The sequence below is a fragment of the Macadamia integrifolia genome, chromosome 5 (genome assembly GCF_013358625.1).
Source record: "Macadamia integrifolia cultivar HAES 741 chromosome 5, SCU_Mint_v3, whole genome shotgun sequence".
NCBI lineage: Eukaryota > Viridiplantae > Streptophyta > Magnoliopsida > Proteales > Proteaceae > Macadamia > Macadamia integrifolia.
In genome coordinates, this window is record NC_056561.1 from 24,984,629 (window position 1) to 25,052,485 (window position 67,857).

General features: G+C 39.1%; 1 protein-coding gene across 5 annotated transcripts; it reads right to left on the bottom strand.

Annotated features, from left to right (window-relative positions):
- Nucleotides 1-9,771: 9,771 nt before the first annotated feature.
- LOC122079340 (anaphase-promoting complex subunit 2) lies at nucleotides 9,772-44,431 on the bottom strand. 5 transcript variants are annotated; one of them, XM_042645727.1, is made up of 19 exons: nucleotides 43,721-44,425; nucleotides 43,259-43,345; nucleotides 42,464-42,695; nucleotides 36,256-36,542; nucleotides 35,925-35,996; nucleotides 20,263-20,507; nucleotides 17,695-18,111; nucleotides 17,302-17,503; nucleotides 17,032-17,146; nucleotides 16,748-16,830; nucleotides 13,605-13,724; nucleotides 13,002-13,090; nucleotides 12,845-12,926; nucleotides 11,961-12,152; nucleotides 10,763-10,831; nucleotides 10,547-10,682; nucleotides 10,364-10,413; nucleotides 10,233-10,282; nucleotides 9,772-10,096 (listed from the first exon to the last, which is right to left on the bottom strand). In XM_042645727.1, the coding sequence occupies exons 1-16, from the start codon at nucleotides 43,952-43,954 to the stop codon at nucleotides 10,557-10,559; spliced, it is 2,652 nt and encodes an 883-aa protein (XP_042501661.1). In that variant the 5' UTR covers nucleotides 43,955-44,425; the 3' UTR covers nucleotides 9,772-10,096; nucleotides 10,233-10,282; nucleotides 10,364-10,413; nucleotides 10,547-10,556. The 5 variants fall into 5 exon arrangements, with proteins under 5 accessions (XP_042501661.1, XP_042501660.1, XP_042501659.1 ...); XM_042645726.1 differs by having other exon boundaries at nucleotides 10,202-10,282; XM_042645725.1 differs by having other exon boundaries at nucleotides 10,536-10,682; nucleotides 43,721-44,424.
- Nucleotides 44,432-67,857: the final 23,426 nt, after the last annotated feature.

The window sequence follows — 67,857 nt, forward strand, 5'->3', positions numbered from 1 at the left end:
CTTTAAGCACTGAAACATATGGAGGCAGGGGCTTGATTGTAATAAAGAGGAGTAAAGGAAGTGAAATGGATGGTCAAGATTCGACCACGTAGGCTTGATGCCCATCCAAAGGCTGCTGAGATTTTGGTGTGATATGGACAAGATAGATGCTTGCACGTAGGATTTTATTGGTTAGATGCATAATACTTGATGCACTGGCGCTACACTCTATCAAGGTATGTTATTGTGTTTCGCGCGTGTATAGAAGATATAAAAAGGATTCCGATCTTAATGATCTCATGAAATCTGATTAAAGCCATCATGGAAGATTTGGATCCAACGGTCAATATGCATTTTCACTTTTGTGAGTGGGAGACAAGCTCCCTTAAAATCCGGAAAAGAAACCAATCATAGATCGACAACACTTCTGACGATGTCAGCGCCTACGTCATGATGACGTCATCGAGATTCAAATCTAACGGTTTGGATCTATTGTCCGTTGGTTTAATCGGACGGCTTGGATTATAAGATCTTTTACATGAGATCTACGGTCAGATTTCGCCCCTATTGCGCGCGCCGCCGGTGTAGCCTACGCCACCCGTACGAAGATTCCATTTCAGGCTATCTCATTGCTCCAACTTCAAAAGGTCATATCTCCCTCATTTTAAGTCGGATTTGGGTGAACCAAGTTGCAGCTTCTTCGTTTTTTCAAGCCGTACACCATGGAAGCAAGAAAAATGGGTTTTGAGTGAAAGAATGCTACGGTTTTGGTAGGAGAAGCTTCCCCCTCTTTGTTGGTCCTTGAATGAACATACATTCTTTTATGATAAATATTCTTAGGCCATTAAAGGAGGTAAAAGAGATGGTTGAAGTGTGTTAATGGTACATTAACTCAAAGCCAAGGAAGAAGAGAAGAAAGCAAGGATGTGTTTGCTTTGAAGAGCAAAAAGCCAAGGAGAGAGAAGGTGTGAGCACCAAACTTGTCAGTACAAGTTTCCAGTCATCCCGGGCAATCGGTTGTGAGATTCTCTAACCTTTGATTTTACATTACATGTATGTATGTATGTTAGGGTTAGTTGTGGATGAATGTATACATGCTAGGTTAGTAGTGGATGAACTGTAAGCATGCTAGCTAGTTTTGGATGTATATGCTAGGCAGAGCTTGATTGTAGGGCATTGATATAAGCCCAATTTAATTGTATTATTTGTTGAGTGTTTAGTGGGTGCTAAGTACCGGGAGTGGGTGCTCCCGTGTAGTGGGTGCTACACATTGTATCGGCACTACGAGTGCCATCTCAGCTTCGGCTTGAGAAAATTGGGTGTGAGTGCTCCTGACTGTGGGTGCAATCAAAAGTAGTGTATTGAGTAGGTACGAAGCCTTTACAGACACTACTCCGGGGATGTAGGCAAATTGCCGAACCTCGTAAAAACCCTGTGTTGTGGGTGCTTGTCGTTTGTATTTTATATTGAAGCGCGTGGAATGTACACTTGGAAGTGCCTATGAGAGGCTGAGTGTGCATACGACTGTGTGCAAACAGGGACAGGTATATTAGGTTTTTCTTGGCCAGACATCGGACAGGTTTTTAGGGATCGGAATTGGACTCACTGATTCACCCCCCCCTCCCAGTGACTGCCGGGTTACAATAGGGATGTGGTCAATAGTGTTGTCAAGTACAAAAGGAAAGTCTTTAAGGTAATCTGGGTAAAAGGAAACAGCAGTAGGCATACTATGGAAGGGGACAAGATCCTCTACATTAAAAACATTGTCGATTCCCCTGTTGGCTAGCAATTTAAAGACATAGCATTGGCACCAACTCGTTTAAGAACCTTGAAATGACCAGGACTATGAGCATAGAGTTTTCTCGCTTTGCCTTTGACAAATTGTTACTGTTTGATTCTGACCATCACCACATCGCCCTCTTGAAATTCTTACAGTCGTCGATACACATCTACCCTGAACTTATATTGATCATTGCTTAGTGTTATCCGTTGCCTTATATCTGCATGTAAATCATATATGTATTGTGCAAGGGATTTGGCTGACAGAGAAGTTCTAGAACTAGATACAATAGGGACAAGATCTATGGGTGTCCGGGTTCGGTACCATAAATAGATCTCAAATGGAAACAGACCAGTGGTTCGATTCTTAGAACTATTATATGCAAACTCGGCTTGGGTAAGGGCTCAATCCAACTAGTGAGGTACTCTCCTATTAGAAAATGTAACAAGTTCTCTTGACTCCTATTGACAATCTCAGTTTGGCAATCTGTAATAGGGTCCTCCAAAAATGACTGGTGAATTTAACATATCTATCAGACACTATGGTTAGGGGCAACCTATGGTACTTGACAAATTCATTAAAAAAAATTTTGGCCACTATTGACGCATTAGAGGTTTTGGAACATGGAGTGAAGTGTGCCATCTTTGTGAAGCGGTCCACAACCACATAGATAGAACCATGGCCCCTCGAAGTTTTTGATAGATCGAGCACAAAATCCATGCTAAGGTCTTGCCATGGGGTACGGGGAACAGGAAGGGGAGTGTACAAATAAGTGTTTTGTTTCTTTTGTTTAGCAATTTGGCATGTCCTACACTAACTCATAACTCTAGCAATATCCCTCTTTAGACCTGGCCAAAAGAATCAATCCTCAACGACAGTGATGATCTTCACCCGATCGAAGTGGTCAATTACTCCCCCAGCACGTAATTCCCAGATCAGAAAATCTCGAATTGAGGTCCTGGGAATACATAACTTGCTTTCTTTAAAAATGAAGCCATCTCTCATCAGATAATCCGAGCGGCTGATAGGAATACCTCTCACCCAAGGAAGTGAATAACTCACTAAAATTAGGACAAGTGAGATATTGAACCTTGACTCACTCGAATCCTACAACCTCTATGCTCATGGTTTTGAGTAGTACATTAACCCGAATTCTAGCGTTCGTGCAATTGAGGAGCACGTTCACCCGACTTATTCGGTATTCTCAACACCAGGTCGATGTTTGAGTACAAAAGTGTACCCTTAGAGGAATTCGACCCACTTAGGAATGTCTGGAGTAGTTCCTCAGGGAACAACCTCTTAAACTTTCTTAACAAGGGTTGTACTTCTCTAGGAGCCTCAGTAAATTTGCTTGAAGAAACGGTATTACTCTGTATGGCAACTCAAGCATAAAGAACCCCTAACTCTCTACACTCTCCTTTAAATTGTTGAATGTTTTGGGAGTGATCTGTTTAGAGGTACTTCCCTTATGCTCTAGGACCTTTGTTTCTTTAGGAGCACTAGGGGTCAGTCTAATCTTCTTCCCTTTAAATTCAAAGACATAAGTGTTAGTGTCACACCCCGTTCACACAGAACCGGATCGGTGATCGGGTTAACCCCGGTTAACCCAAACCTGTCAGGATCATCTGATACAGTACCCAACCACAGCATACACACATCTAAGAGAAACGTTCAATAGTTCAGCGGAAGACTTAATTTACCTGTAAATACCCCCAATATACTTGATACCCAAATTGTAGTATATAGATAATTACATGTGAGCCCGCAGGCATGATATTTACACAAAAAGAATAACAATTCACGTATCAAGGACACAAAAAGGGGTCAACAAAAGAATTAAGAAGTATAACCCTGCACGGCGTCAATACTGCGGTCCCACAGCACAGCTCTCGCACAAGCAATCCGTGCCGTGCTCACACTCCTCGGGGACCCACCAATCCTCGTCGAGGAACTCAACTGTGGGGCCCAACTCTTGATCTTCAGGCGGATAACCTGCAGAATCATCTAAAAGAGGTGTACACGTGGGATGAGCTCACTAGCTTAGTAAGTGAAAATAATGACCACACAACAGTCCACACAACAATCACAATCATATGCACTATATGCTATGCAATTCATTTTAAATCACATCCACCTAAACAACATTACTAAATCTTTGGTTTAGTGCTACTACAACCACAGTGCGCGTATACTCCGGGTACGAGCCGCGAACTCCATCCCGCGATACGCCCATAGGGCTGTCGGAGAAGGCCCACCGTGAGTACTCAAAAAAGTAAAGCATGACGACTACCGGCTCTCAACATAAAAGTAAATTACAAAAAATAAAGGTGCTGACTCCAGCAATTTAAAAGCAGTACGATTGGCCCTCTTGAATATACCATCGAGGTTGCCGACTATCCTAATGACCCGCTGGGCGTATGTCTAACCGCCACAGTGACCCGACAACCGCGACCACTGCTTCCTCCCAAATGGTAACCCAACACCTCAACCCCTGTTGGGAAGGGTCGTAGCACGGGAAGATGATAATCCTAAATCGCATGCTCCTATATGACATAGTATGATTGCATAGTGCCACCGCGTCCCATTCCATGGGCCACCAATACACTCGTTTCCAAGCCGACTATGACATCTAATCTATTAATGCATCATGCACAATGATTTCATCATTCATCACATAAGCACATCATCATTTGACATTGAGAAAGTAAACATAACACACATGTCATAATAATATAAGGATGGCTAAACTACATATAATTTGCATGATGCCATGGCTAGTCTAGATACATTTGAATGAATGCTAAACAAGCCTTAAAATAAGTCCAAACGTCCTCTCCCCACTTACCTGTAGTGTACAAAGACTCACGCCCGGTACGGGTGAGATCCGGCGCGAGAAACGTAAAATTCGGTAAACCTATCATAAGTGAAGGGGGTTAGCATTTCACCAATTTTGGGTCAAAACTAACAAGATTTAATGACAAAATCATGTTTAGAATTATAAAAGAAGGTCACACGTCCGTTTTGGGTCCATACAGACACAAAAATCACGTTGGGGGCCTCTCGGGTGGGTCGGACAGCCCACCAGTCACGGCCCACCAATCTTCACAAGTGGGTGGGTCGGCCCACCGGTCCTGACCAACGGGTAGGTTGGCTCGTCGGTCGGCCAGCCGGTGGGGGCCGAGGGTCGGCTAGGACCGACGGGCAGGTTAGCCCACCGATCGGCCCACCTATCATGACAGAAGGGCAGGTCGACCCACCGATCGGGGCCCATTGATTGGCCCCGAAGGCCTACCCTCTCAGGCGGGTGCCCTCAGGCGGGCCGTTTGGCCCACCGGTCTCGGCCCACCTGAGAGGGCAAAAAAATGTCATTTTCCTTGAAACTTTCTCCAACCTTTGAGAAAACAAATGGAGTTTTTCCAAACCCGTTTTCCACACATTCAAGGTCTCATAAGATGATTCTAACCTAGATCTAAGTTAGATTTAAGGATTGGAAAGCCATCTTACCTTCTTTGCTCAAGAACACCCCAAAAATCACTTCTTAGCTCAAGAAATCACCAATGCTTCTCCAACCTTATAAACACTTCTTCAAATCCTTCAAAATCAACACATAGACCATCTATCAAACCTTAGATTTTTCATTTCAAGGGGAATTTACAAGATCTCAAGGAACTCTACCCAAATCAAGGGTTTTACTTCGGTTTGGTGAAAGTTTAAGAAACATAGCCTTTGCTCACCTCCAATCATAGATCTCGTGTTGGGGATCACTCTTCCGGCGTCGGAATGGGAAGATCAAACTTTGGCACCGCTTAAATCCATTTCTTCTTCCTCTTCCTTCCCCTTTCCTCTTCTCCGTTCTCTTTTTCCCTTCTTTTCTCTCTCCTCTTTACTCTTCTCACCAAACGCCCGAATGTCATAAATGAGAAAATGAAAAACATAATAATACTATTTATACTTTTTTAAAACAGCTAGTAACCTCATGGGTGGGTCACTCAGGTGGGCGGATGCGCCCACCTGTGACCTCCCACCTGAGAGCCGAAAATCTGCCAACAAGTGGGATTTTGATGGAATTCAACTCTCGGCATGTATCTCACTCTCGGCCCAAGGTATATTATACGTATGTGCTTTAGGATACGGCTACATACCAACATTATCCATACATGGCCTTATGATACTTGCATGTGCACGGCTTGGGTACACCCGTCTCCTCTGGCACTGGCTCAGACCTGTCTGGCAAACCGATGTTCAACGTCACCCTTGCCATTATGGTCCATAAGGAACCCGCCTTAACCCTCTCTGGTTCGGGTCCTGCATGATTAAACCGAGTCAACCGTGTAATTAGACTGGGTTTAAAAAGTAGGGTATCACAGTTAGACTTTCCAAAATTAGTGACATCTCGATCATATAAACATGGCCTACCTAGAATGATGTGAGCAACATCCATCTCTAAAACATCACACCACACTCGGTCCTCATATCTTGCAAAGTGTAAAGGGACTAGATACCTTAGGTTAATGGGAATAGTAGATTGAACCCAAGCAACTTTGTAAGGTTTCAGGTGGGGTTTTGACTTAAGCCCCATTCGAGCAACAGTGCTCTTAGCGATCATGTTCATGCAACTTCTGCTGTCAATGGTGACGTAGCAATTCTTACCCTGATGACATGTGTAAATGATAAGATATTGGTTCATCACCAATCGTCGTTGTTCTTAGGTTATGAGACCACGTGTCACACAATACCAAGTTTGAGGTTACCAACCTCCTCGACCTCATCAGAGATGGTCTCATCTGGCCTATGGTCCTCATACTCATTGTCCTAAAAGCCCTCTTGGTCATCATCTTTAGGGTTTTACTCTCCTACATAAAGATTTCTGTTGGGGCATTCCCTGAATAAGTGACCAAACTCCTAACACTTGAAGCACTGTTGTTGATCACTCCTCTTGGGTGCTTCACCCAATATTTCTTTTCCCTTGTTGTCAAATACATTGGGGTATAGCAGGTGGTTTTGGGAATCCTAAAGAACCTTGGAGGGGTTTTTGAAAATGGGACTGTGCAGCCTGGAAGCTCTTCTTCTGAGGAAAATCTTCATAGACGCTACTTCGAGAGCTATCCGGAAGGCTTGTGGAACATCTCACACCAGGTGGGGTGCCATACGTGATTGGATTTCAAAGTTGAGCCCAGTAAGAACCTGGAAAGTGTCTACTCAACATCTTCACGAGTACGGCTTCTAATTATCAATTCATTGAACTTGCTCATGTACTCAGTCATAGTCAGTTTCCCTTGCCTTAGGGTGTTTATGTCATTCAACATTTGTAGCCTACAGGTAATAGGAAAGAACTCCCATTTGAGTCTCTCTTGCATCTCTACCCATGTCGTCACTAGCTCAAGTCCTAGACTGATCTCTTAGTATTCTAGGTCTGTCCAAAAGTCCTAAGCAACTCCGAGAAGTTTGAACTTAGCAAATCTGAAACAAACTTCCTCGGGCATATCATAGAAATCAAAGTACCGATCCATCTGCTTAATCTAGTCTAACAAGACTCTAACATCGATTTGACCATCATAGAAAAGGGCATTTACCTTGATCATTTGCCTAACATCATAACCCCTGTAATACTGCTCAAAAACCTCTTCATCACCATATGGGGTGTGGCACCTTGGACCAGGTTATCCACGTCCAATACCCTGAAACTACCATGTCCTGTGCCTAGGAAGTTATCCCCTATCCTATCATAACCATCAGCATGGTTGTCATGGTTCTCCACCTGGGGTTGGGAACTCTTATTCTAAGTCCAGTGCCTAGAGCATTGTGGCCCTGCTATCCATCTGAGTTTAGGACAGATGTCTCAATGGCAATAAGTCTGGTGGTAATGGTCTAGAGATTAGCAGCATGTGCTTCCCGATCAGCTCTACTAGCAACCAACTTAGTCTAGCTAGCTTGGAGGATTCGTAAGGTTTCTTCGTTCTGTTGAAGTAACATCGCCCACTATTTAGGGAAAATGGGGGTGTTAGGAGGGTTGGATATCTCTTGGTATGCTTTACCACTACAGGTGGACATAAAAGGGGGGCAGCCAAGGTATTCTTGCCACGCTACGCTTCAAGGCCTACTCAGATTCTCCAATTGAGAAAGGTAGTTGGCTCTTTCAACCTTGAGACTAGAGATGTCCTTCTTATGGATGTGCTTTTGGTGGGAGTAATGTCCTATGCTACTTAGTCTAGCCAAACTAAGGAGGAAGTTGGTGTCCTCTAACCAGTGATAGCACGCCCTAAACTCAGACTCGACTACGAAAAGGTTATGACGGAGATTGAATCTCAGTAAGACATAGGGACAAGACCAGCAAAACCTAAGCATCACGACCATGCTCTGATACCATATTTGATGTCCGGAGAACCCTAGGGAATAGAGTCCCTATACAGGCTGATTAGGTTACAATCCTAATGTGGGTTAAACTCAGGTATGGGTTGAAAGTAAGGGGTAACAGCAACATACATGAATTGTATGCATATTTAAAACCAGAAAATCACTATAGCAATAAATAGTAAAATCCTAGCAATAACACCAACTCAACAGATTTCAATAAGGTTATATGGGGATGGGAACATGGGCAGTAAGATGTCAAATGGGGTGATGGTCCTAAATATCCGTAGAAAAATACACCAAATATCACGGGGTCAAACTTGCCATTGGGTGATGGTCCTGAGTATAATAGACAAATCCAAAAACCTTGGATGGAACAGAGAAAGCCGTAGAGCCCTTGAGAAGGTCCAAAGGAGAATGAAAGCCTAGATTTGAGAAGGTAAGTTGTTTATCAAAGAGGTTGCTGTGAGGATCACATCACTCTAGTACTGCGAAGGATCGTGCATCTAGAACATAAGGGATCGAGAAATCTCACAAATGTGGCTTTGGCAACACAATTCTGAGCTGGAGTGTCGAAGCAACTGGTTTGATAAATCATCCATGGACAGCAAGATATGACTGAATGACCTCAAAATACTCACGACCATTGTCATTGCAAAGGACAATCACAATAGCATTAAGCTGAGTCTGCACCATGTGATGGAAGTGTTGGAAAAATTCAAAAACCTCACCCTTGGTTTGTATCATATATACCAAAGTTATATGAGAGTGGCAATCAATAAAGGTAATAAACCACCCGAAACCAGAGGTGGATAAGACCCAAGATGGTCCCCTTACATCATAATGAATAAATAAATAATGAATGGCACTTTTATTATTTGAAGGAAAATAATTGATTCGAGTTTGTTTAGCCAAAACACAACTTCACAGAAAATATTACTCGAATTATAATGCTTAAAAAAAGAAAAATCCTAGCTAATGTCCCAATTTGCCGGGCATGCATTTGAAGGAGTTGGGGCTAATGCCACAAGTGGACACATAGGGGGTGCATGGGAAAACCTGATAAAAGCATTGTAATAGAATAATGACATGTTGTGATGTGAGGCATGTCCCCTTTGAAAGGCTTCTGGCCCGTTGATAGGATGTTATCACTTCTAGCACTGGTCGGTTAAAGTTTTTCTTGTAATCAGTTATTTTCGTTCATCGATCTTATGATCAGATCATATTTATTGTTTGGTTTGAACGAAAAAACTTACACTACACAACTGTAACGACCCTGGTAGAGTATTCTACTCAATCAAGTACAATAACTCAATCCCCGCTAGAAGGGTGAGTCCACGTATATCTTTCTCTCCTCTTCTAATTGTCTTACAAATTAAAGGAAATAAAGGGAAGGAAAATGAAATCAAATCAATACTAAAGTGAAATTTTTGTAATTATCAAATCAATCCAAAAAAATGGAAACTTTACTCCTGCCCCCTCCCCACCTCTTTTTCTTGTTTCCACCAAGCACATTCATGATTTGAAGGATCCTCCAACCCAAACAAGACTCGGTATTAAAGCTTGGTCTTCTCGGATGTGCAATTTTGTATCGTATAACACAGAAAAATGTTATGTGAAGCAAAATCAAAACCTTATAACTAATACCAAAGACTGTAAAATAGCTCAAAATTTCAGTAAATATAGCAACTAACTTAAATTTGTATACAAATTATTATATTCACTAAATATAGCAAAGGAGACATTTTACTTTACAACAATTTATTATCTACAATATTATAACTATTTCTGTTATGCTATTGGTTTTTTCCTTATAAAATATTACTCAACACCACCTGACATCAAACCAGATGGAGCCCTAAGGATTGAAGTAAAATGAATTATGATGGCATGCAGCAGCTAAGAATTAAGCCAACTTCCTACAAAATGCCCCTGCTTTCCACATCAATGATCACTGAATTCAAAAGCCATAGAAGCATAAGCAACCTGCACAACCAGGATCCAACAAGTAAAGCACCAGTCAGGGAAAAATAAAAGGAAGGTTGGGAGGGTGGAGGGAGAGATTGATCTTTGACGGATAACTATCCCTACCAGAATATAGGGATAAAGTCAGAGATAATACCTGATATCTCAGATCTCAAATCAAAGAGACTGAAGCACTTCTTCCAAAACCTGACAGAGAAGGTTCAATTAAGTTAAAAATAAAAGGGAAAAAAAAAATTCAAAACCAAGAACCAAATCTTATCAATGGACCTGAAATCCCAGCCTTCGAAATTTCTTTAGTCTCCACTGCTCAGTGTAATCTGGCCAAACCAAATCAGACAGGAAAGTACTTTGTAATCAACCTAATTATAGAAGACATTCTAAGCAATTTTACAATGCATTGAGAAACAAAATCAGGTCATTTACTGAATCCGTAGCTTACAGTATTGCAACCTTCTCTCTGTTACTGTTTCTTCAGAAAGTACATGCCATCTCGTAGTTCAAGCTTTTCCTCTGATACAAGACCGGATAAGAAGTTTTGCAGCTGTTGGAGTGACTTGTCATACGGAGGATCGGCAACACAGAACATCTGAACAACATTTTCCATTAATAAGAATTACTCAGTCACATCCATCCCAAAGGGGATCATAGAGATTGAGGTTCTGTTACCTTTAAAGTATTATGGATCCGATCCAATCCCATGCTGCCAAAATTAGTAAGCATCCCCATTATAAATTTCTGCATGCAGAACCAAATCAGTTAAAAACATTTGCATTGCAGCTTGAAACTTTGTCACTTGCCCAAGGTAGGTACTCCATTTTCCAACAAAAAGACCAAGTGATAGGGTTATTTGAGAAGAGCCTTTCTCTATAACCCAGCATTTAAGTATCTGACAACCAGGTTGCAGAAATAGAATAAGTGCTGACAATGTTAGCATAACATATATCATCCAAACAAATATATAGCTAAATATTAGGATTGATGCACGATGGCCAATGATCTCCCCAAATGGGCCCAACTTATCAACAGTTTCTACTTCCATACAATACAACTAGCAAAGCTGAGCAAAAGAGTGCCAGCACTGACTAGCAATAATTGATTTTCCTTTTAAGTGCTATCAAATGGAAGTTCCAACACAATAGAATTTCAGGGACATACGAGATGATTCCAATGATCTACCTAAGCACCCAAAACCATCAAGAGAGGGTAAAGTTCCCACCCCATTTTATGACAGATTTGTATTGAACCTGCCTAAAACTGGCGCTCCAAAAAAAGTGAAAGAGCAGTACCAAGAGATTGGAACGCTCCCACTCTCGCCCCCACCCCCCAAACTAGGGTATGAAAGAGAGCGAGACAAGGGGGAGGGAGGGGGAATGAAAGACATATTAGGAGAAGGGGAGACAAATTTGAAGAGAGGATATGACAGGATGGAAGGGACAGATTTGTGTGGTAGATAGGGGAGATGAATCAGATGATAGCATCCACAATAGCAAACCAGCAATTAGGTTTGGCCCTCGAGCACCAACTGAACGCAAAAAAGAAAACTTAAATAAGCCAAAGCCAAAACAATAACAAAAGATAGCTCTTGGATGTCCCAACGGCCAACACCTCTTGACTCTCAATGCCTACTAAGACTTCAACTCAGACTTCACTTAATATTCAAAATAGGATGGAGTCCAAGGGACTCGTAGAGCCACAGAATGTAGTGAAAGGCCTATAATCATGCTTATGCAGCAGAGAGAAACCAAGATTGTCCCTCTCCACATTAACATAGTGTATATAGAATGTCATCAAAGAGAAAGGCGACATGATTCTGCTGCAACATTATCTTTGTTTTCTTTAAAAGGACATGATGTTTGGCACAAACCTCATATACAGTCATCTCTTTCAGTAGTTGCTCCTCAACAGAGGCCACAGATCTCTCTCCCTCCTCATCGCCCAGTAGCACCTCCTCACAGGCCCCATTGTTAATGCCATTTTTATTTGAATCAACCACTCCATCCACAAGGGTAAATATGTGGTCATCAGACTCTGCAACCCCTGATTCTGCAAGGATTCCCTGCGAACCAAACCAAAAACCAGAAAGCAAAAATTACCAACTTGTGCAATAATCTAATGCCCGATATAACAACCTTATTTGAAATGTGAGAAAACTTTAAGCAATGCTTGAGCTGTTCAAACCATTGCTTTGAAAGGGGAAAAAAAAATCGAAAGAGAAGATGGAGAGGAAAGAAAGAAGTAGAATCTGTATCATCCAAACAATAAAGAGACAAATAAGAACAATTACCCAAAGGCGAAACGCATTGTGTGACGCTATAGCTTGAACCATAACTTCAAGCCACAATGCTAAAAATGAGAATATTATAGATTTCTCCCCCTAAAATAAAGCATTTTTCATGATCATTGTCAATATATATATATATATAGATTATCCCTTCAACTGAAGGGATTCTTCTTTGCCTTTTGGTCTATTTGGATCTCTTTTGCCAACTAGGGGACCTTCTGTTTTTGTTCTAGTGGAGCCCTTCACCCCTTATTTTCTGTTAATAATTTATTTTTCTTCAAAGAACAGAACACAAACAAAAGGGAAAAAACTGTTTGGATTTACAGTATTTCCAAGCTTAACAATCAGTTTGAGACAGGAGTCTCTAAATACAGAGCAGTGTACTAAGAAAAATGAAAGCAATTCCATTGACTGTGAAAAACGAATTTGCAAACAATTATTCCTTGTCAAAAACAACTATAACGTACTTTGCTTATCCAGAAGTTTATCCTCCGATTAAGTATGTCCACAGGTACCCCAATAACAGCTGCAAGGTTCTTAGAGCTCCAACTGAAAGTAGATAATACAAATAATGTTATAACATGAATACAAAATTAAAAACCAAAAATGTCTACTGCAATTTACGTTGTTTGTTCTTGAAATTGCATGATTATTGCTGCAAGAATTGGAGTCACTGTGAACTGAACTGCCCGATCATCGAATTGCAACTCCAGCTGAAACAGAAAAAATACTAAGGCTGTCAAATAAGAAGATGAAGAGGGAAGGATGGGGGTAGACACTTATTCCCATGTATTCAGATCCAGAAACTTCAGCAGACAAGGAGAAGACCCTATAGAACATGGCCATCACATGACATCTTTAACTAATTGCAACTCCAGCTGAAACAGAAAAAATACTAAGGCTGTCAAATAAGAGGATGAAGAGGGAATGAAGGGGTAGACACTTATTCCAATGTATTCAGATCCAGAAACTTCAGCAGAAAAGGAGAAGACCCTGTGGAACATGGCCATCACATGAAATCTTTAACTAAATTAATAATATAGTTTCAGTCAACTTAAGATAGGAAAGAACAAAATATACAGTAAGCCTAATCCTGGACTTCTATTTATTCAATGAGATTATCCTCAGAAGCCTTTCTTCTTCCCTGACACGTTTCCTAATAACAATTTTGTTAATAAATAACAATCGACATTGAATGATATCTTACAACATGTACAACCATCTAACCTTAATGGTACCGAGATTTTTCTTCCACAGCAGCTTGCGAGGTGTCTTGATTTCATTAAACCTTCTTGCATAATCAGATAGAAGTTGGTCCACAGGCCCAGGTATGTTAAGGGATTCTTCCTGCCATTTCTCTTCAAGGTCATTTATAATGAAAAATAGACTTCTTGGCCAATCAATAATTAAAATTTTTTTCAACAACAATATTGGAAGGAAGATCAGATGAAAATTCAATGACAAGCAAAACAGGCAGGTCAAGACACTACATTCAATTCTTTAGTTCAATAGACAGTCATAAACTGTGCAACGAGATTCCAAATACAGAAGAGTTATGAAGACATTTTCAAACAAATGGATGAACTTCCGAGGAAACAGCTTATAAATGCACTTTAAGAGAGTTAACTTCTGTAATTTACTGCATGGTGAAACCTACTGGGAACTCACTAGTAGTCTACATTTGAGCAGAAAGATGGAATAGGTAAGACATGCAAATATGGATGATAACATTTGTAGCTCAACCCTGCACTTACTTGAGAAACTTCATTGATATGAGCTTCAGCATGTTTGGAAGGAGCAAAACCAACCAGCGGATAACATTGCATCGTGGCTACTGAATCTACGGAAATCATTGTTTACCCTCAGGTTTTTATTGAGTATTTATGTAATTTTGTAAAGTATGATTCTGACATGTGTTTCACTACAGTTTGTAATCTTGTTTTTGCTTAATGAAAATTATTTGCTTGTCTAAAAATGTTTATTTTTTTCTGGACAAATATAAAAATGGACAGTGAATGGTTTCTTCTTCCCCAAATTCATGACAGTTAAATTACTTTAATTTGTTTCAAAATAAAACTTTTGAGTTTTCAAGTAGGAGATATAACTACTGTTGGGCAACTAGAAGATTTTGAGGTTGATTTGTCATTGTTGGCAACATATTCGGTCATACTGGTGTTGAGGAGTAGCTAGTAGTGATTTGGAAGCGCCGAAGTGGTCAAATGGTCATATATAGTGTGCCAAGGGCATTCTGCATGGTTACAAAGGCACCCGGATATGTGAAACACTTTTTTACAGTGTATTATGTGTTTACACAGCATTTGGCAAAGGCACGAAGCAGCAGGTGAAGGCCTTGTACATCAAAAGTTGCGATTTCATAGGATCATGCAGTGGGGTCCACTTTAAAGCTAGTTTTAGAAGGCTTAATGGCAGATCTCGGCGGTGATCTCTATCGTCAAAAATGAAGATCATTGAGTCGTAGTTCCAACGCAAGTTAAATCGCATCATTCTAAGTTCAGACGAAGAAGTCATGGTGATTCCCGTACGGCTGCACAGAAAAGAATCAAACTGAGAGAGGATTGAAGAAGGTTGGTCAACTTTGGGATGATATCTGTCCATTGTTTCCTGTAGAAACAATTAAATTCATATTCTTCAGGTCACAGAGGTCATTTTGCAATTTGTTTAGGTCAATTTGGACATAAGATGGAGTTATAAGCTAGATACCCTTTCAGGTAATCTGGTTGGTTGAGAGAAGAATGTTCCTTAGAATATTTTCTTCATTCGTTTGAAGCAAGAAACTTTCAGTAAATCACGTAAACGTCAGCGTGACATCATCAGGCGCATATATGGACTCGTTATACGAAACAAGAGAAGATTTTTTATTTACGGAGTTGCCCCTCCACTTGCCTATTCGAACGGTCTAACTTTGGAAGGCCATATCTTGGCCATCCAGATTCCGATTGATGAGCCGATTTTTGCTGTGCGCTCTAGAAAACTAGCACTACTTCCATGTATAAAGAAACCTCAAACTTTTTACCTACATAGAGCATTGTGCACGAAAAACTAAGGAGATTCAAGTTATGAAGTTGGTTTGAGCATTGGAGTGCGTGCATGCTGTGTCAAAGACTCTAAACAGCAAAGTGATCGCGGTATTACTCAGGGAGAGGTAATACACAATTCAAATCCCTATTTTTTATTCTAGGTTGTTGTTTCCTATTGAGAAACCTAGAGTTGATGTAATGGGTGGCATTTGAATATTTATATTTAAATTTTGTAAACCTAGCAAGTGGGTACTTGTCTAAGGATTGGGGTTGCTGCCCTCATTCGTGTTGCAGCACGAATCAAAGCAGGTATTGGTGTTCCCAAGTTGCGTATTGAGGAAATATGAAACCCTATACGGTTATTCCTCCGTGGATGTAGGCAATTTGGCCAAACCACATATATCTAGTGTTATTGTCTCACATTTATTTCAACATATATTTGAAGTGTATTGTGCATAATGGTGGAACACTGTCTGGTAGACCTAGCCACATTGTGGTGTGAGGTGGACATATCGTTGTTTGTGTGATTGGTAATTACATGTTTAACCCAACCAATCAAAAATATAAAAAGTGAAAGTTCACGTATTGGGTTGTTAGTTCAAGACGACAAGAAAATTGTTGGAACCATTGATTCACCCCCCCCCAGTGGCACCTGGGATTGACAAATATTATTATTTAAGTTCAAAAGCATGATTATGTCTAAACTATATTTGAAGTAGCTTTTTCCCACAGTTCAATTCTTTGGAATAGAATTTCTAGTTGGAATAGAACTTCTAGTCAATCTTTTGAGAAAGAATGTTGGTCTTCCTTTGTAAAATAAGTGACGAATGCAAGTGAGCTTCTCAAGATTGAGAGTTGCTGAATTCAATCATAGTGAATGTGCCACATTGATCTTGAGTTTGTCCCTTTTCTTTTTTCATTTTTTTTCTCCTGATATGCATCAGCAACATGAAAATTTATTAAGAGAAGAAAGTTTATTGATTTCCCAAGCACAACTTTGGCTCTGTTTGTTTCCATATATAATTTACAGTGAAAGGAAAGTTTTCCAGTTAAATAGTCCATGCATCATCTTCTGCAGCTCCTTAACACCAATATCAGCAATAGATGAGATTTTCCTTGATGAGGGAAAAATGGGTCATCCAAAATTCTCAGTGATAATGAAAAATGCCCATAAATCTGACATCATCTTTTCTTTTTATTTTTGGTAGATATATGCGCCATCATCTTAGATATGCTTAAAAGGCTCAACATTTGAAGATGTCTAGAGACCTAATATTTCAAAAGTGATGAATAATTATTGAAACTAATGATTCTAAATTATGTTGTCAATACCTGAATTGGTGGCCAAAAGTTTGATGATATGATTGTAGCATCAAGAAGATCAAGAGAAACCCCAGTTTCTACTTGCTCGACACCTGACAACATATAGATTGATTCGATGAGATTATACTGGCCAAGGAAGGAGATATATAGTAAACATGCCTTCTTCTATATCCAGAAGCTGATCTGAATTCTGAATAGAATCCCTAACAACTGGCTGAGAAGCTGAGCAATGGAAGACATGCACATACAAGAAAGAAGCTGTGGGGGGAGAAGAAAGAAATGATAGATATTACCTCTCTGTGATGGCTGTGTTATGGTTGCTTTTATATTGGTGTTTGTCCTTTTTGAGTCAATCACATCATTCAGCATAATTTCACATCTTTGCATGCTGCTCTCTCCAAAGTGTATCTGAAAAATGATAAGAGAACCACAAATGTCAAACTATATGAGTCCAAAAATCAGAAGTATCAAACTAAACATCAAAATAAATGCACGGTCAACTGAAGGTCATCCTGATAAAATCAATAGAGACCCTGCTAATATCAAATAGACAGTGAACATACCTTGAGTAGTTCCAAAATACGAATTTCCGACTCTATGTCGTAATCAGTTTTGTTAAGAAGCTTTTCAGCCAGCATAACACGATATTCATTAACTAGCTGGTCCTTTGAGCCAATTATGCCAACTATCATTCCAAGCATGTCAATCTTCCTTCTATTCCTACTACCCTTTAATGGATCTGCCTCCACTGGATCAGGTTCCCAGCTGAAGATAAGGAAATGACCATTGTAAGAAAATGTCCACCTTCAAAATACCGTAGTCCGCATTCTTTATTCATTCATGAGAAACAATGTGGGTGGGGGCGGAATTCATGCCATATGATCAATTGAGGAATAGCCTCATAACCAAAATCAAAGTAAATTATTTCAATAACAGCAACAGAGATTTAAACATACCGTTCAGAATTGATCCAGGCTTGCTTGTCATCAGTGTTGAAATCATCATCACAACCATCATTTTCTTGATTTTCTTCATCTCTATTCAACTCTTCAAGGAGGCTATCCCCAGTATTTCCACTCCCATTTGGATTTGCTCCAGTCCCATCTGTTAGCATAGTCACAATGCATTTGATGGTATCTTTTCTTCCCCGTAAATACTCTCTTATTGGTTCACCTACTGCTTCAAGGAAAACACCAGTTGGATCTATTGTCCGGAGTGCTTTGATAGTTGAAACATATTGGTGCAGTATGTCATTGGTCGAAGCACCAGCAGTAAGCAAGCGATATCTCAGTGCAGAAATAAAAGAATCAACAAGCTTTGAGTGTTGCCCAGTATACTCTAGGCACTGCTTCAAGTCTTCAATTGCAGGAGAGCTGCAAAAGCCATAGTAATAAATTAAATTTGTAGAGAGGGGTTGAAGGTAATTTGCACATCAAGTTTGTTAAATCCACTAATGTTTTCCATATAGAAGTTTACCTGCCTAAGATAGATTCAGATTTCAAAAAATATATCAATTAAACTATCATACAAATTCAAGCCGAACATCACTTGAACACAGAAAAGGGAAGAGAAAGAATTAGTTCAGACTCCAAGGCTTTTCTGACTTTTTTTTTTTTTTTTTTTTTTTTTTTTTGGGTGGGGGGAGGGGTGGGGGTGTGGGGTGGGAATAAGACATTCATAACTAAGGATGAGAAAAGAAAAGGGGGGGATATAAAGCCCCGAGGGGAAAGAAAAACAAACCCATCAAAAGATGCTAAAACCAAGCAAGGAGGGCCGGGGGGAGGGAGAAATCAAATAGAAGAGGGAAAACCCCAAGAAGAAACAATGAGATTGCTCCTAGGGGAGCTTACAACAGGGTGGGCAGGGATGAGGCAGAGCTTGGAGGAGACCCCAAAGTAGATGGCATTCCAAATCTTGTCAAAAGACCGAGAGTTGGAGGACCATCAACGGAGGTTGCGCTCCATCCAAATATGGTTAATAGCCGCTCCGAAAGCAAGTTTCCCAGCAATATCACAGATGGACTTCCCAGGAAAGGTCATGTCAATCCAAATCCATTTTCTAGAGAGGGGGAGGGGGGCTCTCCTGGATGGCCAGCAACAGGCTAGGACTCTTCTCCAGATGGAGGAGGAAAAGGAGCAGTCTAAAAAGAGATGGTTGATATCTTCGGAGCCATTCCAGCAGAGAAAGCAAGCAGGGGAGACAGGAATGTGGCGATGAATAAGGATTGGGTGCGCAGCCAATTGGAGAGTGCTCTCCAAATAGTGAAACTATGGCGAGGGATGTGGAATCTAAACAAGGTAATTTTGTGCCCAGGAGATGTGTTGCCATGGGTTCTCACAAGGTGTCAGGCCGAGGATAAGGGTTCCAGAATTCAGATGACTTTGTCCTCCCTACTAGAGGTGGGAAGGGAGGGGAGGGAGGACCAAATAGAAGCAAGGAGGTGGGGACGAAGGGAGGAGACCAAGCATCATTAGATATAATGGAGAAAACAAATGTGTCTTTGGCAAGACCAGTGGAGTAAACAAATCTATGCCCCACTTTTAAGAGAAGAACACCATTGGGATGCCAGTTGTCAAGCCAAAGGGAAGTGGAGAGACCATTACCGATCTTATAATGGATGTTCTCCATGGATAGAGGTCTAGCCTGAAGGATTTTACGCCAGACCCAAGAGGCACCCAGAGAGATTGGGGTTTGTCCACAAGGAGTCTTTGCGGAGAAGGGAGTAGACCAAGAGACCCAAATATTGTTCTGCTTGGAAGCAAGCTTCCAGACAAGCTTAAGAATGCCAGCAGAATTGGCATCCTTAATAATCCTTCTAAGACCAAGTCCTACATTGGCTTTTGGGAGGCAAGCAGAGGACCAAAGGATGGGATGGAGGAATCTGGTCGTATCCAAACCTTTCCAGAGGAAGGAGCAGAAGAGGGACTCAATAACCTTAATAGTGGCTTAGAGGGCGAAGATGCCAGACCACTAAATGTTAGAAGATTGGAGGATAGACCTAATTAGCTCCAACCAACCGCATTGAATCACAATGTTAGAAGATTTTCTGACTATTAATTAGTGACTTACGCATTGAACACAAGTTCTGTAAAACATCAAACAACGATGGGAAATTACTATTTTCAGAAGAAGTAATTTTGTTTTTCCACCTTAGAATCGGTTAACTACAAGAGACATCATATTTTAGTGTTTATCACCATTATACTAAGAACCAAAATATTATTGTTATTGCATGACTTAGAAACTCTAAAATGAGTTATCAAAGCATGTGTCAGAAATGTTAACAACCCAATGTCCTCGAACCAAATTTTCCAATTTATATTCTATTGCATATCGATACTATGCAATGATAAGCATCCATTTGACAAAAGAGAAACTATCAAACTCTTCACGGAAGTGTTTGCACTATTAATGTAACATATCAACTTATAAACAACAGTATCACTAAAAACAGATGTGCAAAGGCACCTAAGCAATCGAAAGTATGATTGACAGAAAAAAATAATCTACAGAAAGAAAGTTACCTGTCAGGATAATCCACAATAATCTCAAAAAGTTTAGCTATTCTTAGATCTTGCAATGTTTCATAAGCAAAATACTCAAGGCGCAACTGCCATCTGATGAGTCCTTCAGAGGGAGCATCAATACCAGAGAAGCATGAAGAGGGGTGTGAAGCAAGTGGTGATTTGAGACCCGATGAAGGGCTATCATAAGTAACTGAGTCACCAAGATAAGAAAGAAGAGCATACAAGAACTGGAGTGGAACAGCCTGCACAGAAGTATAACATGAATTAAAAGCAAACAGCACCATCATATGAATGAACTGATACACATTAGGGAAAGGAGAAAATCAGGCAAATGAACCAATCAATATGAAATACAAGCGTAAAAAACAAGTACATGTTGCAGCTTAAGAATAAGCTTCAATGCAGAGTTTATGCATTTATCATACTTCATAGACCTAAAAAAATACTAGGATGGACTTATAAAAAGTCATAATGTATCACAATTTATAGTAGCTAAATAAACAATCAATAGGAAGAAAACCTTGTAAGTCATCAGACTCAAGATAATATACAACAAATTAAAATAGTTAAGAAAGATAATCAACTTAAGTGCTCAATATTTTCAGTCCAAGGAGAATGGTGGACCATGGTTTAATTACTTATCTATTAACGCTATAAAAAGAATGAGTTTTCCTAGTTCTATGGTCATTCAGTTTTCGTTTTTCCTCTTTCACCCCTCCCAACTCATTAAAATGACACATGCTTATGTGGGCTCTAACTACTACATGTTTAAGATCCTCTTTTTTCTCTTATTTTACATTATTATAATATCAATGATGGTTGTCAAGGTGACAAGACACTTTTCAGTTCCCTAGGCATGCTGTCGCCTTTATGGATGCACGAAAGGCACCACCCACCTTGGTTGCCTAGGAGTCGCCTTGGATACCATGGCCTGCCTTGTGATTGCAGACCTTTTTTTTTTCTGTTGGGTTGATAGCTTTATTATTTTTTATTTTATATTAAAGTGATTCTTTTCTGAATTTTTATTGACTTGTGTTATATTAAAGTGATTTTTTTAATTCTTTATTAGATGTTATTACGCTCTTAGTTTATTACTTTTTTATATCATATACCTTGTTTATTATATGTTGGTTTTCTCACATTAGGTCATGACTAGTATAATTATATCAAATTGCATTGATACATATATATTAAAGAAAAATTATCTTGTACCACCCCTCTTTTGAAACCTTATATGAGATACCACCCTAAATTCCCAAAAATGCCAAACGTACCCCTAAAGTCTAACACCATTAGTTTAGAAATGAAAATTACTCTTTTGACCCTAAAACCAAATATGAATAAAAAAGCCACTTCTCATCCTCTTGACCTCTTTTACTCTGTTTGAACCCTAAAACGAGAATGCAGCAGCCATTGAGGGGCAACTTTGAAGGGCATGTTGAAGGAGGATGAGCCATTGAGGGTGAGCTTTGTAGGAAGAACACCACCATTGAGGGTGAGAACCGGAGGAGGAGCAGCCATTTAAATTATGGGTGGCATACAGACTCTACAAAGTTTCACAATGAGAATTTCACGGTAGTACCAGACAGTATTACAAGGCAACCAAAGAAGAAATCAAGAAAAAAATTCAATCTATAAGAAAGATGGCTTAAACCCCATCTATAAAACTACGAACCTACCCACTCAATACAATCAGCATTCAAATTTCAAAATCAAGACAAGTCTGAAAACTAAAGAAATAGTAAATCAACATTATAAGGACGATATAATCGATATTATTCAAAGATGAATTAAGACTGCCGACACTCGCATGTATTATTGAGAGCATAGATTTTCCAGTTTAGGACCACAAAAGTTCATCCAGTACTTCAAATAAAACCATATCACAGATTCACAGTAGCCCCAAACAGCAGAAAAAGAGAAGGGTTTTAGACAAGAAGAAAAAATGAAACCCCAGCCTCAACCTCAACCTCAACCTCAACAAAAGCTCATTTCAAAGGTTAGCAGTTGGCGACGGCAGGATAGCATAATCGATAACGATGACACTCTCCAGCAAGTCTCTAGCCTTCTCCTTCTGTGCTTTCACCATCTCCTCAATCAATCCAAAGCGTCTAATTCGTTCAGTCCAGGAACGACCATCGGTGATGCAATCGAAAACCCTTTGGCCCTCACTGGAGAGAAATTCTCCCCAAAGCTAATCTGATCAATCGAAGGGAAACTGTCCTTTATACTCCTAATACCTGTTCTTTCTCGTCATCCCCCGAACCCTCCTTCAACTCCAAGAAGGTCAGCCGCATCAATGACACGAACCAAAAAGAGAAAGAGACAGGGGCAGAAGAGCAGAACTCAGGCATGGCTGCTCCTGCTATGGATAGTGCGTTCTGTGTTCCACTGAGTCCAACAAGAAGGCCGATCAGATCAAAGTAGTGGGTTTATCACATAATAGGGTAAAATAACAAGTTTACCCTTATTTAAAAAATAACAACAGGCATGAGATCTCCCCTTCCTCTTCTCCCTTGGCCTGGAGGTCCTTTCTAGGGCTCTCCAATCCTCCATTGATCTTCATATCATCTCGCCCATTCCCAAATGCAAAGCCATCTCCCTTACCCATCTTGCTTTTGCGGATGATCTTATGATTTTTTCAAAAGCTGATTCCCCTTCCATCTCTCCACCTTTTTGAAAGTCTCTCGGGTCTCAACATTAATCTTCAAAAGTCACATCTTTTCACCTATGGGATCTCCGAGACTTTGAGAGCCCATCTTCTTGATATCACGAGATCCTCCCTTGGCTCTCTCCCTGTCAAATACCTGAGCCTTCCCCTCATTCCCGCCAGGCTTTCGGCTCACCACTGCACCCCAATTCTTGATCTCTTGCGTAAGAGACTCCAACTATGGAAAAGCAAACTGCTATCCTATGCGGGTCACCTTGAGCTCTCCAGATCTGTGCTCTAATCAATGTATCTTTACTGGTCGGGCATCTTTATCCTCCCTCCCCCTACCATCAAAGATATTGAAACCCTCATCAGCTCCTTCCTCTAGAAAGGAACTGATTCCACATAGTTCCTCTGCACCTCCAATTGGAGCTCAGTCTATCTCCCAAAAACCGAAGGAGGGCTTGGTCTTAGGCATATCAAAGACATGAACTCGGTGGGTATCCTTAAGCTGATTTGGAGAATAACCACAAAAAAGAATAGCATTTGGGTCTCTTGGGTCAACTCCTATCTCCTGAAATCGAACTCCATTTGGTCCACAATTCCAGGCTCCGACTCCTCTTGGGTGTGGCACGGCATTCTCAGCCTTAGACCTCTGGCACTTGAGGCTATTACCTACTCCATTGGAAACGGTGCCTCTACCTCTCTTTGGCTGGACCCCCTGGCATCCTTCAGGAGTCCTCCTTCATCTCCTCAATCCTAGGTGATGGGGGCCTTAGGGAAGAAAGGAAAATCACACAAAGGGGAGGGGGAGAAGATTCACACGACCAAGCATAACCACAACTTTACCAAAATAATTAATTCATCATTCTCTACATGTCTATCGACTACAGCCAATACATAAAAAATAAAGACATGAAATTAGAAACTCTACTAGCATAGTATCCAGCATAAACTAGGAAATAACCATAAAAGGAAACTAATGCAAAGGAAATAAATCCTAACTCCTACATTCAAATTTGGAAAATAAAAGGCATGAAATAAAATACTAAGTAACAACTAATTTTATTTCCAACCCTTGTTGGACCAAAACCCTGGGCTGGACCGGTTCTTCTTAGCTCTTGGCTTCCAAAGCCGGTCATGTTGGTCCAACCAAGTAAGAGCAGCCGTATCTGCATCAACTCTCCTCCTCTGAAAAGAACTCGACGGAGAAGGACTGAGGAGATCGTCTGAAGGAATACACTGAATGAGGAACAATCCCACCACCTTCTTGAGCTTAATTTCAAGGAGATCTTTAGTAGGATGAAACTTCATAGTCTTGTTAGCATGCGTGAAAGCATAGGTATTGGCATAGCCACAATGTTGTACTTTCTTGTCAAACAACCAAGGTCGACCAAGAAGGATATGGCACACCTTCAGAGGGAGGACGTCACATTTGACTGTATCCTTGAATCCACTAATAAAATATGTGACCAAACACTTATCTGTGATTTTAAGATTAGTGTTGTTCACCCAAGCAACCTTGTAGGGATTTAGATGTGGCTCTGTCTTCAATCCTAGCTCACGAACAGCATCTTCAGAAACAACATTAATGCAACTACCTCCATCAATGACCAAGGTTAACAACTGGTCATTGCACTCCACATGAGTCTGAAAAATATTACTACGGTGCCAATCTTCATTGTCAGTGGCTTTCTGAGTGGTCAACACATGACGAATGACATAAAAAGGATGTTGGTCTTCATCACTGAGAGTGTCATTTACTTAACCTGGTGCACGCTCTTCTTTTAAATCAATCGTGTCAAAACCAACTTGCTCTTCGAGAATATATGGTATAGGAGAATCCTTATCAATAAAAGCAACCAAACGGCTAGGACATTGAGCATTGATATGTCCAAATCCATGGCATGAGTAGCACCGAACTGTAAATTTTGAAGAATCAGAAGGTTTATCTGAACCACGCCGAGGGGGTGAGTATAGACGAATAGGCTGTGAAGATGACATTTCAGAAACATGTGGAGGTGGAAAATACGACCGACTAGGTCGTGAATAGGCCATAGATGTAGAACTAGCTTGTGGTTTGCTAGATGACCTTTCTTAGGTAGAAGTCTATTGCAGAATGGAACTAGTACCTCGAGGAAAAGTATCTGCAAAATTTCTCCAATTACATGGGCGTTTCAGACTTTCCTCAACCTGATACGCTACTTGCACAGCGTCTTCCATGGTAAGTATTCGACTAGATGCAAGGGCAGCAATAAGTTGAGGGTGCAAACCATTGCGAAATTGTGCCACCAATACTTCTTCATCCCACTCAAAATCAGAACGAGTGGCCAAATAATAAAATCTCGCAACATATTCCTTAATAGTTAAATTCTCCTGTTTCAATTGTGCAAACCTGAGATACATGCATTGCTTGTAATCAGAAGGCAAGAATCTACGGTTCATGACTTTATGCATTTCAGCCCAAGTAGTGACTAAACCAAGGCCTCAGGGTTTGGTTCTGTTGTTGTTGCTTGATCCACTAGACTTGGGCCGTGGCTTTTAGTTTGGCCTCTACAAATAGATCTTTCGAGCCTCAGTCAACCGGTACCATCTGAAGAATGTATCTAAGCTATGAATCTCGTCAAAGTACAGTTTGTTGTCTCCATAAAAATCAAGGACATCTAATTTTGCTACTCTTTCTGCTCCATCATCATGTCTACCCATAGTTGTCACGGTGCCAAGGCGAACCAAGGCAGTGGAGGGTTGTCTAAGCGCTTAGGCGAGAAGGCGCCCGCCTTACGGCGAACGAGGCGAACAAGTGTTTTTTTCTTTATTTTTCTTATTTTCTAACATTATTTAGTAAGTTATATATACCTTGTATCATAAAAAATCAAGATTAAGCCACATCCAAGTCATTAAAAATCAACATTTAGCCACATAAATTTATAAAAAATTAGCATTAAGTTATATTAAGTTATAAAAAATCAACATTTAGAGAAATGCTCTTATTCTATAATAAGTTTGACTGGTCAAATGATTTTATTTTTACATGAGACTTTTTGTATTAATTATAATATTAAACCAGCTTTCTAACAAGTCTAAGATTACTTAAATCTGAGTTGCAATGACAAAGTTATGCTTCAGTCAAACTTATTTTTAAGTGCGCGAATACTATTAAAATCGCCTGAATCAAAATAATTTTATGAATATCAAAACAAAATATTTTTTTACCAAACTTTTGGTTTTTAGCAATGTTTTAACATGATAGAATTTATAAAATTTTCATAATTGAGAAAAACCCTAGCATTTAAAAGTTGAAAATCGTCCCTATAACCAAAATCCAGTTTTTGTTCTTTGACTGGGGGGTTGACTTTTTATCCTTTTGGAATTTGATTTTTAAACTATTTTTATCGGATTCAAATAGGGGGTATTTGCTTATTTATGAATAATATCTTAAGTAAATGAAAACATTTACTTGAATGATATTTGGCATAAATAAGTGCCGAAAAACAAGGCGACATGCAGTGCAACAAGGCGGTTGTCGCCTAGGCCCCAGGCAAACCGCCTGGACTCCTAGTCGTCGCCTAGGCGACGCCTTGGCGACACCTTGACAACTATGTGTCTACCAGTTCCATATGGTGGTGGAGCTGGTGGTGGTGGTGTATGATGTGGTGGCGGTGGTTGTAGTGATACTGACGGATCCTGTGGAGTGATGTTGGAATAATCCCAGATTAAATGGGACTCTTTCCTTTATCTTCTGCTACCAAACGATCAATAGAAACTTGCATAGATTCCACCATTGTCTTAAGGGACGTGACCATGGTAGTGAGAGCATCAATTTTTGTATCAGTTTCTCCTTTGTAAGAGTTCAACTGTTGAACTTCACTATTGGCTACTATGGTGATAATTAACAAAATAACACTCAAAGAATAATGGCATACTAGTAAATAACTGGAGGCTTAAAGGGCAGGGGCAGAATGGTAAATAACTCTTCTTTTTTTTTGGCAGGGGTGGCAAAATTATAAATTAAAAGTTCACTTCAATCCTTAAAGGATATCAGTGTGGGTGCAGGGGTATACTTGGAAATGACAATTTTAGGAAAAAGGGGGATAATAGAGAAAAGGACGAGTATTACTGGAAGTTCACAAAAATTCAAAGAAAGAAGGAAGATTTAAGGAGATTGTGGGTTTAGGTTTACTGACAGAGGAGTCCTTCTCCTTCTTGGAGACGGAAAACCAGCTATAGAGATCCTTGACTGAGGAATCTGGCTCGTGAGGGGGTGTTGCAGGTCTGTCTCTCTTTTCTCTTCTTCTTCTCGTCACTCTTCTCTTCTGAACTTCTTCTTCTGCTCTTCTTCTTCTTCTATTTTCTGAACTTCTTTTATTCATTTCTTCTCTGCTTATGTCTTCTTCGTCTGTTTTTTTTTTTTTTTGTTCTCAGTCATGGTAGAACCAAAACAGAGAATGGAGAAAGGAAGAAGAAAGATGGGGAAGGAATGGGATCCTTCGGCTCTAATACCAAATTGATGGGGGCCTTAGGGAAGAAGAGAAAATCACACAAAGGGGAGGGGGAGAAGATTCACACGACCAAGCATAACCACAACTTTACCAAAATAATTAATTCATCATTCTCTATATATCCATCGACTATAGCCAATATATAGAAAATAAAGACATGAAATTAGAAACTTCTACTAGCATAGTATCTAGCCTAAACTAGGAAATAACCATAAAAGGAAACTGATGCAAAAGAAATAAATCTAACTCCTACATTCAAATCTGAAAAATAAAAGGCATGAAATAAAATACTAAGTAACAACTAATTTTATTTCCAACCCTTGTTGGACCAAAACCCTGGGCTGAACCGGTTCTTCTTGGCTATTGGCTTCCAAAGCCGATCATGCTGGTCCAACCAGGTAAGGGCAGCCGTATCTGCATCACTAGGAATGTCTACTCCTCAGGATTGGATAGGATGGCCCCCGTCTCCTCCGTCCTTCTAAATGATGGATGGGCCCCTTCTCCCCTTCCCCTTTTACTGGCTAGCATCTAGACCTCTCTTCCTCCTCTTCCCTCTAACCACAGAGAGAGGGAGGATTCCAGTCTCTGGAATCCTTCTCCTTCCAAGATGTTTAGCTCTTCCTCTGCCTTTAACCTTGTTAGGACTAAAGCCAATACCAGCCCTTGGCACAAAGTTCTTTGGTTCAAAGGCCACATTCCCCGCCACAGCTTCATAGCCTGGAGGGCTCTCACCAACTGCCTCTCGACGCAGTCCTTCCTCATCTACCATCACATTTTGGATCCCCCTGCTTGTTGCCTCTGCTATAATGGAACTGAAGATATTGACCATTTTTTCTTCTCCTACCCCTTCTCCTCCACCATCTAGAGGAAAGTTCTTTCTCACTGCTGACCCTCTAGTAGAAGAGCCCTTCCTCTCAACAAGGAATGGCTTTGGATTAACATGACCTTTCACAGCCCCTCCATTTGTGATACCGTTGGAAAGTTTGTTTTTGTGCCACCATCAACCACCTTTGGATGGAGAGGAATCTTCGTGGATGGACGTCTAACTCCTGCTTCTTTGAAAAGATTTGGAAGGCCATCTTCTTCAATGTCTCCACCAAAATTGCAGCTCTCCCACGCCGCTTGATTCCTGACTCCCCTAGGAACAGACTTATTGTTACTTCCTAGAACCTCCCTTCAGTCATTCTCCTTCCCACCTTGAGGAATTGTATCCAGCAGATGTAGCTCCCCTTTTTCTGGCGGGGTGATTCCCCCTTGCTTGGCTTTGTGCCTCCCACCCCTTCTCCTTCCCCCATTGTATATTTTTCTCTCCTTGGGTTTATATATATTTATTCATCCAATAAAAAAAATTAACAGTGACACATCCTCACTTGTCGTTTGTGAGCTAACGGAATGGATTTAAGAGTCATTATTTTTTTCAAAACAGGGCACACACTATGCATTTTTGGGAATTTAGGGTGGTATCTCATATAAGGTTTCAAAAGAGGGGTGGTACAAGATAATTTTCCTATATTAAATATTAAATTGATTATATAACACTAAAGAACTATAGATCTCATTAAGGCATAAATTTATTTTTATTTTTTTTATTATGGCATAATTAGTACATAGCCTAATGCCTAAAGCACCTAGGTGTTGCCTAGGGAGGTGCCTTGTCGCCTTGACAACTATGATACCAGTTATAACCTGACTTCTAAAACATAATACTTAACATATCCACTTCTATAACTTCACGTGAAAAGCATACAGTTTCCAATAAAATTATCAATATGCCATTCAAGTTCACGTGCAAACCACGTGCCTCTAACTAGTTGTCTAACGATTTGAACAATATACAAACAAATTCATTTGGAACAAAATACCACAAGTCCAATATCCATACCAAGTATAAAATGTGAAAGCAACATGAAATAGAAGGATGTGACAAGATTCAAATCAAAGCCTTGCAGAACAGGTCACTAACAGAACTAGCCAATAACTTCAAAATACATTTGACATGAATTATACAGATTACTTATGCCAAACTAAAGACAGCCACAATTTTGTGTACCTAGGTTTGCTAGCCTTATTGGCAAAATAGTCCTTATGGCAGTTCTTCAATTCCAGTAAAAAATTAGAATATCACATAGACTTCTATCACCGATTATAGCTCAAGTGCCATTTTTGGAGGAAGTAAATTATTTTGGAGGGCGCTCAAGTTCTTGAGACAGGGGAGGGGCACCCCCAGTCATTGATTAAGTGAGAGAGAAATGCTTGAGACCAGTTAGGTGTATGAAATCAGGCCCTAGAAGGGTTTGGAGGCCAAAGACGGCTAAGAATAGGGGTGTCAATTCATGGGCAGACCCGACTAAACCGACCGGGACCGACCGTTTATAGACCGGCCCGGCTTGGACCGTTTATTAAACATGTCGAGCTTGAGCCCAGCCCGTTTATAAACGGTCAGTCTCGATTTTGCTACTTGGACCGTCGAGCGCCCGACCGAATGACACCCGATCGAGACCGGCCTATTGTGCACCGACCTGGCCTGACCCTTTAATGATTGTAGAATACCTATTTTACCCCCCAAATTAAAAAGTAAAGACATGTTCACATTTTAAATAATGATTATATTTGGTATCATTTATTGATTTATTGTCATTTTTTTGGGCTTGCATGAGTGGGCCGGAATAGAAGAGCATATTTTAAAGAGGACCCCTTTTAAAAACCGGTTAAAGCCCGTTCAACATTAAACATGTCCGTAGCCCGGTTAAGGCCCGACTAAAGCCCGATTAAGGTAGCCTGATTATAGCCCGAGGCCGACCGACCGAATATAAAGCGTACCATGCCCTCAATAACTAAGCCCGATTAGTTAAATGGGCGAACACAGTGTAACCTTTGAAAGTCTTCAAGCCCGATTAAGCCCAACCGAAACCGGACCGGCCCGACCGTTTGACACCCCTAGCTGAGAATGTGAATCACAGTAATTGCAATAGTATGGAAGAAGAGAAAGTCAGGGCAGTAAACGATTGGTGTTTACTCAGCCGATCACACTAACAAACAAGATAAGATAAAGGAGAAATAAACAAATAAACTAACTAAAACAGTGTCCCATGATGGAGGACTGTTGCTGATTTAAATCTGAACCAAAACATGGATCATTGGCTCAATTGTGAAGCAGAAAATTGACCCAAAACTAGAATTGTGATCATACTCGTGCATTATTAATGTTGAATAATAAAATTAGGACTACACTAGGACCACTCAGACTCATGAAAGGATTAGGTCTACTACTCATGTAAGGATTAGGACTATTTGTTTTTCTATAAATAAAGGAAGGATTGTGCCCATTAAGGCACAAGTCTATATTTCCCTAATTCTACATGGTATCAGAGGAGGACTGATCACCAAACCTGAAACCCAAACCCCGTCCCATTCTATTCTTCTTCCTCCTGCTACCACGGTTTAGCCTTACCGCTGCTGAAACCAAACCCACACCTCCATCGCTGCAAAACCCTTGTTGCGACCCATCTTCCTGCTAAGGATTTGAACTGTAATTCTGTAAAGTCACTTTCTTTCCTACTCACTGTGTGTTTCAGATTTGGTGATGGGGGCAACGATTGGCAATGGTAGAATGAGTGGCAGTCTCTATTACCTACACACTGGTTCCTCTCGGGCTCTACACACTTTATCTGATTTGGCACTCTTTGAACTTTTGAGATGGCATCAACATCTGGGTCACCCCCCATGGAGCACTTTATCTAGATTATTTTCAGCATTCGTTAAACACTATACTATGGACCAGTTTAGTTGTGATGCGTGTGTTTTGGCAAAACAAACACAGAATTTTTATCTTTTTTCTGATAATAGAAGTATTGTTCATTTTGCTTTAATTCATTCTAATGTTTGGGGACATACCCGTCGTGTCTCTGTTTCTGGCTATCAATGGTTTGTTACTTTTATTGATTGCAATACTCGTTCTACTTGGATTTATTTATTGCATCATAACAGTGAGGTTTTTAGTGCTTTCAGAAATTTAATTGCATGGTTAGGACCTAGTTTGATGCTAAAATCAAGATATTGTGAACTAACAATGGGAAGGAATATATGAATGGTTCCTTTCAGTCTGTCTTGATTGATCATGGGATAATTCATCAGACTAGCTGTGTGGATACTTCGGCGCGGAATGGTGTGGTTGAATGCAAGAATCGCCACCTCCTCGAGGTTGCTCACTCCTTGATGTTTGAGATGCATGTCCTACTCCCTATTGGAGTGAGGCCGTTCTCACTACTGCCTATCTCATCAATAGGATGCCTTCCCGGATACTTGGTTTAAGAGTCTCATTGAGTTGTTATCTGGGTCTCGAACTTTTGTTGTTCCTCCCAAGGTCTTTGGTTGTATTTACTTTGTTCGTAATCATCAGGTTCCAAGCAAGCTTGATCATCATGGACTCCGATGTATTTTTGTGGGCTATTTTCCCACTCAGAAGGGATGCCGGTGCTATTATCCACCTTCTCGACGCGACTTTGTTTCTATGGATGTGTTTTTTTGTGAGACTGAGGCTTACTTCCCACCTCTTCAGGGGGAGTCCTCTGTTGGTGAAGAGGTGATTCAGATTCCTAATTTTGATTGTCCTTTACACCTAACCATAGATGATGGGGCTACTCAGAGGGATATTGGAATAAAGACTAATAGTTCAGAGGTTCCCATTGGTCCAAATGTTACTGTTCAGGGGGAGCCATCAATTCAGGAGCAGGAGGCTCCCATTCAAGGGGAGCCACAGATTCAGCAGAAAACATAGGATGGTCCAGTGATAAAGGTATTCTCTCGGAAAAAATGAGAACTAAAACTACCACTCATACTACCATTGCTACTCCATTGCCTCCTAGTCTTGAGTCTTCTCTTCTAGGTATAACCTTTCCTGATGCAGATTTATCACCAAAATGGGCTTGTTTTCTTATGAATAAGCCTATGGCTGGGTTGTATGCATGTTGGGCCTTTGGTCCAAGGGTTTTTTAATGTAATAGGCCACTTTAATAGTTTAATGTTGGGTAATAGGTATGCATACGGGATTAGTTACTATGGTTTACATGTTTTGGTCTAGTAGTGGTTTGGTTCATTAGTTGAACCAGTCATGGAGTCAATAAGTGTTTAGAAGGTACTTTTACTTTTACTTTTACATTTTACTTTTCTAGAAAGGGGGAGGGGAATCAACTTACTTTTGTAAGTAATGGTAGGTGAAGACTTTCCCATATCAACTTTAAGAGATGATGATTTTTCCACCTTTGGTAGTTGGTAGGTGAAGACTTTTCCACCTTTGGTAGTTGGGGGGGTGAAGACTTTCTCATTCCCACTTTAAGAGGTGAGGATTTTTCCACTTTTGGTAGTTAGTAGGTGAAGACTTTTTCAACTTTAGTAGTTGGAAGTTGAAAACTTTCCTACCCCAACTTTAATAAGTGAAGACTTTCTGCTATTGTTAGTTGGAAGTTGGGTATGTAATGTTTTGTTCAGATGGTCCTATAAATAGGGATCAATTGTAAGCATTCAAGGACAACTCAGAATTTGAAAACCAAGTTTGCTTATGCAACTCTCTTCTTGTGTTTGATCAAGAATCTCTTGTGTTTGATCAAAAAATCCGTTGTGTTTGATCAAGGTAGGTTGGTGTTCGATCCAGTCAATCCACCTTGCGGTATGAAGCCCGGGTGTTATTTTAATATTTATTGTTCCATCCTTTTCATCTTTCAACAATTTTTAGCAATATCCTATTCTTCATATGTAAAATTCCCTATTCTCTGAGAAAAGATCCTACCCTGGTACTGTTTTGAGCTTCCTCAATTACAATATTACATTATTTCCCCTCCCTTTTGATCAGTCTCTTGATGTTTCTATTGCTCATAGAAAATGCAATCAAACTTGTACTCAGCATCCTATTTCTAACGTGGTGTCATATAATGTTCTCTCCCCATCATATCTTACATTTGTGTCTTCCTTGTCCTCTGTTTCTATTCCTAAAACCTGGCAGGAAGTAAATATAGAACCTAAGTGGAAGGAGTCAATGAATGAGGAGATGAGAGCTCTTCACAAGAATAACACATGGGATCTGATTGTTCTTCCCCTACAAAAGTTACCAGTTGGCTGCAAATGGGTGTTCATGGTCAAGCATAATGCTGATGGGACTGTGGATCCATCCAAGGCAAGACTGGTGGTAAAGGGCATTACTCAGACTTATGGGATTGACTACCAGAAGACCTTTGCACCTGTAGCAAAAATGAATACAGTCCGAGTTATCATCTCCTGTGCAATGAACCGATAATGGGAGCTACAACAATTGGATGTCAAAAACGACTTTCTTCATGGAGAACTGACTGAAGAGGTGTATATGGATATTCCCCCTAGATACTCTAATTCAGAAACACAAGGCAAGGTGTGTAAACTGAAGAGAGCTCTGTATGGATAAAAGCAATCTCCCAAGGCATGGTTTGGTCGTTTTCACAAGGCTATGATATTTGTTGGTTTTACACAAAGTAATAATGATCATACATTATTTATTAAAAAGGTGGGCGATCGGATTACTGTGCTGATAGTATAAGTGGATGATATTGTTGTTACTAGCAATGATATAGATGAAATCTCTAAGCTCAAGGCTTATCTTGGTAAAGAGTTTGAGATAAAGGACCTAGGAAGGCTGAAATACTTTCTTAACATTGAGGTGGCACATTCAACCAAGAGTATTGTTCTCTCCCAGAGAAAATATACCTTGGACCTCCTCTCAGAGACAGGCATGTTAGGATGTAAACCCTTGCATACTCCTATTAAGGCTAACTCTCATCTCAGAAGCAAGGAAGGTGAACCTATTGATAAGGGTCGGTATCAAAGACTAGTTGGAAGACTCATATATCTATCCCATACAAGACCAAACATAGCTTATACAATAAGTTTGGTGAGTCAGTACATGCATGATCCTTATTCATCACATATAGATGCTGTGAACGGGATTCTTAGGTACTTGAAGACAGCACCAAGAAACGGCATTCCTACAAATCACATAAGGATCGAGGCATACACTGATTCTGATTGGGTAGGCTCTCCGGACGATTGTCGCGCTACTACTGGCTAATGTACATTTGTTGGTGGTAACTTGGTTACGTGGCATAGTAAGAAGCAATCAATTGTGGTTAGATCAAGTGCAGAGGCTGAGTTCCGAGCTATGGCACATGGGATTTGCGAGCTACTTTGGTTGTAGGGTCTCCTTCATGACCTTGCTGTGCCCATCCAAGTGTCGATGTTACTATATTGTGATAATAAGTCAGCCATCAGTATTGCACACAACCTTCTTCAGCATGATCGTACCAAGCATGTCGAGATCGACAGACATTTCATCAAAGAGAAGTTAGAGCAAGGGCTGATCTGTATTCCTTTTGTGCAAAGTGAAGATCAGACTTATGAAAGGATTAGGTCTACTACTCATGTAAGGATTAGGACTACTAGTTTTGCTATAAATAAAGGAGGGACTGTGCCCATTAAGGCACAAGTCCATATTTCGCTAATTCTACAATTAACTCTACAGCTTCTAGCCAAGAAAGCTTCATTGAACATAGGAACAATCTTGGTTCTGTCTGGAAGGTTCAAATGGTCCCATAGACCTTCATTCTTTCCTTCCATGGTTGTAAAATGTTGTTCCTTACATACTTTGGGCAACCGGAGTCCGGCCTCTTTGACAGAACTCCTCACCAGAAATGTGGAAGCTTAGGGAGCTTACAAACTCTCAAAAATGGCTAGAAATTGGAATGCTCTAATACCAAGTTTCAGTTCTGTTCTGCAGAACTGAACAGAGCTTTAAACAGGTGAGTCATAGAAGTTGCAGCACTATGGAAGAAGAGAGGTTAAGACAGTCCACAACTGCCTCTCCCCTTTTATATTTACTTTCATAAAAATACTGAAAAGTACCGGATTACCCCCATACATAATACTAATTCTCATTATATACACATTGCACAAGCATTCCCAGAATACCTTTACAGTTTACATATTATTCTACCAAACTCATTAAATTCATAGTTGTCAAGGCATTGCCTTGGTCACCTTGTTGGTGTCGCCATGTGTCTCAGCCCCCTCAATGTGTTGGGTTGCCTAGACTCCATGACAACTATGCTCATCAACTTGATATAAACTCGACAATTTCTCCAGGTTTGAGTAGGATATCCCAACATGATCAATAACCAAGCTGGAATTTTACAAACCTAGAGGGAGGGAGGAAGGGAAGGAGGGAGAGACAGAGGGAACCTTTTGGATTCAGCATTTTCCCAATTAAATTAGTGCCAAGCCTAATAGACCCATTGCAACCCTATTTATTGAAGAGGCTTGAACTGAATTTATTGATTCCCAGATGTTAAAAGACAGCCATTTTTTGTGAATGAGATGACTAGGTTAGATGATAGCCAAGTATTCTCAACACAAACATGACTCGTTAAGAAATTAATTTGGTGAATGAACTAAATATAAGATAATAACAATTCAAAAAAGCCAAACTTTACCTTAATCCACTCTTTAATGGATGGCAAAACAGAACTCCTGTAATCGTCGCCAGCCAAGTTATGAACTTTGGTCTGTCAAGCAAACAACACCATTACTGAAGTAGTTTGAGAAGAAAACAATTAAAAAAAAATTGTGAAAATGGACAGAAATAGGCATTTCAAATTCATCATGATGGACAACTTTAAATTGCCTTTCAGCTCCAAGACATTGAGAAAGAAAACAAGTGAAATACTACAAAGAATAAAGCCAGGTAACATAAAAAATAAAAAAAATAAAAAATAAAAAAATAAAAAAATAAAACTAACCTCATTGGAGAAGGAAAACACTCACCTTCAAAAGTATAAATATGGCAGAAGCATAGGCATCTTCAGTCATAGATGTAAATCCGAGAGTTCTAAGATCACGGACAACCTTTCCGATGTTTTTCACCAATTTGCTGTTCTCAGAGAATTTTCTCCTGTGATTGCTTTCATCAATATCCATTTCATTGGCTCTAGAGGAGTTTTTTAATGTTCCATCCAAATCCATAGCATCGATATCAGCATCATTCTCATAGTCTCCAGACATAATTGTACTTAATTCTTCTAATCTTTCCTTGAAATAGATGCGGAGTATCCCTAAAGAATGGATAAGGTCAGCAAGAGACTTGATTAAAAAATTTCATGAGAATGTCATGGTTACAAAGGGTAAACAGATTGCTATGATTGCAGTATTATAATAATAAAAAATATAAAGGCCGGTATAAAGAGTAGGATAACAATCTTATGATGCAAAGATTTGAATTTTCAGCTCCAAAATGGAATAGCTTCCTTAATAGGAGTTGCTTTTGCTTAATTGACAAGTACATGGAAGACATTCAAAAGAAACTCAAATAAGATTTACAGGTACATCTTCAAAGTGTTTACTCTAGGTCCACTCCATGGATTACAAAAGTAACAAAACCTGCTAGTGTGTGACAAGTTCACCACATTGCTATCTCATAATTCTTCGAAAACCTGTTTACAAAGTCCATCTCCTATATTGGTTTATCCAAACATTTTATGCCATCTTATTGCTCTCCTTCTTAAATCAGAAAATTGGACTACCTTCAACAGATAAAAACAGCTAACTAGATCACAAATAAAGAACCTCTAATGTAGAACTAGAATTGACAAGTCAATCTAGTACCAAGGTTGCAGGATACTCTCAGAGAACATCATATCAAATACCAGAATAGTTCAAAACAAATTAATAACAAGGCTGGGATCAGATCTGAGATTAAGAATATCGATCTCAGATTATAGGGTTTCAAATATCAGAATAGAAGTAGAAGAAGAAGAACACTTGAAAGGAACCTCTTGGGCTTCACACAGTAAAGAGTCAATTGGATCAAACACCAATTCCATCAGCCTTGATCAAACACAAAACAACTCTTCATGAAGAAGACAATAGCAACAGCCATTAATTTTTTTAACAAAAATCATCTCAGCTTTAGGAGCCTTCTTATCTTTATTTATAATGTTGATGAGGGAGGGAATTACAAAATAGAAGGTTCCTCAAAAAGGAAACCAAATATTCTCCTAATACAATAGTTACTGAAAACTGAAATTAGAAACTAGTTGAAAAAGAAAACTAATTACTAATTACTTGACTCAATTAATAACTTGACTCCTAAGGAAACAAATATAACTCAAATCAAACCCAACTAAAAAGAAAACTAATGAAAATGGAAACTAACTAGTAATCCCGTATGCATCCTTAAAGCCTCCCTTTTAGACCCATAAAAGTGGTCTATCACACTCAAAACACATGGGGATCAAAGGCCCAACATGTATGGAACCCAACCCTAGGCTTATTCCTAATAAAATAAGCCTATTTTGGTGATTAATTTGCATCAACCTCCATACCTCCCTCACCACCTTGCAATGGATAAAGATATGAAAGATTTTCTGATGCAGCATATAGAAACATATAGAATCAGGCAACATCATCATCAGCGGTTTCATATACTAATTGGACCAGGAAAGTAACTGCTGACCCGTGGACACAAAATAAAATCCATCCTAAGTGAATAAATCATGTTTCAAGAACCATTGACTGGTCAATGAACTGCAAATTTAAATGGCCTGATCAATTGATTAAAATATGAGCTCAAGACAAGCATTCTTAGGGAAAAACCAAACAAGAGAGACTTGCAAATGGTGTAATGCAGTGCTAACCTCAAACCAGTGAAGTACAGTGGGAAATCAGCTTGGAATAGGATCGCAGGAAAGGGACAGAACCCAAATTGGGAGAAACCCAGATAACTCTATTTAAACAACTCAGATATGCATGAAATTTTGGTCGAAATGTGTATTTGACAAGGAGAACAAGTCTATAATATCTTTTGTTGATTAATGGTCAGCTTTGAAGATATGGGGTAGTCTCAAAAATAGCAGCAAGTCACCAAAAAAGAGACCAGATTTAGTAACTCACAAAAAATTGCAAGTAGGAACCAAGAAATAGCAAGTCAAACTCAAAATGGAAACAAGGTTCAGATTTAGAAACTAAGGTGAACAGAAATAGCAAGTGCATCAGCAATCAGTTACTATTAGAGAATAGAAACAGAGAAGATGTGAACCGCCAACAAAACTTGAGTTCGATAAGCTTGAGTTGTTGATACGTTGACATTAGAATTCTACTTAAAACTTGAAAAGTGGAAGAAGGATATAGACTAGGCCTCTCACCTAGAACTCAACTAGCATCTCACTAGTCCAACTTGGCATCCCACCAGGGGTGTCACTGCATCTCAGAGCAAAGGAGCCCTGAATCTCACAGAACTAACAAGCAAAAGCTAGCTATGTTTGAATCTCAAAATCTGGGGGGAGTTGTGCAGCCCCTTCTAGAAACTCTAAGAAAATAAAAACAAAAACCTACTTTCATACAGGCCTGAAATCCCTCACTCATATTTTGGCTTATAGAATAAGCCCATTATAATAGAAAACCCAAAAAAATACTAAGCCCTTGGCCAATGTGACCCATTGGGAACTCAAAATTCAGAATTTTAGTCCATTCTTGGTCCAGTCTGGCCCAACCAATTGCCATGGTTTGTTGGTAGTTTGCTGCTGCATCAGTTCTCACCAAAAGAGAGACCAATAGAAAATTGCAGGTAGAAACCAAGAAATTGCAAGTCAAACTCAAATAGAAACAAGGTTCAGATTTTAAGAAACTGAGGTGAACAGAAATAGCAAGTGCATCAGCAATTAGTAACTAGTAGAGAATAGAAACACAGAAGAAGCATTACACTAACAGAACTCGGACAGAAACTGCCAAAAAAGCTTGAGTTCGATGGCTAGAAATCTGCTTAACACTTTAAAAGTGGAAAAAGAATGATAGAGAAGAAGGATATGGACTAGGCCTCCCACCTAGAACTTGACTAACATTTCAACAGTCAAACTTGGCATCCCACCATAAGGATTCACTGCATTTCACAGCAACAGAGCTCTAGATCTCACAAAACTAACAAGCAAAAGCAATGTTTGAATCTCAAAATCGCGGGGGCTTCTCTTTACTCATAGAATTAAGAAATAACAGAATTAGGAAACTTTCCTTGCACAAGCTGAGGAAAGTTGTATCACGACTTAACTCTTGAAAATAGAAAGTATCTAGATACTCTAATAAAGTAAAACAATCACCCAATTTCGTATAGGCCTCAAATTCCTCATATTTGGACCCATTACAATAGAAAACCCAAAAAATACTAAGCCCATGGCCCATGGCCCATAACCCATTGGACACTCAAAATTAAGCCTATTGCCTAGTCTAGGTGCAGTCTGACCCAATTGATGGTCATGGTTTGCTGCTGCATCATGCTGCAAGTGTCATGCCTATGAAACAGCCTAGATCTGTTCCACCCCAAAGGTTGGGCCAAAAATGGGAGAGGCGTTGAGGCTTGAGGGGGGCAGGCTCTTTAGTCCCACATCGACTAAGGGGAAGAGACTAAGCTAGTTGATAACCTCTAACACCCCTTTAATGGTCACAACGCATTAGAAAACCTTGAGGGGTGAAGCCAAGAAACAATAAGGTGAGACCCAAGAGTCAAGATACCTCGGCGAGACTCCCATTGTGTACTCTACCTCAAATAACGTGTTTTAAAGCCGTGAGGGGTTCGCCCCAAAGCAGACAATATTGTGGCTTGATGTGGGGTCAGGGCATTACAGTAAGAACACTTATTACTGATCCGAGCATCCTGACTCATTATTGACATGCAACTTTTATATTATATTACTGACTTCATTAATTACTGCAACCATGAACGCCACACAGGCCAGAACATTCCAGCTTCGTTTCAGCTTTTAAATTGTTGGGCAGAGTATGCATTTTGATATTTTGGTAGGCTCCTTTCACTGGATAGATATTCGTGGATGATTGATATGACTTTTAAATTTTTTCCTAAAGCCATAATAATGTATTCCTTCTAAGCTGAACCAGCCTTCTTAGATCAGCATCATTCTCATATACAACCAATCAATGAATTACATAAACCTCACTGAAAGCACTCCTTCCAAAGAGTCTCTACCAATGCGGCAATGCCTAAGACCCTAACTCTTGGGGAGCCTACAAAGTGTTGGTCACATTTTGATATTTTTTTGCTTTGCATCAGCCATCAGCAGACACATTCTAAACACAATCAAAGAAATTCAATTATTTCAATAATGATGTAAGACTAGAATCACAAGTGACCCTAATCCCAAGCAGGATCTGAAATTCTGGCTGAATAGAGAAGAGTTCGATTACTCACAAACCATAGCTCAGGTGGAGCTGAAACTTGGAGTAAATGAAGGTCCTCTATGGGTCAACAAACCCTCAAAAGATGAGACATTTCCGATGGCTAGATTGAGAGATATGCTGGCTGCATGAAAAAGAAAACTTTTTTTTTGATAGGTATGAAAAAGGAAACTTATGGTGTTTCTTCAATAACTTGAGCTTCCAACTTCGGATGATGCTCAAATTTGGTTCGAATGATCCTTCCAAGGTCCTCAACAAGCCCTCTAGAGGGTTTTAGATTTGGCTGGCAGGTTGAGAAGTTATGGCCAAAATTGATTGGGGGTCAAAACCTTGACAATGAAGAAATCGATCCTTGTTGTTGGATGAATCTGAACTTCAATCTTTTGGAACTTCTTAAGGCTTCAACTTGCTGATAAGTCACACTGAAACACTCTCTCACAGCAAACTAATAAAAAGGAAAAGAAAGAGAATTGATGGGGAGGGTTGAGAAGGATAGAGAAGAATTAGTAAATGGGCATCTCACCCAATTGCATCCCATAGCACAATAGCATAAGCCATCCTCTTTTTTTTAACTCAAATATGTTTTTTCATTGTAATTGATGAGCTAATTTCTTCTACAAAAAGGGACAACTGGATGCTTCTAGAAGCTTCACTTGAAGACAAAAACTGCAGGGGTTACTGTTCACGTGAACAATAACTTCGTGAACAGTGTTTTCTGGTTTTGTTGCTGCATAGCCAATGGTTCGATAACTGCTTGAGGGGCTCTCCTAGAAGACCAATTAGGAAACAAATATGCTCTAATCAAGGGGCATCTATGCTGGTTCGATGGCTGCATGTATGGACCAGCATAGGATCAAAAAATGGGGCCAGCAAGGCTGGCTCAATGGGACTAAATCAGGTCCAGACCTTGGGACAGAATTGAACTGTGGTTTAGTCAGTTCGAATCCTCCTCTTGACAGGCCTATCAACATCAAATAGATTTGATTGACAAATATCAGATGAGACAGACAGGGATCATTGGGACTAACCCAGCTTAGTAGGGTGTTAATGACTGGAGAAGCCCCCACTGCATCACTTGATTTAGTGAACCACGTTAATGCAGGGAGCACAAAATATAACAAGGGGCGGCTAGTTTAGTCGCTGAAAAATAAAGGTTTTCCAAATAGTCAATTCTGTTTTGAAGGAGATGCAATCATGCAATGTCCTTCCAATCTCCACAACCATGGTAATCTGTTCCAGATTCTCAGAAATAGTAAAAGAAATTTCTAAATAATCATAATGAACCACAGAAGGGGAAACATTCTGTTCAAAGAAAAACTAAGCAAATTTTGTGTATGCAGCAAACAAATAAAACATAAATAAGCTAAATTTCATCTTTTCAAATGTCATGTTTTGTTAATCAATGATATTTTTTGTTTTCCATAATCACAATGAAATGCATCCAGAACTATCTATCTTACTACAAAAAATAGAAGCAACAAAGAAATAAAATGTCTAGAGTAGAGTGTCAAAAAAGCAAAAGAACAGTGTGCCTACTGGAGCATAAATATCAATAAGTATCAATTAGAAAAGAGTAATGATTAGGAAAAAGCACCCTCCCTTTTATAAATAGGTTAAACTTCTGGCTGAAGGAGGTAGGAAAATCCATCTAAAATAGTCATGAAAATCATCACGTTGAGGTCATTTTCTGTCTTTCACCATAGAGTAAGAGTAGAAGTACCACCATTAAGAAATTAACCATCACAAATTTAAACAATGCTCAGCTAGAAATAAAAAGCCCAGAATAACGCACCAGGAAAACAGCGAGGAAGTGATGTCATGAGTACTGAAGATACCATTAACCGGTATCTAGAAATAAGATGGAGTCTCTCCATATCTGCATTAGGTCTTCCACCTGACATGCTTTCCTTGTATGACTGTAAAGCGTTGACTAATATTAACAGGCACTTTTCCAGATATTCTTTTTCTAAGCATATCACTTCAAGTGACTTGCATAATACTTGTTGGGCCCAATCTTCTTGAATCTGTGATTAACATTTTAGCAAATTCAGAAATAAGTACATCATCAATGGAGAGAACTACAAATTATTCCAATCTAGCCAGCATTACAGACTAGTGGCAGTAAGCAAGAAGATGTTTCCATAAGAACCTCAAAAGTAATTGCCTACATGAAAATTTCACAATACCCATCCTAGAAGTAAAGTACAGTTCCAAGGCAAATAGCAACCATTGAGTACAGACCAAATAATGGTTTTGCTTTGCATAGTAACTCATGAGATACTTGCATCAGTTGCATGCCCATTAGCTCTCCGTAATTGAATAGATTAGAAAGTGGCTAAATATTTTAGTATTTATGACAATGAAATGAAAATATGACCATATGACCACTAGATAGATTAATCTAGAATTCAACTTGTTTGTTATTATGTCTCTACTAGCGAAGGTTTGAAGAATTGCTTGGAAATATACTGGCTAATGGCTATGTATCAGGATTCAAACAAATACGCCAAGCACATATCATTGCCTAGGTATGATATACTTAAAAAACATCAGAAATAACAACAATGTGCTAAACCATTTCTCATACATGGATTTTATTCTCTAGCCTGGCGATGTCTCCATAAGCTTCAAAATGCCGCCAAAACTTTGATGCACCATTTTTCTCAAACGTTTCCTGCAACCATGATAATACATTAAATTTCAAACAGATAATAAAAATTTCCATCTGATTTTCTTTTGATCTGTTATTTATATTCCAGGCTGTGAAGATTAAAGAAAGGGAAATCATGGAGAACATGGTCAAGTCATGGCTGGAGATATATCAAGAATGCAGGTATTTAATTCTAAGCATCCTAAAATGTTTTTAACAACAGTAGAACCGCACTCGAATTGTTTAGTTCGTGGTACAGATATCATGACCAAACTTGACATATTTTAGCCTACTATATCAAATGGTAAAACCTTATAAAATTTAAATGGATGTTACCAGAGAAAAAATTATATATGTTCAATTTAACATAAAGTTCCAGCGGGATATCAGTGAGCATACCTCCAGTGATCGAAGAAAGTAATCCTGAAGGAGCGAGTAGAGGCCCTGCTTGCAAAGTACATGTACATGGGAAACGAACTCTGAACCGACCGAAAGATCTCCGCTATCCTTGAGAAGAAATTCTGTGCTCACACAAAAACCATTCCAGCTCTCCAAAATCTCGTCAATGGAGTTGTCACCAAGGGAATCCAAAATCTGCAGATTATAAATTGGATATGTCGCTTCCTTGTTCATTGCTCGTCGCAGTGAACTCGTGTAAAATCAGCAATTATATTACTGAAATAATGAAAAAACCCTAGCTTGAAAGAGAACAGTGCTCCAGCATACGAGAAAGCTCAACCTGTGATTCTAGCGGAGCTTCAGAAACCGGTTTCCGAATAGGTTGCTCGCAGTGTTCAGATACTAAAGACTAGATAGAATCGAGTTCTAAGCAGTACACACTCCTCTAAACGGTGCGAATAATTGCCGCCAGAGAAGGGGGTGATCGGCCAAACCTGAGTAAAGCTCCCTTCGCGTTCTTGTTCTCTCTCTCTCTCACCGGTTACCGGTTGTTAAGAACAAGGAAAGATTTCTTGCCAATTCTCGACTCCAGGCGAGAGTTGTTTTTTTTTTGGCGCGTTAAAAAAACTCGACCATTTCTGATGCGAATTTCAAAAATTGAAACGGGAGAATCTTCTCGTAAGGTCGGACTGCTAAACACTTGGAAATTTTCAAATATAAGGGAACCGTACAGCTAAGGAGTTTTGGTACAATTTTCTTTTCTTTTCTTTTCTCGAGGTGGGAATGTGGGATTACCCATCAACTCTTTTTTTTTTTTTATGAAAAGAAAAGAAATAAACTTTCACATTAAAAAGGAGTCAAATATATTTACATTTGTCTCTTACCATATATATATATATATATATTTACATTTGTCCCATTTACCATAAAACCCTTTTTTCTTTTTCTTTTTTTAATAACCATATGACCCATTTGCTTAAACAAAAGCATCACCTCATTTAAAGGAGAAAAGCAAAAGTTAACCACCTTCATCAAATTGTACAATTTAAACAGTAATAATATAGTGTTCCATGGGCAATCACATATATTCGAGTTCATCACAAAGTTATGCTTCTCATTGAGTCAAACTATATTTCCAAATGCCCCAATCACGGTATTTTGTAATCTTCAAACCTTGGAGAAGATTGTGAGAGTCTGCTTTAATATTTTCTCCTGAAATCAATAAACTAGCCACAATTACCAATATATTCCCTAAGAAATGACAATTGATGTCCATCTTGAAATTTTTTTTCTTGGTATCAGCGGCTGATGTATAGATCAGAATTAGAAATTCCAACGAGGGAATAGGAGGGAGGCATTTGATAGTCTCAAACCATTCACCAGGAGAAAAAATAGTAGATGATGCAAGATAGGAATACATGCCCAAGAGCTTCAACATTGGAATGAAAAAAGCAACAAAGAACATCCATAGTAATCCACTTCCCCAAGATGTCCCCAATAGGTAGTCTTTTTTGTAACAGCCTCCATAAAAGCAGCTTAAATTTCGGATGAATGTTGAGTTTTTAAAAGAAACACCACCATGACGACAAGGAAGAAGATATGGAAAACTTGTTTAAGATATTAATAGAGTTAGTGCTACCTTGTAGATAAAGAAATTTTGCAGTAACTTTGGTGGTTAGCTTCTCGTGGTTAAATAGAGTACATCATCACCGATCTTTTTCCAAGGAAGGAGAGAGAAATAAAATATTATCAACAATAAAGAGAGTAAGACAAGTACTAAGCAAACTAACATTCCAGGCGGAATGCGTCTCAAATCACAAAGCCCTTAACCTTGAAGAGGGAATCACACTGAGTGATAGATTCAGGAATCGAATAATCATGTAAAGAAATGGGGGAGAAGAAGGCAAAGGAATTTGAGGGTAGACTGAAATCAGAGATAAAGATTGTGGTTGCTACCCACCAATTAAATGTTTATAATGATGTGATGAAGCGAACCTTGATTACGGAACAAAGTTACAAGGTGGAAACCACTCTGAGGCAAATGAACAAAGGAAGAAATTCAAACCAAACAAATATCAACGTGATACTGGTGAGGGAGGAAGGGATTTTGGTCCCAATAAGAAACCTGCTGAAATTGCCCCAAGTGTGGGAAGGCCCATTTTGGGGAGTGCCGGTAGAATTAGTGACATGTTGCAAGTGTGGGAGGAAAGGACATTATACCAGTGGTTGTACTGAACAACAAGAGATAATGTCTATTACAAGTGCGGGAAGGCTAGACACCTAATCAAGAATTGTCTTGAATGGTCCAAACAGAAGAACCAAGGTAACCAGGTTGGACAAAAGCCCAAGGCACAGGGGAGAATTTATGCTCTGAGGTTGTGATAGGTACGTGAAATTACAGGGACAAAATTTAATAAGGATGGGAGGATTTAATGCCCCAAATTTTGGAACCTTAGGATATATTTTTTCTTTTATGTTTATTTTGAGCATCTTTAAATATTTGTTTTGTGTCTAAAATTAATAGCTTAAGTGCTAACCTAGTGGTTAGTTTGGGACATTCGTTAATTAGATGTCTTAGGGTTAAACTTTACTACTCTCAAAAGAGAGGGATTATTAATCAATTTTAAAACTATATTTTTTAATAAGCCCTCATAAAGAGAGAGAGAGAGAGAGAGAGAGAGAGAGAGAGAGAGAGAGAGAGAGAGAGAGAGAGAGAAAGATTATGATTGTTAAAACTTACAAAACAAATTTCAATTAAATCAAATCCTATTACAAGGCAAAGGGTAAGAAAGCTTAATTAGTTTCTTACTAGCAGTGGCAAAATAGGAGTTTTATGTAATATTAAAGGGGGTCAGGCTGGGTTAGGCTAGAGCGAGTTGGTTCAATCCGAGTATATAAACGTGTCGGTTAGGTTGGGCAGCCCGACAAGCTAGCTACCTACACCATGAATGCCCGGTTAATAAACGTGATGGGCTCAAGCTGTAAACATGTCGGGCTCGATCGGGCCTACCAGTGTGGACTCATAACTGACACCTCTAGTTGCTAGAAATCAGAAGTTCCAAACAACCTTATAGCATTACAAGTAGGTTTTCAAATTTGTCCACCATTAATTTTCTACTCATAGTTCTTGTGTCTTCTTATTCTCCATCCTATGTCTCTATAGGCCAACTGAACCATCAATTTTGGCTGAGAATTTGAGCAGACACAAATGATTTTAGGGTTAAAGGTTTCCCTGAAACCCAAATCTTGGGATCTTATGCTACTCATGTGGACAAGATTTTTGGGTTTTTCTTGACTGCCTAGGAGGGGTAATCGACTGTATTTTGGGACCAATGGAAGCCCCTAACATTAGTTATTGGTTGGATCTTTAAATGTGCCTATTCTTCATTAAATCTTGATATTTGAATTTCTAATTTGGCAATGAGTTGAGACCATACTTCGACCATAGGTTCCCCTACCATATAGTGAGAATCAGTCCACTCTGAGAGATCGAGGATCTGACTCTCAGTTTTCTTGTTACTTAAAAATCTATGAAATTGGGTGAAAATTAGGAGGCCATAACCTATATTTCCCTAATTATTTTTAATATAGTTGTTAACTTTTGGACATACTTTTGAGATTAGTATAGCTTTAATTGGGGATGCTGCAATCCAAATTTGGGGAGCATCTAACTAATGGATTGAAAGTAATTTTAGATTTACTAAAATCTGAAAATTACACCTTAAGATTATTATTTTTCTAATTACTCCTAAATCACTCTACTGATCATTCTCATCTTCGAAATGATGGTAATACAAGTCTTAAGGGATTTATTCATAGAGTTTGACCTCCGTCTAAGAGGGTTGATTTTTTTGTTGACTTTTAACTTTTATTGACTCTTGGGGAAAAAAGTGTGGTATTGACTGAGTTTTTGAATTAGGATACTAATAGGAAATGTATGAAATACAAGTTGTGACTGACTTGAACACTCAAAATTTGAAAGGTTGAAGTAGGAGACATGTAGATAGAGGTAAGTGGGATTATAGTAAGATTACACAAATGTGTACTATGGTTGTATGAAGTATGGATGATATGTTTGTACGATTGAGATATGTTGGTGTATTCTTACTTGATTACAATTTGGTAAAAATGAATATTATTATATGATTATATTATAAAAGTGGTTTTGTAAAATGTGATTTTATAAAGGTGAAAAGAGAGAGTGTTGAAGGTGAATTAACTGCAATTGCCACTCAGAAGGAAATGATCCTTGGAGCCATGAAAATTAGAGATTTTGATACCCATTGTACACAAGTTTTGTGTACGAGATGATGAAAATGTGACTTATAGTTGATTAGTCAATTTCTATCTCAGAGTATCGGTAGTGGGATGCTATTTTTCTCAATGTCGATTAAAGTTTCAAAAGTGTGAAAATTAAATAATGATATTTTTCTAAAAGTGTTACTTAATGAAAAATTAACGTTTTGTAACCTTTGTGATTTTTGTTGTTGTTGTGTTGTATTCTTACTACATTCTTATTTACTAGGTTGTCGAGCCCACCCCATTATTTTAGCAACATAGATGATTGAGATTGAAGTATGTTTGAAGCAGAGTTTTGGGGCAACTCAGAGATTGCTTATTAATTGTTATTTTTGTCTCTTATATGAATGTAATAAGGATAAATTTGAAATGTAAACTTTGATAGCTAGATTTTAAGTTTGACTATAATATACCTTAGATTACTACCAATGGGAGGTGTTTGAGATTTATGACAATGATTGATTATATATATATATATATTTGAAATTTGATGAGTTTTATTATTCGTGATTGTTACCGATCGTTTCTTCAACACTCGTGAGGGATGCACCTTTACCTGCATTTGAGTTTGATTTTATGAATATTATCGATCGTTTGTTCAATACTCATGAGTGTTGTACCTTTATTTGAATATGAGTTTGGTTCGTAACAAAACATATGAGAGAGAGAGAGAGAGAGAGAGAGAGAGAGAGATGTTTGTGTGGCTCACTGGAAGAAGATGAAGTTTGCTCAATAATGGTACAATGGTATTGTAATACTCTACTTCTTAAACCTGGTATGATTTCACGATTGACCCGGTTCAACCATGCAGGACCCGAACCAGAGAGAGTTAGAGCGGGTTCCTTATGGACTATGATGGTAAGGGTGACCTTAAACACCGGCTGGCTCGACAAGTCCGAGCCAGTGCCAGAAGAGACGGGAATACCCAAGCCGTGTACATGCACCTATCATAAGGCCATGTACGGATAAAGCAGATATGTAGCCGTATATTAAGGTGCATACGTGTATTACATCGTATGCCAAGAGTGAGATTCGCGCCGAGGGCCGAATTCTGCCAAAATCCCAAGTTTTGGCCCTCAGGTGGGCAGACAGGTGGGCGCATCCACCCACCTGAGTGACCCACCCATGTGAATTACTTAGTATTTTAAAGAAGTATATATAGCATTTATATTTTTCTTTTCTTTTCTCATTTATGACACTCGTACGTTGGTGAGAACAGTAAAGAGGAGAGAGAAAAGAAAGGAAAGAAAAAGAGAAGAGAAGGAAGAGGAAGAAGAGATGGATTTCAGTGGCGCCGAGGCTTGATCTTCCCATTCCGACGCCGGAAGGGTGATCTTCAACACTAGATCTACATTTAGAGGTGAGCAAAGTTTGGATTCCTCAAACCTTCACCATACCCAAGTAAAACCCTTGATTTGGGTAGGGTTTCTTGAGATCTTGTAAATCCCCCTTGAAATGATGAATCTAAGGTTTAATAGATGATTTATGTGTTGATCTTGAAGGATTTGAAGAAGTATTTATAAGGTTGGAGAAGCATTGTGGATTTGAAGTGATTTTTGGGGTTTGAAGGTGTTCTTGAGCAAAGAATGTAAGATGGCTTCCCATTCCTTAAATCTAACCTAGATCTAGGTTAGAACCATCATATAAGACCTTGAATATGTGAAGAATGGGTTTGAAAAAGTCCATTTGAATCCCCAAAGATTGGGAGAAGTTGGGAAGAAACAGCAGGTTTCCCGCCAACACCGGTGGGCCAAACCGGTGGGCCATCTGGCCCGCCTGTGGGCACCCGCCTGAGAGGGCAGGGCCCTCGGGCCAACCGGTGGGCCACCCTACCCGCCGGTCTTAGCAGATCCTCTGGCCCAACCGGCGGACCAGACCGGTGGGCCAACCGGTCAGCCAACCTACCTGTTGGTCCAAACCGGTGGGTCTGACCGGTGGACTGTCTGACCCACCCAAGAGGCTCCGAATGTGATTTTTACGTCCGATTGGACCCAAATCGGACATGTGACCTTCTTTTAGGATTCTAAACATGATCGTGTCATTGGATCGTATTAATCTTGATTCCCAAATGGTGAAATACTAACCCCACTCACTCATGATAGGTTCACCAAATCTCACGCTTCTCGTACCGGATCTCACCTGTACCGAACGGGAGTCCTTGTACACTACAAGTAAGTGGGGAGAGGACTTTTGGCCTTGTTTCAAGGCATTGTTTGGCATTCATTTAATTGCATCTAGTATAGTCATGCCATCATGAAAATGCTATGTAGATTAGTCATCCTCACATTGTTATGCATGGGTGTTATGTTTACCGTCTAAATGCCAAGTAATGATATGCTTATGTGATGAATGTTGACATCATGGTGCATGATGCATAAATAGACTAGACGCCGTAGTCGGCTTGGAAATGAGTGCATTGGTGGCCTGTGGTATGGGATGCGGTGGCACTATGCAATCGTACTATTGTCATATATGAGCATGCGGCTTAGGATTTTCACCTTCCCGTGCCACGACCCTTTCCAACAGGGGTTAAGGTGTTGGGTTACCATTTGGGCAGAAGCAGTGGTCATGGTTGTTGGGTCACTGTGCGGTTAGACATTATGCCCGGCTGGTCAATAGGACAGTTGGCAACCCCGGTGGTATATTCAAGAGGGCCAATCGTACTGCTTTTAAATTACTGGAGTCAGCACCTTTAATTTTAGTCATTTACTTTTCTATTGAGAGCCGGTGGTCGGCATATTTTTTTACTTTTCCGAGTACTCGCGGTGAGCCTTCTCTGACAGCCCTATGGGCGTATCGCGGGATGGAGTTCGCGGCTCGTACCCAGAGTATACATGCACTGTGGCTGTAGTAGCACTAAACCAAAGACTTAGTAATGTTGCTTAGGTGGATGTGATTTAAAATGTATTGCATAGCATGTAGTGCATATGATTGTGTTTTGTTGTGTGGATTGTTGTGTGGTCCATCTTTCCACTTACTGAGCTAGTGAGCTCATCCCACGTGTGCACCTCTTTTAGATGATTTTGCAGGTCACCCATCTGAAGAGCACGGGGCGGGTCCCACAGTTGAGTTCCCTGAAGAGGACTGGTGGGCCCCTGAGGAGTTAGGGCACGGCACTGATTGCTCGTGCTAGAGTTGTGCTGCGGGACCACATTTCTGATGCCGAGCTGAGCTCCACTTTTGATGCCGAGCCGAGCTCTACCTTGTGAAGCCGAGCTGGGCTCAACCTTTGATACCGAGCTGAGCTCTAGGTTCTGATTCCGAGCCGAGCTGTATACTCTGATTTTGATGATTTCCTTTTTGTACTTGATATGCGAATTGTACTTTTATTGTATAAATATCATGCCTTCGGGCCCACATGTATATAACTATTGTATCACAATTTGGGTGTCAAGTATTATGGGGATATTCATAGGTAAACCAAGTCTTCCGCTGATCTGATAAGATTTTATTTGTTGTGTGTATGCTGTGGTGGAATACAGTATCAGATGATCCTGGCAGGTTTGGGTTAACCGGTGTTAACCCGGTCGCTGGCCCGGTTCGGTGTGAACGGGATGTGACAGGTATAGTAGGGGATGAAATATTGTCGTGAAAAGAGAAATTGAACTTGTACTTTAGCTTGAGGAATGTGAGAGGTAAAGGTTGAACTGGTTTCTATACCTTTAGTTGTTGCTACTGGACAACTGGCTATAGTATTATGATATTTTTTTATATTCTAACAAAAAAAAAATTGTATATAAGTAATAAAAATTATCTTGTACCACCCCTAATTTGAAACCTTATATTATATCACCCTAATTTTTCAAAAATATCAAACGCACCCCTAAAGCTTAACACTGTTAGTTTAGACATGAAAAAGACTATTTTTACCCTATTATGTGTACCAATATATAATCCATTTTCATCATTTTCCCACCTTTTACTCTCAAATTTCGTCAACCATTTAACCCTAAAACCTGAGCTCTCTCTTTTCTAATCCCCACTTTGGGCTCTCACTACCTTTGTCGTCCTTGGATTGTCGGTGGTGATGGGAGATTATAGTACTACACCTCTCATCTAGTTCTCATCAAGCTCTTCCTCCAAATTCACCACCAAAACTGCCATCTCTTAACGCTTCTTTACCCTTCTGACAAACCCACCACCACTATGCACGAAAACCTTGAAAAACCTATCCTATGGCCACCAACCATGACCTACGTTATATAATTTAAAAATGGAGGAAAATAAAAAAGGAAGTTGGAAGCTCTTAACAGTACTCTCATGGAGACTACTGCTACAAGCAGGCACTCGGCAAGATCCTTGCTTGGGTGTGAAGCACTAAAAAAAAAAATTAATAATAAATAAACAAAACTTGAATCTAAAGTTCAACCAGCGCACAAATCATATATGATACCTACAAATGAGAAAAAATGAGGCGGATGGTAGAGGTATTTCTAACACAAAAGAACATCTTTATGAAGCCCGACACAGGTATTTTCGTTTCGACCAATTCGAATGATTTGGATTTGAATTTTCAAAACCTTAAGAGTTTCGTTGGAGAATAAGTAGGTCAACTAAGTGACATCAGTGATACAATTGGAATCCATAGAGCTTCGTCATCATGCAACCATAGAGTATCGACGTCAAGCAGCTAGGAGAATAGAGAAACCCTAAGCAATCAAATTGGTTCAATTTGGGGGTTTTACCTGGAAGGGTAAAACAGTAAGTTTATCCTTGAGGAAGGGTAAAACAATAAACTCGCCATTTAGAAAAGAACAATCACACCACGTCTTCGCTTAACGTTTTTCCTCTAACGTAATGGGTTTAAGTGTAATTTGGTTTATAAAATGAGGGATGTGCTAGATATTATTAGAAAATTAGGGTGATATATAATATAAAGTTTCAAATTAGGGGTGGTACAAGATAATTTTCCTATAAGTAAAATTACAAGTTATATCCAATGGCTACTAAGCATCTCTAATGATCCAATGGCTGGTACCCTACTTGCGTGGGAGATTCTTAGCCAAGCTCCTAAAGAGAAGACATTCTCCCATAATAAAAATATTATCTTTCCTCCTCCTACCCCCATCATCTCCCCCTCTGAAAAAAAAAAGCAACGGTTCACTACCTTGTCATGTAGTCTCTACACCAGTGTGGGGGGGGGTAATGAGAGCACGCGAAGAAGCATATATATGGATGGGATTTTTATTGACAGTGATATATATATATATATGGATCGTGAGATCATAGCTAATGTTCTGTGCCAAAAAAAAAAAAAAAACATAGCCAATGTCTTACAAGAAAGAAGAAGAAAAAAAGTCGTATGTAAATTTGTATCACAGATGATTACATAATTAATAATCCACCCATCAAAGTCCAATATCATAAATAAGAGAATCCGGTGAGGAAGGATTTCTACATATAGAAGATGACCTAAGATATTACTGTATTTTTTTTTTTTTAACCAAGGTGTCCTAGCCAGCTTACGCGCACCTCGACTAATCCTCGGGGAGACTAGCACAATAACCCACCGTCATGAACTCCACTTAAATTGTAGATGCACAGATGGAGAATCGAACCTGAGACTGTGTGCCTAATCCACACAATCCTCAGTTTGCCCTAACCATCTAAGCAACCCACGGGTGGGTACAAAATAAATAAGGAAACACACACACACAATGCGTATGACAGGGTTCAATCCCACGACCTCATCCCCTGGGTGCCGGCTCCACAAGACGAAGCTATCACCACTAGGCTATCTTAGTGTTCGTAAGCTATTATTGTATGTAATGCTTTGATTTATTGTGGCCCTCTCCCCAGCCAAGAGTGCTTTAGCTTCTTTCCCTCATCCTCTATCAACACTACCATCTTCAATGCAACTTTAACTACCACCATTGATATCGTTACCACCACCACCACCTCCAACACTATAGTCACGAAAAATACTCAATCGGTATCTATGGGTGAAAATCCACCACAGCTACAAAATCATACTGTAAGAGGGAAAAAAAAACAAAAACATGTTAGTGTAGAGTTTAAACAACTGAACTATTTTTTTTACCAAAGAGAGAGAGGACATTACATTTTTGTGATTGTACTTCTCCTTGGTTGTGGGTGCAATGTTGTCAAAATTGTTCCAATTAAAATGGTGATTGTACTTTGTGTATTGCTTCAAAGTAGCCGCCTGTAGCAAACAAAAATCATCACTTATTTATCATTAATAATATATAATATGAAATGGTGTTATGGGGATATTGCAAATGTTGATAGGAAATTCACATTTGATGGCATTAATATATTTTACTTACCCATGGAGGTGTGTTGGGATATAATACATATTTAGCTACGAAGATTAAAAAAACAACTGTTACTGATGGAGCATAACAAAGCATGTTATAGTCATAAAAGGCTTAGCTCCACAAGAAAACTAGCCAAGTACTCAAATAGCACTCCCCAAGATTGCATCTGAAGAAAAAAGAGAGAGAGAGAAAGAGAGAGAGAGAGAGTGAAATCAATATTTTTATTACTATGGATGGAGAGGGAGAGTTGTATAAAGAAATGCATACCTCCCCAGTTGCTTGAGCATTATAGATGAATCTCCTATTCATTTTATTAAAAAGACATAAAAGATTATTATCTAATTTGAGATTATAAATTAAAACCAAGTATAAAATAATAAAAAATGATCATTGCTACCTTAGAAAACATTGAGGTGTTGGGGCTCTTAGTTCATATTGCAAACAACTCAAAATAGTTTCTTTCATATTTATAATCTGTAAATAAAAATTTTCAAAGATACGTAATATGTCTGAAGATTTAAAAGCTACCAAAAATTTCAATAACAAAGAATAATACAACTTCATTTAATTAATGCAAGACTTAATGAAAATGTGATAGAAGCATATACTTGTTCTTTAGAGTATGCATAATCCGTTAAATAGAGAAGCAATTTCATTGCTGACCCATAAACTTTCTCCTCATATTTACTGAAAAACAAAGAAAAAATTAGTAATAAAACATGAATATATCAATGAATATTATATGGAAATAAAGTTTAACTTACATTGCTATCATCAAGCAAACAACAACAACTAATTGTAATTGATCAATTTGTATCCCATTGTTGGAAATATATCGATCAATATAATTTATGGTTTGATATAATGTCTAGAATAAAAGACTAAAATAATCTAAAGGGGGGTGAATAGGTTATACTAGCGGAATTTTAATTCTTTTTTAGATTAGCCCAAATGTGATTGCAAATAAAAAAATGCAGAATGAAAGTAAATGATTCACAATCACATGGCGCAAGAATTTATAGTGGTTCGACTTAATCGAGTCTAGTTCATTCCCTACAAAAATCCTTTTGTAAGGTATTCTACTAGTTCTCCCTTTTAATACAGTAGGTAGGGTAGAAAACCTTTACAATCTTTTCAGGATAAAAGAATCAGTACAAATCTCCTTACAGGTAATGAAGCACCTTTACAATCCCCTTTCACTGTAGAGAGGCACCAAAGCTTTTTTAAGGATAAGAGGATCCTTACACAGCCCTAAGTACAGTCTAGGAAGATGTAAAATAGTAAATGAGAGAGTAGAATAAGAGGGTTACCTCCAGTGTGGTGTAATGAATGAGTATGAGATGTATGAATGCACCTTATAAGTCTTTTCTTTGTACTTAACTTGCACAGTGAGAATATGTAGAAGACTTGATGAAGACTTAAGCTTTTTTTTTTTCTTGAAAATTGAGAACCAAATTGCTCAAGTAATGTAGATTGTGTTTTACTCTTAAAGCTCTTTTGAATGCTCTCTAATGCTTATGAGTAGTTCATTGTTCATTAAGAACATCTTAGGTATTTATAGGAGAGATTAAGAGTGCTTTTTAGGTAGAAAATCAAGTCATAACGGTCATATATCGGTCATGTTGGTCGACCATCCCAAAGTGCTAGTCGATCGGATGTGACTGTTAGAGCCAAAAAATATCCGCTGGGGTGATTCTGGACTTGGCCGATCGATCAAGACTTTTGGCCGGTTGACTGCCTATGGTTTCTGGTTGTGCTGGTCAACCACCCTTGATTGGGCCAGTTTTGGAAGACTGAACAGTTGTCAGTAAATCGACCATAACTTAATGGTCCCACCTTGGATTGATAAACTAATTGCGTTGGAATTGTGACTCAATTTCCTACAACTTTTGTGAAGGGTCCAACTCCTGATACCAATATTTTGAATACCCAAAATACCCTTTATTCAGGTTCAAGTGTTTTTCACAGAAAACACAAGTCTTGGTTTCTATCATGTTCACCTCCACCTATGGTCAATCTAACATGATGACATGCAATGTATGAGTGTGTTCACAATATAAATCAAGATGGTACAAGTTACATGACATAGAAAACTCTATCCTAGAGGTCTTCGTCTTGTCTTGATACTTGGATCTTCATCTTGGTGCTCCCACTCTTAATACTTCATCTTCATGTCTTGTTATTGGAGTTCTTGACTTGACGTCTCCAAGTAGCTTTGAGTCTTCTTCTTCTTGCTAAATCACACTTAGTAGAATGTTAAGATTACGAGTTTGTTTGTTATTACCAAAACACAAATAGGAGTGTGGGCATTTCCCCAACAAAGACGACATATTTCACAAGCCTGTATGCGAAGTAAAATTAGTTTAACATATAGATTAAAACAGCAATTTATGTTAACATACATATAAAGGCTGATTTCACCAACCAGAACAATCTGATCAATCAGAAATTTATGCATTTCAGTGCTTATATTCTTTCGAACCTTCTCCATATTAGGTAAGCTCTTGCCCTATTTAGCCAAAGAAAATATATGAATAAAAATAAACATAAAAAAATTATAATCAAGTTAAAAGAAAATAAATAGTACCTCATGTTCTTTCCAGTGCTTGTAAATATCATTAGCTAGTTTTGGATCATCATAATGATAATCAATGTTCACAACCTCATCAGTTGTTTGCATGGCCAAGAGCTGCAAAAAAATACAAATTTAAGGTCATTTTTTTATGTGTAATTGTTAGAATTGAAATTAATTTATGAAAATGAAGCCAAAGATGTACCTTTTGGCAATATGGGTTCATATTCTTAATGTCTGAGTCGAACAACTCTATATGATCAGGTTTGACATATTTCTGCATAAACATCTTTCATACCAAAATGAATTCAATAACATAATTGCATGTATTTCTTTTGATACAATGTGTAATGAAAGAAAAAATATATATATTAAAGAAATTATAGTAGTGGTATAATTAAGTACCTGTTTGAAGTAACCATAGAAGTGATCTTTCTTCCATTTGATCAAGTGAGAAGCCGGTAGCTTCAACCATTTCCTCTTCTACTACTATATAAACCCTCCTAAATAATGATCACTAGAAACAAAACAGAATGTGAGAACTGATCGAGAAAAATATAAAATAGATAAGGGAATAATTTGAACATATAGATTGTTTGTCATAATACGATTGCTATGTACATGTTTCTCCCAACAAGAAATGGGAGAATAAAACCGTTATCTTTCTCTCTCCACATATTTTATCAATTTGTTTAATCAATATGTGGAACCCACTACCTTCTCCTCTCTTTCCTCCCTACAACATCCCCTCCCTCACTTGCACTCACACTTTCGCCTCCCTTTCTTACTCGCTCTCCCTTACAGAACTCCAGAACCCCCACTGCCCCATGCCATCCATTGTCGTTATGGTGATTCTTTGCAATATTCTGATCGATTTTAAGCAAGGAGTAATTGGGGAAAAAAAAACGAAAATGGGAAAAATGAAAAAAAAAAAAAAAGATAGGATCCACAACAAAGTTTTGTGGGACTCTAGATAGACACACTCAAATCATAAAAAACAGTAATTGTCTAGTTCAATTGGTGTGCCGCAAACCCATGTTTACCAAGAGGTGTCAGAATTCGAACCTTTCAGCTATTATCCACTTCCCATCTCTATCTACTAAAAAAAAAATTGTAGGACCTTTATTAAAAATCATTGGAGACTTTAGTTGATCTTTTTCATTGATAAGGTCAAATCGTCAACTGAAAGTGAAATAAACTGAAAGTGTGAAGACTCAATTGAAAAAATTTCATTCCAATGGCTTTTACCTGTTTCTTTCCCCTCTTTAAAGATCAATTTTTGCAGTATATCTTTTGATGGGGAAAATTAACAAAGAAAAACCAGAAAAATCTGTCGCACTTGCGGATGGGGTTGGTTGGGTTGTAGTCTTGCAGATGGGAGTTAAGGTGAGGGTGGATGAGAATTGGAATTGTAGATGAAACTAGGGTGGCAACTTGTAGAGAGGGTGAGAAAACCTTTCTTCTAATTATAACAAGTGTTTGTTTAATAACAAAAATTATAACAGGTAGGTCCCAGCTAATTATGTCATCATTCCAGTTACAGTTTTAACGGGATCCGAATCCTCTGTAGCGTGGCGTGGGATGCACTATATATATATATATACTAGTAAATACAATGCACGTGTAGCATAATATTTTTCTTAAAGTGTGTGTGGATAAATTTTTACTCGTGAATCTTTTAAATGATTTCGATTTGCATGTAGTCTTTTTCTCCTATAAAATATCTATGACTACCTTGGCTTTCAAAAGTTGAGTAGATCCTATTTAGTAATATTTCATCAATAATTTATTTCATTGGTACTACCTATTCTAGGGAAAAACTTTGATAGTAACAACTAGTCAAAACGCACATACAAATGTATGTGTGGCATAACATTGGTAATTAGTGTGTGTATTTATGTGGATCAGAAAAAAATATGGATTTAAATTTAAGATCTAGTTAAGAATTTAAGTCTTTTTTATTTGTAATAGAACTTTAAATTTTAAGAGCATCTTAAATTTAGGAACCAAATATGAACAAAAGATAATGATTAACATTGCTCAGTCTTTCTCTATTTTTATTTTGTTAAACTTTTTGTCTTCATATTCTTCGACATCTATGATCCTTGTATCGGCAATTCCTTCTTTAATATTATCCGTAATAATTTGTCTTGTTATTCGACTTGCATCATTTCTTGCATCCATTTTGAAATAGAAACAATATTGTTTGGATAAATATGAATGTATAATATTTGAATACTGCAATACAGAGAAAAATAAGAGTTATTAGAATTTAATATATTTTGTATATATATTTTTTTACCTTTTCTGGTGATCTTACATTTTCACTTGTTGAACATCCTGTAATTGTTTTAAGATTCTCGAAGATTGTTCAACTGACACAATCATTTTGTCAAGACCCTATGGAGATTTGAATAGACAATTATTCAACTGACACAATAAGAACTTGTCATTCTTTTAGTTCTTTTTGCATTTCAACCCAATATGGATTGCATGTCATAGTGATGAAAAGATCATATTTTCTAAATTTTTGTACTGAAGCTATAAACATCAAGATACATTTGACACATATCTCTTAGACCTCTAATAAAAGATGCCAGTAAAACAAACTTTGTCCCAATTTGATCACCTCTTGTTTCCCCAGCTAAAACACTATCGACTATTCCTTGATATAATTATACTCGGATATTTGACTGCTTGATTGAAAAAAATCTAATCGTGTTGCTTCAATTTTGATATACATATCTACAACATATAAATGTAGCAACCAACCAATGTATAAAATAATAGAACAATAGTCATCTCGAATCTAAAGCTTACAGTAATAATATGCTCTAGGAGATACCCTGTTCTTTTTACTCTAGATAAATGCTACAATCAATAATATAAAATTAATTTTAATTATTATTCTTAATCATTTATTAAAAAAAATCTAATATTTGAACATACCTTCAAAGTTGTCTTCTCTATTAAATATAGATTTCTCGCTAGTTATATAATGTAGAATCGTACATGGTTCACTCTTTTTCTTAATGCTTCTATGTCAACCGACTTCTCCGTTTATGTATAAAAGAGGATATTGTAATGCATATCATAACAACCATAATAATGATTAACTTGATATTTTTCCCTGAATGTCATTGTATTACTATATCACATTTTCCCTTTCTATTGGGATTATTTCCTTCTACCCAAATAGCAGCAACTTGATCGACTGATGGTACATTATAAGCTCTCTGATCAAGACGTATGTCACTTTTGATTATAATCTCATTATCGAATTGAAATATATAGGTTACCTTAAGCTCAAGTACCCTCACTCGATATAATGGATTGATCGCATGGTTTCAAGTATTGGTCTCGTATCGACTATATCGGCCATATTGGATCGGTATTGTCGATACCGATCCCAATCCTTTACCGATCTGGATTGGTATCCATGTTGTTTCAGGAGTAAAATAGTAAAAAACTAGTACTTAAAAAAAAAAAGAAGATAAAATTGATTGATACCCACTGTTTTGATCCGATTCAAATCAATATCAGTATCATTATCGGCCGATACCGTCCCCTAAATCCTTAGTTGATAGTAGACGACGCAATAAGTTGTTAGTTTCACGATCATTTCCTCTATAAGCTGCGCTCTTTGCATGTAACATATTTTTAAATTGATGACCTCGAGGTATATATCTATGCAAGAAAGATATTTGTCGCTTTCCTAGTTAGGCAAGGAATAAGAAACGAGTCCAGCAAACTTATGGACCATATATGCAACATGTGTCCATGGGTACAACCGTTATCTTCATCCCTCTTCATATATTTTATCAATTTGTTTAATCAATAGGTGAGACCCACCCTCCCTCCTTCTCCGTAGGGGTGTCAACGGGTTGGTTCAACATGGTTTCGATCCGAGTTGAATCAGTTTCGATGCGAGAATGGTGAAATCGAAACCGAATCAATAAAGAAATTTCATTTTGGTTTGATTTTAGTTTTACTTCAATTTCTTGTATCACGTTGGTTTCGATTTGTTGACCAATTTTAGGCTTGATTTTCCATACAAAATATGCTTTGGTTTTTTTTTTTTTAATGAATTTTGAGTTATTTTCAGTTTCTCATTGGTTTGATTCGGTTTAGTCGGATGAATCAGTTTTGATCTGGTTTCAGGTCCAACCGATTTCCAGTATGATTCGGTTTGTTAAAGGGTTATTATATGTCAAACCGAAACCGACCCAATAAATTTTTGATTCAATTTGATCCAGGTTCAATCGATTCGGTCCAGAGCGGTTTTAGAGGTTCGGTTTAGTTAATGACACCCCCACTACTTCTCTCCTTACTCCCCGTGTTCACTTTCTTTCTCTATTTCTACCGTCAGTGCTTGTCCGACCTCCCTTGCAAACCCACGGAATCCTCACCTGCAACATCCCCTCCCTCACTTGCACTCACTTTCCGCTCTCTTGCTTACCTTCTCTCCTATACAAAACTACAGAACCCCCACTCCATCCTCTATCGTTATGGTGGTTCTTTGCAATATTTCGATCAGTTTTAAGGCAAGGAGTAATCGGAAAAAACAAAAAACGAAAACGAAAAAGTGCCCAGAAAAAAAGAAAAAGAAAAAAAGATTGCATCCACAACAAAGTTTTGTGGGACCTTTACTAGAAATGATCGGAGTCGATCTTTTTCATCAATAGGGTCAAATCGTCAACTGAAAGTATGAAGACTCAATTGAAATAATTCCAACCTAATGGCTTTTACCTGTTACAATCATAGTTCATAGATCAGTTTTTTACAGTACATCTTCTAATGGAGAAAATTAAAAAAGAAAAAAGAAAGACCAAAAAAATCTTTCAAGTTTGCGGATGGGTTTCTAGTCTCGCAGATGGGAGTTGGGTGCATTGGTTGTAGTCTCGCATTTGGGAGTAAGGTGCGGGGATAAGATTGAGATTGTAGATGAACATGGGCACCAACTTGCAGGGGAGGTGTTGGTGTTCGATCGCCGAACAAGACGAAGAAAAAAGAGGGGTTGGGGGGGAAAAAAATCGTCTGCAATTCCGATCTCGTACAATTCCGTGAAATTCCACCTTCAGGTGGTGACACGTGTATTGATACCAATGCAATGGTCCAGATCTGATTTAAATGTCTCTTCACTGATTTAATGTTTTATTAGTTGTACCAGATCTGGACCATTGTATTGGTATCAATACACGTGTCACCGCCTGAAGGTGGTATTGCACGGAATTGTAAGAGATCGGAATTACAGACGATTTCAACCCGGGTTGGGGGGTGGTGGGGAATGTGGGTCCCACTTAATTTGGAAAAATAATAAAAAGTTGAAAAGACTATTTTATATTGAGCAATAATAGTATTGAAAGATGAATTAAGTGGGGGCAAACTAGATATTTTAATTTTTTTAATTAGAAACATAATATTATATTTATAATTGACATTATAATGTCATTTATGCCATTTCCTCATATTTCCTACCATATTCTCCTAACTCCTTGCAAGCGACAACAACCGAGCTATCATTCCTTGAAGGAGTTATTCGCTCTAATTGAAAATTTTTGGGGAGTTCTTCCAGAATATTTGGGGGAGAGACTCTTCCTAAAGGGTAACGTGGTCCCTACGTTAGTGCATGAGCCAATGGATGTACTAGTAGAAGCATCAACATGGATGTGATTTCTGTCTTTCATAAGGGTGAATGGTCATTTCATATTCGACTTATCTCCAATTAATTGAGCACCCAATTAGTGATCCAATGGCTGGAAGGACCCTAGACAGGCATCTTGATACATGGGCTGTATCCCTAGGTCCTCCTAGCCCTTGGATCACTAATTTGGTGGCCATTTAATTGGAGAGGATCTTTTTTGGTCATTTTCCTCTCAACTGTATTGGGCGTAGGGCCACCCTACCTTTTAGGCCTATTTTTTTGGGATCCGGCCCCTCTCTTGAGCATTGATTACCTAAGTTTGCCCATAACAATTTGGGTGATCGACATGTGTCCAAGCAGTGATCCAATGGCTGTGATTTTATTCACTAAAATAGAGGTGCCACGCCTAGAGCCGTTGGATCGCCACTTGGGAACATGTCGATCGCCTAGATAGTTATGGGTAAGACCTGGACGATCAACGCTCAGGAGAGACCCTGATTCCTTCTTCCTCTACTCCACCTCCTCATCCTAAAAAGAAAAAAAAAAAATCATCAACCCGGCCCGACTGAATCATTGCGACAATGCAACATTTTTACAACCCTAAAAATAAAGGGCTTATATGGGTACTTCAAGGCCGGGCCCCGTGGGGGCCTCGGGTTTTTGGGCTGTTGGTAATTGGCATCTTTGGCCTTGCGCTCCGGTGGGAAAACAGCGGGAGTATCAAAATACCCTAGCAATCGATCAACATCTACTTGCAGCCATGGTGAGTTCTGAGTACTCCTATTTCAACCTTTAATGTCTTATTTTTCTTTATTGTTCCATCAAAGTTCGAACGCCCTCTAGTTTAATCTGATTTGGAAGCTGTTGGAAACTGTATTTTGTTGGAGGTATTTTTTGTGAGTTGGTTATGGGGTAGATTGTGAATACTCTCAATTTATAGTTAGAGATCGAAATTCTCACCAGTTGTTGAGGAAAGAGAACTCATTGTTTACTATGTTTCTGGTTTCCCTCCCAGTTAAACATCTCCAAATGGTTAATCAATCCAGTTCAGGTAGCCTAGTGATATATAGATCAGTATAAAATAAAAATCAACGGAGAATATCCCGCCACTGAAGTGAAGTTTCATTCAAGCTGAGTGATTCCATGGATACATCTAGAAGAGAAACAAAATATGTGATAAAGGCTATTTCGAGGGTAGTGACCTACTAGAGAAGATAAAGAGACAAGGAGAGAAATTGAAAAACAAAAAACAGAAAAAAACATTATATTCCTTACCCAGCTATCAACCTACACTACTTTATAACCAACCTCTTTTTCTCTCTGTATTCTGATATACCACCTAAATCCATGCATAGTCATCTAATGCTTTTGGTTTCTTTCTCATTCGTTCTCCCCTGCTTGGTGCTTGGGTCCCAGCCACATCAGCTGCTTGTGTGGCACGATTCTTGAGCTGCCTTGGATTCATAACATTAGCATCCCCATCCAAAAGAACCTTGTTCTCAAGGGTCAACAGAGGGTATTGGTTTTGTCCTACATAAGTCCTCCCAGGTGGAATCTTCCAAGGGCAGGCCTTCCCACTGAATGAGAGCTTGAGGAATGTTGAACCCACCCGTGGCGTTTTAGCTCGCTGTAATGTAACAAAGCAGCTGGTTGCAACTCTGAGTCTTTATCAATGGCCAGAAGTAGCAAAGCAGTGTTTTGTCTCTCTAGTGTTCCCACACATCTTTTAAGGACAGAGATGTGGAAAACATGATGAATTTGAGTAGCATCAGGTAGTTCTAGTTTGTAGGAAACTGTACCAATGCGCTCCAAAATTTTAGAAGGACCAAAGAATCGTCTGCCCAATTTCTTCTTGTTGTGCAAGGCCACATATTGTTGGCAGTATGGCTGTAATTTTACAAACACCCAATCTCCCACTTCAAACTGCTTGTCAGTGTGGTGCTTATTAGCCTGATTTTTCATTCGATTTTGCGCATGTAGAAGATTTTGTTTGAGTAGTTGTAGTATTTCATCCCGTTGTATGAGATCATGGTCTACAGCCTCGTTTCTAGAAGTCCCTTGAGTATACCATGATATCACTGGCAGAGGTTTGCCAGATAATGCTTGGAAGGGGGTCATGCTTATGGCTATGTGGTAGGAAGAATTTACCCAATATTTTCAGCCCAAGGCAAATATTTAACCCATTGTTGGGATGCATCACACGAAGCTTTGCAAATGCATTTCCAAGCAACGATTGAGCACTTCAGATTGTCTGTCAGGTTGTGGATGATAGTTGCTGCTCATGGCAAGAGTGGTGCCTTGAAGTTTGAATAACTTCTTCCAAAAGGTACTCACAAAAATTGGGTCTTTGTCACTAATAATTCAGTCCATGGAAATCTCAGGGGCAAAGATTCCAGCAACTTTATGTTTGGGGAAGTTGCTTGGGATGCAACAAAAATGAGCATATTTAGTCAACTTGTTGATCAACACCATTATGATAGACTTACCATTAGAAGTAGGGACTGCCGTTATAAAGTCCATGGCTATGTCCTCCCACATTTGGTTGGGAATGGGAAGGGGCTGAAGCAACCCATCTGGGGATTTGTTCATTGCTTTGACTTGTTGGCAGTGGCACTGTGGCAGTGAGAGAGAGACTGTTGTACCTGGGATTTCATGCCTTGCCAAAAGAAATTTGAAAAGAGGCGCATTTATGTTTTTAACGATCCATCATGTCCACCACAAGGGGATGAATGAAATTCTTGAAGTAGCAAGTCACGAAGGGTGGAATCAGATGCAATAACTAAACGCTTGTGATATTACAGGAGGCCATCCATAACTGAATACCCCAGATAAGAAGAAGGGTCAGAAGAAAGGCCATTGTGGATTGACTGGAGTTCGGAATTGGTAAGATTCTCATTGCGCAACTGAGTCAAGAATTCACATTGAGGCCCTGAAATAGAAAAAAATCCATAGAACTCAATAGGTCTCCGAGAGGGCATCTGCCACCACATTCTCCTTTTTAGTTTTATATGGAATTTCCTTTAATTTCAAAGGAAATTCCCAGCAATTTGGACATCCATTGCTGTTGTTCAGTGGTCTAAATGGCCTGGTACGCTAAGCCCTTCAAACTTTTTTGATATGGCTCGATGAAGAATTTGTGACCCAAAAGGTACTGTCGCCATATCATTACTGCCTTAGACATTGCGAACATTTCACGGACGTATGTAGAGGTGGATTGCTTTTTTTTTTTTTTGACAGTTTTTTCCAAAAAAATGCAATGTGATGGCTCGCTTGTGTGAAGACAACACCAATACCATAACTTGAAGCTTCCGTCTCAATAGTAAATGGGGATTCAAAGTAAGGTAAGGCCAGTACAAGGGCTGAAGTCATGGTTTGCTGCAATTTTTGAAATGAAGTTTGGGCTTCTGGGTTCCATTGGAATGCATCCTTCCTAAGCAAACCTGTCAATGGGGCTGCTATGTGGGCATAGCGTCAAATGAAATGCTTGCAATAACCTTTGAGGCCCAATAATCCGCACAATTCTTTGGAGGTTGGAGGTATAGGCCAGGCAAACATTGTGGACACCTTGGATTTAATCATTGCCACTCTTTGGGCCGAAACAATGTGACCCAAGTATTCCACTGAGCCTTGCCCAAAGGAACATTTAGATTTCTTAGCAAAGAGTCCATGAGTCTGTAAAATCTGCAATACCTCTCTGAGATGCTGTAAATGAGAGATCCAAGATTGGCTGTATACCAGAGTGTTGTTGAAGAAAACAAGGACAAATTGATGAAGGAATGGATGGAAAACAGTATTCATGGTAGCCTGAAAAATCGCCAGGGCATGACTGAGCCCAAAGGGCAAGACAAGGAACTTGAAGTGACCATCATGTGTGCAAAATGCAGTCTTGTGCACATCCGCGGATGAATGTGAACTTGATGATAAACCAATGGCAAATCCAATTTAGAGAAAAATTGGGCACCATGTGATTCGTCTAATGATTCATCAACCGTTGGAATGGGAAAACAGTCTTTAATAGTGACAGCGTTAAGAGCCCGATAATCAACACAAAAGTGTTGGGTCCCATCCTTCTTCTTAACCAGTAGGACTGGAGAGGAAAAAGGGGCTGGCTGGTACTGGGTCTAATTATCTCTTATTGCAGCATCTTCATGACTAACCATTCAATCCCATTTTTCTAGAAAATGTGGATAGCGGTAAGGGCGGACATTGTCAGGCTGTGATCCTGGCTGCAGGTGGATGGAATGGTCATGAGGTCTTGAAGGTGGCAATCCTTGAGGGGTAGCAAACACAGTAGCAAAAGAGTCAAGGAGGGTGCTCATTTAGACATTTTCACAAGCAACTAGTGTGGTGGAGATGGGTTGGACTTCTAGTTGGAAGAGAGTTGCAAATGAGTCGGTTTCAGCCAAACATCTCAGAATTTGGTACCCAAAAGGTATAGGAGAGGGCTGTTATGTGTCGCTAAGCTTGAACTCCAGGGTGAGTTGACTATAATTGAAGATCACAGGACCCAATTGTAGCAACCACTGGACCCCCCAATTCAGCCCCATATATAGGAAGAAGAAACAAATCAATTTCAATAGAATGACCCTGGACCAGAACTGGTAACTATTAAATGAAGCCTTCACTATAGAGACGTTAACCATTTCCCACCAACACCGAGATTTTTGGGGATGCTGCCACAGTAAGACCCAAATGATTTGCAACTCAGCTTTGGATGAAGTTATGGTTGCTACCCCCATCAACCAAATCTGGATTGGAGAGCCCATAATGGATATTGGCGAACGAAGATTACGGGGAGAATTCTAACTAGCTAATGCCTGATATGAGATTTCAGAGTGGGGGCAATTTTCGCCTGATGAAGGCTGGTCGATGTGGATGGGTTATCTTGTTCTGGATCCTCACACCCTGTGTTGTCCAGTTCATAATCGAGAAGGAAAAGCTGCCGATTTTTGCACCGATGACCGGGAGCAAACTTTTCATCACAGTTGTAGCACAAATCCTGTTCCAGTCGATGTTGTGTCTTGGGTTGCGCTCAGACGTTTAATAGGGATCTGCTGAGGGGCTGTATTGGCAATGGCGGTAGGACTACGGGAAGGTGTAGACAGCAGTGGGCCACAATATACAGTAGGCCCAGCAGGCCGTGGCAGAATACGTTTGCTTTCCAAGACCTTGGTGTTTGAAATTTAAAATATAACCGCAAGCGTACGGATCAGTGTAGCTACAGGTCGAACACAGGGAGAGCAACCACTTTATTTTTTTATTTCTTTTAATAATGCGAAAGTGAATCGATTAATGGTTGTGATCTAATTCTAATTACCGTCCTAAACATATGTATCTAAAATAA

Coding starts and splice junctions, on each gene's coding strand:
- LOC122079340 (XM_042645727.1), bottom strand. CDS start 43,954: ATGAACAAGGAAGCGACATATCCAATTTATAATCTGCAGATTTTGGAT. Junction 35,997..36,255: donor CCATATTTATACTTTTGAAG/GTGAGTGTTTTC, acceptor TTTGCTTGACAG/ACCAAAGTTCATAACTTGGC. Junction 13,091..13,604: donor AAAATCTCGGTACCATTAAG/GTTAGATGGTTG, acceptor TTTCTGTTTCAG/CTGGAGTTGCAATTCGATGA.